This window comes from Nothoprocta perdicaria, unplaced genomic scaffold (genome assembly GCF_003342845.1).
Source record: "Nothoprocta perdicaria isolate Ctin4 unplaced genomic scaffold, notPer1 scaffold_107, whole genome shotgun sequence".
Classification (NCBI taxonomy): Eukaryota; Metazoa; Chordata; class Aves; order Tinamiformes; family Tinamidae; genus Nothoprocta; species Nothoprocta perdicaria.
Window position 1 is genome coordinate 1078891 of NW_020454172.1, and position 71838 is coordinate 1150728.

General features: G+C 46.5%; 1 protein-coding gene and 1 long non-coding RNA gene across 4 annotated transcripts in view; both read right to left on the minus strand.

Moving 5' to 3' along the window:
• Positions 1-36790: 36790 nt before the first annotated feature.
• Positions 36791-56867, minus strand: P4HA2 (prolyl 4-hydroxylase subunit alpha 2). 3 transcript variants are annotated; one of them, XM_026045894.1, is made up of 17 exons: positions 56814-56867; positions 56190-56292; positions 51986-52085; positions 50720-50816; positions 49665-49816; positions 48115-48252; positions 46829-47068; positions 46016-46215; positions 45060-45236; positions 42864-42934; positions 42540-42639; positions 42348-42401; positions 40123-40182; positions 39991-40056; positions 38118-38186; positions 37542-37638; positions 36791-37213 (listed from the first exon to the last, which is right to left on the minus strand). In XM_026045894.1, the coding sequence occupies exons 3-17, from the start codon at positions 52074-52076 to the stop codon at positions 37143-37145; spliced, it is 1683 nt and encodes a 560-aa protein (XP_025901679.1). In that variant the 5' UTR covers positions 52077-52085; positions 56190-56292; positions 56814-56867; the 3' UTR covers positions 36791-37142. The 3 variants fall into 3 exon arrangements, with proteins under 3 accessions (XP_025901679.1, XP_025901694.1, XP_025901687.1); XM_026045909.1 differs by lacking the exon at positions 39991-40056 and having other exon boundaries at positions 56814-56866; XM_026045902.1 differs by lacking the exon at positions 40123-40182 and having other exon boundaries at positions 56814-56865.
• A 13346-nt stretch (positions 56868-70213) lies between these two features.
• LOC112953050 overlaps positions 70214-71838 on the minus strand; it is a 6121-nt gene continuing 4496 nt past the window's right edge. The window contains exon 3 of the long non-coding RNA XR_003250508.1: positions 70214-71838. This exon is cut by the window's right edge and continues 387 nt beyond it. This is a non-coding gene — a long non-coding RNA (uncharacterized LOC112953050).

Genomic DNA, 71838 nt, shown 5'->3' on the forward strand with positions numbered 1-71838 from the left:
AGATTCAGTAAGCCAGGATGTACGTAAGAGCCTGGGTCAACAAAACACACTGGCCTTCCTTGTAAAAAAAAGCATTAAGGAATATGCAGATAAGATATGGGGCCTCGAGTCCGCAGGACGTGGTGCAATCCCAAGGCGCTCGGCAATGTGACCGGCACCCATGGGATTGCGCAGGTGCCAGAGCCGGCTCCGTGTGCCGAGGAGGGCGGGCGCCCACGGCCGGGAYGGCAGCATGGTCACCTGGGCTCTAGCCAGGCTCCACTTCTTCATCTGCAACTTTTACTGAAGAAAAAGGGGGTAGAACTGAATTTAAGGCAGGCCATGAGGATTTGAAGTGTTGGATATGGCAGGGGGAAGAGTGGAGCACGGCTGGGCTGTGGCCGATGTCCTTGTGAGACATAGGAGCAAGGAGGCTTCCTGCCCCCAACCTAATAAAAACCCTCATTACCTATTTGGATTATGAAAAAAAAAAGAAAAAAGAAAAAGAAAAGAGGAAAATCCTTTCTAGATCTGGGTGCTCTGTGGCCTTGGGAAGAGGAAAAAACTTTGGGAAGGCAGGGGCAGGACYGCAGGCTGAGATCAGCAAGACGGGGTGATTTAAGGCCAGGCACAAGTGCTGCAATGAGCTGCCGGGAGCAGAGCTCGTGCCCAGGGGCTGCAGGAGGCAGCAGGGCTCCCTGCCTCCCACAGGGATTATTGCTCCCGGGACGCGGCGGGCGGGACGCGGAGCGCGTCCCCGGGGACCCCGGGGCGCTTCCTCCGGGCCGCGCTCCCGCTGGCGCCGCTTCTGCACCGCCCCCGCGGGGCGCCGCTCGCTCCGCTTCCCGGCCCGCGGCAGCCGAGACAACGACCGAGGAGCGCCTGGTCCTGGCGCGTGTCTCGGGTCCCGCCCTGGGCCAGCGCTCGGACGCGCCGGCGGCGGGAGCAGCGTCCCCGCGCGCGCCGTCCCCGCGGCCGCTCCTCCAGCGCCGGGTCCTCCCGGCCGCGCTCCGCGTCCCGGGGAATTACCGGGCGCTGTCATCGGCTGCAGCAGGAGCGCGGAAGGAATTATGAGGCAGGGCTGAGATAGGCATGAAGCGCTGAGGAAAGCCTGGCTCACGGCTGGAGAACAGCCCTGGGGTGGGAAYGCTGTACGGGGCGGGGGGGTCCCGTGGGGGGCACGGATGGAGAAATGGGGGTCATTAGTGCAGCTCGGACCCCGAGTGAAGCCCCCCAAATACATCCCCGGTGTAAGGTGCAAGGTCTGCAGCATTCCTTCACCCTCTGCAACGCTCACTCAGCAACTGCTGCCCAAGCAAAATCTATGTATTTTATAGATATATAAACACACATAYACAAAACACGTATACACATATCTACACACACATATGTATGTACACATACACATATGTGTGTGTATGTATATATATGTGTATATATATACCACACACGTATATACATATATAAGAACACACACAATATAACATACCTGATAAATATATAGAACTAAATTATAAACATATATCCTTATATAATGCAAGTATTACAGCATATGAAATACAGTTTTATATGCTACATACTTATATGTAGCGTATGTATATGTATAATACTACATGCTGTAGTATTATAATACTATATTATATTATATACATATTATAATTACATGAAGCATTATATATTTAGGGAATAGGATATAGTGTATTATCTATTATATACCATATAACGCTCACAGTATTATGCATAACATATTGTAAATTATAAATATGTTCGTAAGTATATAGTCTCGTAAGCAGAGCGGGGAAATGACTGACGTTGCTACACCCCTACCCTAAGGCAGGTGTACGTACAGCYTCTCCAAAGGGCAGGCAAGCAGCGATTCCGCTGCCTCCCCTACAGCTCGGCCAGCAACAGGTATTCCAGCAGCAGGTATTTCTGTGCACACCGAACCCAGCAACGCTGCAAGGCATCCCCTGAGTTTATTCACAGAAACCATAGGGAATACTATGGCACTTTTACATTAAATTTAAAATGAAACATTGCAGATTATAACTCAAGCTTTCTGGGGTATCTGTGCTTTTTCTTTACATGTCCTCTGAATTTCTGTAAGTACAGTAGGATTAACATAAAAGATCTGTCCTGTGTGCTTGCATCTCTGCATGCCTGCATATAATCCATGAGGATGCTCTCTAATATCCTTGCACATGTATACACAAGCATATTTACTTTTTATCTCCACTGAAGACCTATTTAACCCGGTATATAATAAAACGCAGAGTGTTAAGGAGAGGAGGCTTTAAGGCTGCTCTTCCTCCGGCCAGRACGTGGGCTCGTAATCATTTGAGCAACCCGCAGATTCCATCCTGCAGGTAAACGCTCCCCGCCTCCCCGTTAGCGTGAGCGTGTTTGTGGTGAGATATTAATCATTTCCTTCAGCGCGGCGCGTATAAAAGCGGCGCGGGGCAGAGCCATGCACGGCTGTGCTCCTGCCCGGCGCCGCGCACGATGCTGTCCCACGCCGCGGTGCTGCTCGCGCTGGCTGCGCTGGCCCGCTCCGCGCCGCCCGCGACGCCGCCCGCCTCTTGCTCCAGCATCTTGCACTTCCAGAGCAGCATCCGGGAGGCGCTTCAGAACGTGCACAGCATCCCGGTGAGTGCAGCTGCTGCTAATGGAGGGGCCTCGCGAGTGTCCCGTGGCTCTGTGTTGTTGCAACGCCGCTGATCTGGCTTTCTCCTCATCAGATCCTGGAAAGTGCCGTGATACCTGTGAACACTATGGTAAGAAACTGCATAGATTTCTCTCTTTTGCAAATACTGTCTCGACTCTCAGATTTCTTTTCCAACTCACAATTCCCAAAGTTTCACAATGAGATGGCTCCAGGGAAAGGGAAAATTGTTGCAAGGAGCCACAGCTGGGCACAGGGCTCACACAGGCACTGGCCACCTCTTGGTAGACCCAGAAACTCCTTTGCAACCATTTATTCCAYGAAGAATTCCAAACTCCAGGGTGGCTCACGCTACGGGCAGCCCATGGGTTTCCTGGGCTCCTTTTTCCTGCACAACAGTGGAAAATGGAGCTTCCTATGGCAGAGAGCAGCAGGACAAGCGGGAGGCAGGACCCCGCCTGGGGCCAAATCGCATCAGCCCCTCCGCTTGCAGAGTAAAAGAGCTGAAGTTTCATCCCATTCGCCACAGAYAATTTTACTTATTATAATATATTATATTTACAATATTTAAATACTAAATTTAAATTATTTATATTTAAATACTAAATACTAAATATAAATATTAATATATTTATTTAAATACTAATATAATTTTAAAATACTTATTTAAATACTATTTAAATTTAAATACTAAATATAATTCAATTGTAAATATTATAATATATAATATTTACAATATTTACATATTGTCTTAATGAAATAATTGTGTTTCACTGAGACGATTCTGACCCAGTMTCACTCTAGGAACCATTACCTGAATAAATCCTGCAATCCCTGCAGTCAAGGGTCCGTCTCCTTTTTCCTTGGGTGGTTGCTTGCAAATTATCCATCTACAGGGGCACCTGCAACTTCCTCTGAAGTTGCATACACATATATGTATCTTTACGTTTAAAAATTTAAAATTTAAAATAAGGTTGTGCTGTGTTTTTCTAAATTTTGGTGAGTACCAAAATCGGGGGTTGTGTTTGAAGACCCWGCTCTTAATTGCTGTAGTGCAATTAACAAAATCCTGCCCGCCTAGGGGCAACAGCCCAATAACCAGTGCTGTCCTGCAGGAGAAGGGCTGCATCCACAGCCACCTGACAGCGCTCCTGAAMGCCCTCAACTCTCATAACAGCCGCATCGCCAGGAAACTGGAAAATATCCACGAATGGACAAAGCAACAGAGCGAATTCCACCAAGTAAGTCCACTTTTGTGCTTTCTCCTCAAAAACACGTGGATTTTTGCCAAAGGAAGGCCTCTCCGCGTGAGGTGCYCGCTCCAGCGCCGTCGCTCCGGCTGCTCGGGTGCTCCGCGTTGCCGGCACCGCTGCCCATTTCCAGCCCATTGCTGCTCCCCTTGCCCTTTGTGTGGTGTGGGCACCAGAAATCTCCTGGCTCCAAAGCTAATGCCAAGTGCAGGGGCAAAASGCATCTCCTGTCCCCCTCGTTGGAGCCCTTGCCCTTGAAGAACCATCTGCTGCTTCCTCTGCCCCCTCTAACCTCCATTTCCAGGGATAATAATGTGAGAAAGGGCAGATGAGAGCAGAAACTGCCGCAGATCCCGGTCTCGGGACACTCTCTGCACCCTCCTTCTCGCTGAGCTTTCCAAAAYCATGTAGGGATATTGCAGAATTCAGCATGTTTTATTAGTCTTCATTAAAAAATGGACGTATCAAAGARCAGAGAGGTAAATATGATATTCAGGTGACCTGGCTCAATTATATCCTCAATTTTGTTAAGGGATCCAGTGGAAAATGTGAGACTGTGGAAGCAATGAGGACCAGGCTCTTCAAGGAAAAAATGTCGGAGTTCCTGAGATACCTGTACCAGGAACTGCATGCCAAGTTGGAACGACTATGCTAAACCCACGAGGAAGCCAAGAATTCCAGTTCTGAAGATGGGACTGTTGTTCACTTATTCTCAGGAATATTTTTATGGGATATTTATATATATTGCTATATATTATATATTTTTTTATCTCTGTATTTATAAATATAATGCACATTTGTTATGATGGCAGACACGTTTTTGCTAACTTGAAGCACCAAGATATTTTTAAGAAGATTTAAATATTTTAAGTAGGTTTAATAGCTTAACTGACCATGTAGTGATACGCCAAGAAAGCTGTATTTATTTATTTATTTATTTTACATTGTATTTTATTTATTTATGGATATTTTAAAATATTTATTTGGATAATGCTCTAAGTATTTTCTCTAGGGGGTCTCTATTTGATAATGTGTGATGGGGAGCTATGTGGATCCCGTTTCTTTACTCCTCTCACACAGTTTTCTCTGTCACACTATCACGAGCAATTTTCCAAGGCCGGAAACACATTAGCTCTGTGAGACACTAGTCGAACCCTCCCGCACTCTTATTCTGCTGGTAGGAGGTTTTTCCCACACCTGATGCGAGCTGAATTAGGTTTCATGTTTGAAGCAGTGCTTAAGTATCCCCAGCTCTGGTRGCTGCCTTCAAGGTGTGTACACTAGTAAAACTATCAGTTAAATTCCCAGAGTTAATATTTAATGGAATGATATTCCACAGGAATGTTGCTGTTGAGGCTGGGGCATACGCAAGCATGCCACGCTTCACATATATTGACTTTCCACGAGTTAATATTATTAAATGTTTGTAAAGCTTTTCAGAAAGCAAACAAAATCTTCACAAAATAAACAAAATCTCCCCAAATCAAGTGACTTGGTCCTCGTGGTTTTTTTTTCTAGAAGGCTGAGCGGTTTCTCCACCCTCCGTCCAAAGTCCATTAGCTCCTCGGCGGCGTGTGCGAGACAGGAGCAGTGCCCTGGCTTTTGGACCCATCTTCCCCATGGAATTGCTCCTCAATATTGCTCCTTCATCCCCTCGCGCTGAGTCCCGTCTCCTCATGTCGTCTACTATTCCCCTTAGCCCCCAAACCTGGCACGAGATGTTCCTCAACACCCGCGGCGCCATGGTGGAGTCCGGCCCCCATCTCCACCTCAGCAAGGTGCCCTGTGGTCCTCCTCTAGAAAAGAGAAGGTTGTTTCCCCAGCAGCAAGCACGGTGACCATTCCCGGGTGTAACGGGGACCTCTTGCAGCAGAAGAGCTTTCCTTGTCCCAGTGTGGAGCTTCTCCTCACCTTTCCCACTACAGGATGTGCCRAGGGCACCAAGCACAGGAAACACTCGTGCTGTCCAAGTGACACCAGTGCACGAGCCAGGAGGTGTCCCCAAAGGAGGAGCATCCGAGGTGGGTTTGCTCCCAATATCCTGCAGCCCGAGGATGCCAACACAACTTGCTTTGCTTTTCCATCCAGACGCAGACAGCCACATCTCCTCCTCCAAAGAGCTAAAAGCGCCAGCTGTGGAAAGCCGGAAGAAATGCAGATAGCAAAATCCCCAGGATGAGGGTGTTTTTCCAGCTCGGAAGGCCAGGTGCTCGGGGCTGGGGAGACCCTGCGCTCCGCCACGGCTGCTGCCTCTCCCTGGCCCCGTGGGTGACCAGTTTCCTCCCAGGGCGGGGACCACAGACGACCGAAACGGAGCAGCAGCAGCGCCGACTGAAACGAAACACCGGCGCCGTGAAAACACCCGGAACCAGGGAAAGGCAAAACCGGGCTCGCTCCTTGCACTGACGGGGCACGTCACCTTTGCGAGCGCTGCCCGGTGACGTGGGGTGCCCCTGTGCCGTGGATTTCCTTGGCTCCCTGGTTTTCCCTCCGGAATGCTCTCCTGCAGCAACAGTGCTTCCCAAGGAGCCGTGCAGCGGGAAGCGGGTGGATTTCGTCCTTCAGCAGCTGTTTCCAGGTGCTGCTTTCCAGGCTGCAGCAGGAGGACCTGCCCCAGAATGTCCCYGTCCCTTGGGAGGCACAAGGAGAGAAAGGAGAGGAATTCCTGCAGGGAGGAATTCCTCCACCCATTGCAAACGGCTCCCACTCTATGGGCAGTATCGTTAGTGCCTCTGGATTTGATGCCTTATGTTGAATTTCAYGTAAATCAGGAACCAGCAAATGAAGCCAGAACCTGTGTCTGTTTATAAAAACTGGAGAAGCAGAGAGCAGATGTCTAGATGCATTCGCRCAAGTCGCATGGATCCAACAAAATCTCTCCCCTTCAGTGGTCTCCGTCAGTGCCACAATAATAGAAGTATTAAGAGGAAGCCCCTCTGAAGATATTCCTGCTATTRAGTTTCCAAGCTTTTATGAGCAATAAAGTGTCTTAATTAGCCATATGTTGTTATAAATTATATTTCAGCATTTAAAATTCACTTTTTAGGCAATGTACAGTCATCAAATTGCACGCATGTAAAAATACATAAGGATTTTAAGTAGAAAATATAAATAAAGCTCAACGTTCTCAACGAAGCAGATCAGGAAACTCTGAGAAGTGCAGAAGTGAAGGGAAAAGTGAAGCATAAATAATTCAAAGTCAACACGGAGAGGCAGGGCTGGCCGCGGGCGCTCGCGCGGGGAGACGTTGCCCAGGGCAGCAGACTGCCGGGGGAGGCAAATAGCCGTGGGCTGCTGGCCGGGCGCTTCGGGGGCCTGCCGGGGCTGCTGCCGGGGGCAGCGCCTCCAGATGTGTCCTCCAGATGTGGGGGTGGCGGGCTGTGTCCCGGGCGGCCAGATGTGCGGGGATCTGTGCGGCTGTGCCCAGCCTGCCAGCRATGCTCGGGGCTTCTGGCTGTGCCCGGGGCTGCCCAGCTGTGCTGGCGCTGCCAGATGYGTGCGTGGTTGTTCCAGATGTGCATGCAGCTGTCCAGATGTGCCTGGGACTGCCAGCTGTGCCCGGGGCTCTTCAATTGTGCTTGTGGGGAATCCAGATGTGCTCATGACTAACCAGATGCGCCCGGGGGTATCCAGCTGTGCCCAGGGGTATCCAGCCGTGCCCAGGCTCTCCCACCTGCAGAGCAGAGCCAGCACCCGGCCGCGCTCCCGCTCACCAGCCCTTCCTCTTCCCTTTGCATCCGGGCCGGGGGCGCTCCAGCCCGTGACCAGCCCAGGATGGCAGGGCACTTTTGCCAACATCGCCCTTTTTCCTCCGGTTATCTCTGTTCCCACACGGGCTCCTAAATAACCCAAATACCATCCAGCCTTGTAGGGAACTCCAGCGCAAACAACAGTGAAGCAGTGCCAAGTTTCAGGCAGGTAGAACAGTCATGTCACTGTCACGATTGAACTGAGACACCGAGCACAGTCTCCTGAACATGAGTACTACTGCTACCTCATCTTCATTGTTTTAATATCGCTGATAAGACACTTACATCATCATAACACAATGACATGCCTATTSTTTAAGACTTTAAGTCTTAAAAACACCTGAAGTATAGGTATGTCATTGCTAAAGTAATGATTTAATCTTAAGTAATGACTCTGTCTGCAGCCAGGTGTCTCAGGAGCTGCTGTAGCTCTCAGGGTATTTGCTAATACAAAAAAGCACATTTTTTTATTAGAAATTTGTAGCTCTGTTCCTGTATACAGGTTAGGCAATGTGCACGGTGCCCAACATCATGCAGCTCTGCAGCCCTTGCCATGGACTGGATGTGCTAGACAGAGACACAGCACGGGAAGGGGTTTTTGGTAAGGGCATGTTCTACTTTCAGTACTTGTAGGTGTGAGTTATATTTAGCTGCCCGCACCCAATGAACAAGAACTTACCCTGCGCAAAGGCATTGCTTCCAAAGGCCCAGGATGCCAGGCTCGCCAGCACCAGCAGGTTTTATAGCCTTGCCCGTGACCAAGCGCTGGGGTCCTGCAGCACTGGAAGGCCAGGGTGCTGCAGGCTCGGGCGATGGGATCAGCTTCAGCCCGTGGGCATCCGTGGGAACAGGGCATGTCGGGGCATCGTGCGGTGTCACACARGGACACCTCCCTCTCCACCAGCCTACAGAGAGCAGCCGAGCAGATCCGTGCCTTCCTCTCCTTCCTCATCCTTCCTTCCTCGGCCGCCCTCCCACGGCGGGTGACTCAGCGTGGTGTCTGCCCCGCAGAGCGGCTGGGAKAGCAGCAGTGGAGCAGACCCGGGTGCCAGGAGGAGATGCCTGACGGGCACCTGCTGCCCCTCCACATCCAGGCACCAACCGCATGCCAGAGAGCTTCCCTCGCCCTGCAGGGACCTGCTGCTCCAGGTCTCTGCAACGAGTCCTCCAAGGCTGGGCGAAGCACCAGCCATGGTCTTCAACCAGATCCTGCAGCACCTTCCGCAGCACTGCTGCAGCCAAGGGCATCGGCATTTGGGTGACTCGGGCATACGTGGGGACAGGACATACCAAACTGGAGCTCAGACATCTACATTCAAGGCTCARTTTTACAAGCAAGTGTCTATCTTACATGGCTTCTTTCCAGCCCATGGCCCAAGAATACCGCCTGCAGAATAGTCTTGGACACCCATGAGAGAGAAGGAAAGCTGGACCCAGCAAAGGCYGGTGGAGGGGAGCAGAGGTGGGAGCCAGCCCACCCTGCCCTCTGCAAAGTCCTGCATCAGCAGCTCATCCCTACCAACCCCTTGGGGGTTAAGTCACCAGGGGCAGTCGCTGCAGGTGTGAACAGGGAGGCTTCCCTACCCCTTTGTCCCAGACGATTTTATCAGGAGAGATGAAAGAAGTGTTTTATTCCTCCAGAGAGCCCAAGGAAGGAGGCYGTGTGTGGCATGGGCAGCGGGTGCGGGTACTTGGTGGGGAGGACGTTCCTGAGGACCCTCTTGCTTCTGGGATCCCCACCTAACCCTGCCAGAGCCCCCACTGGTGTGAGCAACGTGGCCGTGGTCACACGCAGGCTTTGCTCACCGTTTCTGTGAAGCAGCACTGCCCACCACCACTGTTCAGAAAAGAGGGCACTGCGTCCGAACGCRGAGGAGAGGTGGTCCCTCCTGGAAGGCTCCTCCTGCCCGCTGACACCAGTGCTGCTGCTGTCCATTTCCCAGCAGCGTGGGGGGATCCTGCATTTTGCCTCACCTGAAAGCCCTCTAGCCACCAACACAGGCACCCACGCGCTGTGCTGGTCCTCTCCAGCTAATGGTCTCTCCTTGGCTGCTGGTGAGAGCGGGGAGGAAGAAGGGGCTGATGCAGCAGGTCTGGGTACGCACATCTTTGCTGCAAGGCCAGCATGGGGGTCTAGGCACCCTCCGACACCCCAGGGTGCTCCTGCCAGCTTCCCCTCCAGAGAGCACCCATCTCTCCACGCTCTTGCTCGGTCTCCCCCACGCACACGCGTCCCCAGCACCCCGCRGCTGCTGGCTATCATAGGTACCATTAAGGTGCTATGAGATCTCCAGAGCGGGAAAGCCAGCACTGAGCTACCACCAAACGTCARCTAGGCAGGGAAGAACAGAGGAGCTATCGGCAGCATAAACTGCCTCCTCAGCAGCGAGAGAGACAGCAAAGTTGGCTTTTTAGAGGGTCTGAGCTTCCCACGCTCCAGCCGCCTCCGAGAAGGGAAACTGCTTCGGATTGCAACCTGCACGCAGCAATGCAGAAGCTGCTCCCTTTCCCCTGCTCCTTTTCCCCCTCTCTTCCTCCCTGTTCAAGCACCGCTCTTGCCGACAACGTCTCTTTGCCCTGAGCACCAGACCAGTGGAGATGAGCAAGAGCAGGGCTCTGTGAGCAGCTGTGCACAGAGGGAGCTGATGACGTGGTGGCTGCCTCAGCTCCAGCGGCTGCAACCAGTATCTGAATCCRGATTAACACACTGCCCGGGCAATTCCACTGTTTGATTTTCCTGAAATATTTGGCAGATTACTCATTTTATCTTGATCTTCACTTCTCATCAGTCACTTTTTAGGCTTCAGAAACTATTTTTATTTTCTCTAGAACATGATTCTGCCTTTGCAGGGTTTGCAACACGATGGGTTTTTTCCTCATTAGGATGAGGTGGCTTTGCAGCTGAGAAATTAAGTGGCCCTTTCTGTCCACCTTTCCAGAGCCAAATTTCAGATCACCAGTGGGCGAGGCAACAAGCTGGAGAACACCCATTACAAATTGTTTGCATTCATCATCTTGTGTTTCTTAGTTTCAGACGAGCAAATGAGAAGGTAATGAATCACTGCTGTTAAATATTGCCAAGTTTTTTTCACATTTGCCAAAAAGGATCAAAGCCACACATTTAATAAACAGCAGTTTAAAGATGCCTGAGATGTGGGGTCCCGGCTGCTCCCAGGGAGCACAGAGGCTTCTCCAGGACCTTGAACGGGATTTCACTGTAAGCTCTAGCCAAGACCAGTCTTTAGGTACCCTAGTCCTTCTGTGGACAAGAAGATTTGAAAATATTCCAGGGATCTGAAAATATTCTAGACATAATTTGTTTCAAACAAGTGGTGAAGGCTATTTTATTTTTATGACCAAAGTTTTTGGGTTTGACTTATCAAAGAAGAGCAGAAATATGCCCTGATGCATATCCTGGCCTCTCCGTTGTCAAGGCTGGGATGTACACAGGCARTAAGATACGGCAACCCATACAACTGCCCTGCCATCACTGGGAACAGATTGGGCACATACGGAGGATTTCTTTGAAATCTCTTGGACAAAATAGACTTTTTTTTTKGAATTTAACACCCAAATCCAGAATTTATGCCATCTGAAAGGCAAGAAATTCACAGTAGCTCTCCAGGACAACATTCCTTGGAGTGAGCAGGGAGATGTTCCTCGCTTTCCTAAAGTTTTGAGCRAAGAAAAAGTCTATGATTCTTAAAGAATATGGACCTTCTGACCCCCTTGTCAGAGGTACAGAGCAGATTGCCAAAAAATAAAGGGCCTCAAAAGGTCAAGATGTCAAGAGGCACAAGATGACTTAGTCTCGGACTACTATATGAGATTATTCCACGAGTCTGTGCGATACCTCCTCTGTCCCTATCGCGGAAGGGCATGCCCCGGTGACTCAGAGATACTTTCTTGAGTAATTGCAGAGGAAGTAATATAAACCATGGGGAATACCTTTTCATTAAATTAAAAAAAAAAAAAAACCCGCTTTTCCATGCTCAGGGACTATTCCAAAATGCACAGCCCATGCGCTTTGTTCAATCTGACTTGGAGCCCCGCCACTTTCCAAAGAAGACAACACACTATCCAGACTGCTGGCCGGGACCCAGCAACCACAGCCAGAGGATGAAATGCAAAAGGAATGTCCTTGGGCTGGGCGCAGGAGAGCCAGAATAGTAACCAGCGAGGGTGATTTTATCTCAGTTTCTAAACATCCATTTTAACGCTTCCTAGAACTGCCTGGAGAACAACAGTTTCCTCCTTCTGTAGATGCAGACCACAGAGAGACAAAACTCTTTAACTCCTTCCAGAAGAATAATTAAAAAGCATTAACTGTGCTGTACAAAGAATGTAATCAAGCACTCCACCGTCATTCAAGATTAATTCAAACTGCAAGAGATCCAGGGCTCAAGAAGACCTTGAGTCTTGAAGACTCAAGAGAGCTGTGATGGTGCCTCACAATTTGGCTGCCTTAGCCAACCAAAACAGAGGCTGCAGATCTGTGTGTCTTCTATAAATATAATTGGGGCAAAAATACAAGAAGAAATAAAATGCCTTTGATTAAGGCTGATGTTGCACAAGCACGCATAGACACAAAACCTGGCACAAGTGTGAGGAGGAAACAAGGGCAAGGTCCGTATTATTCAAAGCGGTGAAAGGGGATGCGGATCAGCCTTTCTGCAGAGGAATGGGAACAAGAAGCTAATTTTAAGATAAAGTTTCATCACTGAGCAAAACTGGCTGGCTAGGGCGACTTGGCTTAGTCAATGCTCTGCTAACGCCTCTGTGGGCAAATTGAGAGGTCCCACAAGCAGGCACGGTGGGTCTGGAGCGAGCACAGGACGCACTGAGCTTGCACCATGAGCCCTGCTGTGGTGCATAAAACCCACGCAGATCACCCACCAGTGTATCCCTAGTCCTGTGCATTCACATTGACAAACATATGTTGCTCTGTGGAACTACAGCAAAACTAAAACTGGATGAGATTTTAAAGTTTTGCGTGTTCAGGAGGGTCTTCGTCTAAGACCAGTGAAGGTTCCCCAATGCAGTGTGCTCTAAAGAGCTTCTGCCTTCCCCCAAAATAGCAAGGAACCTTGAAGGTGTTCATGCCACAGTCTGAGTGTCTGAATTCCTGTGAATGATTTAAGTGTGATTTGGATAATCCAAAAGTTCCGCAGTGAACTTCTCACAGACAGTGAATTTCGCTCTGAAGAAACAGTCCCAGTTTTTCTTGGCAGCATCACTTAACTGAGACTCTCCAACAAGAGTCTATTACACAGAGTACAGCTCATAAAAATCCTCTCTCCAAGCTTTGAGAAATGATCATTTCTGTTAGCGTTCAGTTAATTCATAATGAGTTAGGCCATTTTCTGGTCATTAACTTAATTCTGTACGTGACTAAGACACARATACTTCAGATGGCTTTGCTTAAGACTAAAATCATACCAGAGATTCTTATCTCAKCAACACAAGTCCTCATCGGATTTTTTGGTGGAGGTGGAGTTGGAAGGAGGTGCTACTTGCATGAGCCCTCACTGGAAATTCCCTCCGTCCGTCACTCCACATCCTAGGGCAGCTATCCCCGAGCTGCAGGAAAGGAAAGAGAAGCCAGCCCTGATCCACAGATGAGAGACCTCAACTGTCAGATCACAGCCACGGTGGGTTTATTTCTGAATGAATATTTACAGATGAGTCACTGTTGTAAAGACCAACTGAGCAGCGTACRTACATGAGCACACCACAGGTTCCATCCTCCTTTCTGATCTTATCAGCCCTCCCTTTTCTTTTTCCACCATGGCTGCAATCTAAGAATGCATCTGCCTATCATGCTATAAAAAGAATAAAGAGAACAAGGTGGAGACCTCACTCAATAGTTCTGTTTTTTCCAGCAGTAGAAGTCAGTGCTGCCCACACTCTTCCCTTCTGCCCACTGAGCAACAAGTCATTTCTTTAGCCAGTTTTGAGATAATGCAAAATCCCTCCTGCTCCCCTACCTGAAATAGCCCCTCGCTGCCCCTTCTAGAGGAAGAAATTCTTCCATACGATTTGAATGCAGCTACAGTATATTATATCAGGATGTACGCTTGTCCAAACAAAGTATCTGCTCCATCACTTCCTTTTTCCAAACTACTAAAATTGAACTATTTTTGGCTTTATCTCCAGCAGGGTCACAGCTGTGTGACGCCTGGGACGGGGCCAGCCASGCGTGACTCTGCTGCTGGACGTGCACGGGGCACGGCGCGTTACCCAAACGGCTYGGGCCATTGCGGGGCTCACTGAAAACAGAGCAGGAACGGCGTTTTCTTACAAGAGGTCAGCTATACGCCATGGCGACAAGTATTCGCCATTATTCAGCCCAAATCTGACTTAATTGATGTAAATCCAATGGTAGCGCAATGCAAAGCTGCTGGGTCCACTGTCCTAAAGTGGCTGGGGCTCTCATTCATACAAATGGATAAAGAACCTGAAAGACAGAGCAACCGTGTATTGCTAAAACTATGCAAAATATCAACAAATGCAACAGCAACAACTTCACAAAATAACTAGCCAAACCAAAAGGCAACTAGGAAGAGCTACAGAGGATCCCGGTGATTTTAAAAGTATTGATGATAAAAGAATAAAACCAAATTGTTCATAGACAAACACAAGAGCAAAGATCACGATCGTGTCACGACGGGTTCTGATGTAAGCCACAGCACACAGGGAAGCTGCTGGAGCTGTAATAAACGCTCTGCGAAAGCATCAGCTGCAGGACGAGCAGTGAAATACAACACCAGCACAGGCAAGGCAGCATCTGTGCRACAGGAAGCAGCTTATCAGCTCAGCCGGCACACGTGCACCTTTATTGCTTTTGCATTTCGGGGAGGAAGAACTCTTCTAACATGACAGCCAAAACTATCCCTGGGCATTGCTCTTTTTTTTKAAGGGTAGGAAAATCTAATGTGTGTGGAAAAACATTGGGAAAATTTCTGCTGTGTGGGAGCCTAAGCACAGCAAAATATTTAAACCAAAAAGAGGGGCTTTTAGATGGGGAATTAGCAGTTTACTGCATGTATGTTTGTGGTGCGGTCTGCACTGCTGCTGTCCGTGCAGGCTGGACAGGGCTCCCRTGGTGGTCCAGGGAGGAAGGGAGGGCTCTGCACATCCCAGCGACCTCCAGTTCCTGCACATTAAGTACATGGAAAACTGTCCAAACTGAGTCAGTGTCCTCTGGGYGAGCGCTGTCCTTATCTGCCCCTGCTACCCCCAAGGGCAGGGAAGGAGCTGTCCCCATTAGGACCGTGCCCAGCATCACGACCGAGCCAAATCCACATAATCCAAAGGAAGGTGCAGTGCAGGGCTCCCACATCCCACTCCTCCGAATGGGCTCTGGCTGTCTCGCCTAGCAAAATCCACCAAAATTGCCCCAAAAATCCTTCAACAGCATCTGAGGAGACCTTCTCCAGGCAGGGCTGTGRAGCGGCCTGCAGCCACAGCCATGGGATGCAACGAGCTCTGGAACATGTCGTTTGTATGGAGAACAAAGCAGCAGGGTTCATAAGCACAGAAAGGTAGAGATATCAGTGGCACTGAAATAGCCCTGGCTTATCTTGCACCAGTTCTTTACACAACGATGCTTCATAAAATCAACTGAACATTTACAAACAAGCAAACAAACCCCCTTAAACATCTGAATTATGCAGATCCTACCAATCTGAAAGGGGAATCTTCACTCTGGAAACTTGCAGGCTCCTAAATCAGATAAGAAACTAAGAGGTTCCATTTCCTAGGTGAATTCTCACCTTTAGTCCCCAGCGCAGACTTATGTGCGGGGAGGTATTAATCACTTCCGTGAGCGCTGCACGTATAAAAGGAAGTAGCGGCCCAGGCGGAGGCAGTCGAGGAGGTGCTGGTGCAGCCCCATGGCCACGATGCTGCCCTTAGTCCTGGCTTTGCTGGGCTGCGYAGCGCTGGGCCGCCCGTCGCCGCTGCCGCCCGAGGCGCGCGCCGCGCAGGACTGCCGCGGGAGCCGCCTCGTTTCGGAAACTCTGGAGGACATTAGAGGACTAGATGTTAAGTTTGTTCCACTTTCCTGCCACCAGGTTCTCAGGTCTGCTCTAGYGTGGCGTTTGCTAATGTCGTTTTTATCCTTCTGTTTCAGGAGGCCACCAAAAAGACATCTCTGGTAAGGCTGCTTTCCGTCTCAAACGGCAATGTTTTGTGCTCACGGTACGGGTGCTCTGCTTTGGGGACAAAAAGGGAAAAGGAGGGATYGTCAAGAGCCCACTCAGGACATCTGCAGCTTCTTATGCCCTCAAAATAAGTCTCATTTGGCATGTGAGTGGTTCATGGGTTTGTGGGAGAACTCAGCAGAAACACACAGCGGAAGAGGTGTTTTGCAGAGCCTCAAAGTCAATAGGAAGCAGTGGAATCCTTACGCCTGGCATCTCCACAGTGCCTATAAATTCCAGCAGGATAAATCCTCCTCAATGAATAGCTAACAATGCAAAACTGCTTCCCTGAAAAATCAGTGCTCAGGACTCTGCGTCTTAGATAAAGTAAGCGCGTAAAAGCTTGCTTCCAGCGAGTGCTGGCAAGCCCTGTTTTTAYGGGAAACATTGCCAGAAAAGAAGATCTTCCAAAGTCAAATGGGGGGCACTGCAAAGGAACAGGGGGGAACAAGAGCACCTGCAACGGCTTCCAGGAAGAAGAATGGAGACCAACAACAGGTAGCACGATTTGAGGCACTCATACATCACGGCCTTCCTCTATTTAAATGGAGTTCAGGAGGGAAAACAAAAAGAAAGGGCCTCCAATTCCACCTGTTGCACCTAGGCAGTCYTGCTCTGCACAGAGCCCTGTTCTAAAGAAACTTCAAGCCCTTAACAGGAGTCAGCAGAGAAGCARTAGGTTGCAGAAGTAGTGGCCTCCTCTAAGTGGCCAAGTATTAATTATCGTACTTAATTCAAGTATTAATTATTGTCCTTACTGTATGAGATGACAATATTTCTTGAAATAGGATCTTAATTCCATCCCACATGTTGTGACAGCAACGTGCTATGAAAAAGACAGAAATAACTATATGCCTTGCTCTTCCTAAAGGACCTGACGGAGCCCGTGGATAACGTATTCGCATATCTGGGAAGATTTATCCTCGTCCTGGAAAAAATCAACCTGCCAACAGAGAGGATAGTTACAAAGAAGCTGCAGAAAATCCTTGCTGCAAAAAATTCCTGCCCCGGATGGAGAGTATGTTTGGAATAGATTTTTCTGCTTGCTGTTACACTTAGTTTAGATTATTACAAGAAGATACTTGTCTTTCTCCAGACTTCAATTAGAAGGATGCAATTCCCAGCAGATGGATGGATGGATGGGATGCAGATGGATCTACCTAGCAGATGCCCTCTAGCCCATGGCCTGGCCTGGCAGAGCTGGTCCCAGGCTGGGGGCAGCGCAGGGTGCCCCAGTCAGGAGCAATTTGGTGCCCTGGAGAGTCACTGCAGCGTGTGGCTTCACACGGAGCCCCTTCCTTCTGCTTCCTCGCTGCAATGAGCACCTCTCCCGGGGCCCTGGGCTCTTAACAGTAAGGAAGAAAGAAGATATTTAAATGGGGAGCCTAAACAAATCGGCCTTTCGAAAAGAGYAAAATCCGGCAGACCTCAGCACTCAGCCACAGTGGCAGGCCTGTTAGTATTCTTGATATGAAATAAAGAACTGCAGTTAGGAAATGGAATACAAATTATAAGTCCAAATTCTGGTCTGTTAATGCTATTTTATTTTTATTTTTCATTTTATTTTTTTTTTCTCTGTTCCCTCTAGAATCCTGGCTGGGACCTGATGCAAGATAAGAATTTATATCAAAGCTTGGAATATKTATTAAGGTTCCTAAATCATAATGCCTACTCCTTGGAAAAAGTGTAGGCTTCAAAGAAGACTGAAGCATCCACGGCCCAGCCTGCCAGAAGACCTGATCTTCACATATCTTAGTCTGGGTATCCTCACTCTGTTGAGTAAGGCTACTGAAAGTCATTATTTAATTATTTATTTATATAAGTATATGTTAAAATTAATTTATTCTATTTATTTGTAGATATTTTAAGCTATTTGTCCACCACTATAATGAAAAATGCAAAAAATACTGATTTAGAAGGCTGTTATTTAATAACGAGCAATGAGGAGCTCCTGTTTCCTTCTCCTATCTCGCTGTTTTCTCTGTCGCAATATTCGAAGCGACTTTCTCAGGGCTGCATCCTCCCCAGGTCGGGACATCCCTGCRCCTGCTGGCACCCTCTCCATCAATAACTAACCAAAAACTGGTGCCTAAGACTAACGCCCTTGCCAGACGGTGCCTAAACAAGCCCCGTTCCATTTATTTTCACCAAATGAAGTCTTCATACATAGCTGGTTTTAATGCTGTCATACGCCCAGCATTGGGTTCTTRTATCTAGAGTTCCCTGATGCCTTCAGTGCAGATTTTTAAATCTTTTTAGAGGATGTCACAATAATTCTCAAAGCAAAATCTTGTAAAAGGATGCAACTGCTACTGTTAAAATCATACTTAAGTCCCTGTATTTATTGATGTTCTATTTTATGATTTCAGTGCAACTATTCTAAAATTGGGGGCAAACAAAAGGGAGCTGCAAATCATTGTTTCTTAAAGAACTGTTTGCTGCCAACGCATTGCATATAAAATAAATATTTTTAGAAAAACAGATTTGTGAAACTTTGATGCAAAATTACAAGATGTAATCAAACTCTACCAGAAATTATGCAAAATAAATGTCTTGCAAAGATGTATATCATTGTCTTTTTTTTTTTTTTGTGGGCTATTATGGTGCCTTGAAGAATATTCTGTTTAAACAAAATCAGAGTAATCTAACCAGGGTCTTCTGCTGGCTCGTGGAGTCTCAGCCGCAGCTTTAAGGCAGCTCTGACCACAGCAGGGTGGGTTCCCTATTAATCCTTTCTATATTTTTTCCTCTAAAACTATCTTCACCACTTATGCTTGCAACCACTTACTCCAAAACTAAGGCACAACTCTAGTGCTTCCACATTGATTTTCATTTTCACTGAAAGGTTCAATCCTGTTTAAGTATAAAATTGACTTCCCTTGCATGACCCTGCATTAACAGGAGGATTCTTCTTTCCTGATTAATACCCGAGTTTGTCTTTATTTCTAGCAAGTTAAGACGCCCTTTCTGATGCGCAGGAAGGGCAGCTCTTCCCTACCTGCACATTCCCATCAAGCAGAGGAATAAAAAGCACAGCCCATGCGGAGAGGACAGGCTCCAACCAGAGGTGGTTGATGACTGAGCTCCGAGGCTAGTGGTTAATGAGTCAAAACCTACCTCATCCAATGCATTATCCTGGTCTTTTCCTCCAAGCTCCTAGGCTAGGCTAAGCCGGAGAACACACGGCTTGCTTGCTCTAGTAGTTAAGTGCAGGTACCAGGTCCACGCTCAGCTAAACTCGGGTTTGGGCGGCGTTTCTGCTCGGGGAACAGGGGCTGCCGCTGCACTCTAGATGGCACTGCTTCACCGGGGACCAGCAGCGCCCAGCTCGGGCTAAACCTGCGCTTAAGTCACCCTTTACTGACTGCTACCACAAAATGCTCACAAGGGGGTGGAAAGTGAAGCAAGGTTTCAGAGGGGCTGCTTGGGGAACAGACCTGGAGCGGTGCCCCGGGCTCCAATCGAGTACCTTGTTCTCCAGGCTCCAAGGTCTACAGTTTCCTGGTCTCCCATATTTTGCATCCTGGGCAATCTGGGGGCTCGCTTGCTGAGCCCGGCTTCTCAAAATTCCCTCTGCCAACAGCCACAGAAATCCCTCCACTGCATAAAAATAACTGTGAAATAACTACAGGCTAGATCAGTCCTGATTATAATATTGATGCTAGCAAGAGAGATGAAAAGGGCTTAATAAGAAATAGCAGATTGTTGTCTCTTACTGGGGCAAAAACTAAGAGAAAAGGCAGCACTGCTGTAACGACAACGAGCCTGAAGCACCTAACAAGAACTGCCAGGCAAAACATCAGCATGAATTGGGTGTGAGGAGAGAGTTATTAAATGCAGGATGATGATAATGATACAGAACACACTTCTAGTACGTGCAGCACTACAMAAACACACATATGGAGCTGCTTTCCTAAGTTYCTTTAAATTGCCAACATCCTTCTAGTCCTCTCCTCTGCTTCTAAAGCATTTTGATATTAAGCCATGATATGCTTTCCAAGTGGCTGAGCAACATGGTTCCAAACGATTAGTGTGAAAATCATTAGAAAAATGGATTTAATAACTGCCAGCATTTACCTAATGGCTCAGATGGACAAATAGACTGCAAGTGGTTTGCACCTTATGGTTCTGGCTATGAAATCCCTGTATGGAATAACACCAGGTGGAAYCAGATTGTCAGCGATTTCCCCTGCAGCTGATCCAGAGCAACAGAGACACACATCAAGAGAGGGGATCCCTCTTTGCCTGGTTCAAGCAGAATCCTGGAATGCCGGGAAAATCCGTGTCTCCTTTTCCCAGCCTGTGAGACTCCCACCCCCAGGCACTTGCAAAGCCCCCATTCACTGCACTGCCGAGCACTGTGAMTGTCCCCTGTCACTTCAGCCCTTTTTGCACCCATGCACACGTTCATACGGGCATGTAAATCCAAGCCATTAATTAGTTTTGGRAAGTGCTACATAAAGAGCCAAGCACAATTAACGAAGCGACAGACGCTTCCCCCCACAATGATGTGGCAGCTGACAGCTGTGATTAAAGGGTTACGCAGCACTGTCAGAAAAATTAGTTTTGTCAGGATAAGATCCAGTCTTCACACTTACTAATTACGATGAAAAAATATTTTGCTTTAYTTGCAGGTCAAAAAAAATTTCCTATGGGGGGGGAAGTAATCAGTATAGTTTTGAAAGGCTTTTGTACAACACTGTTCACCTCTCTGCTCTCACATTTCCTGCCAAAGGAACGTTATCAACATGCTGACAGATGCTTAGGGCCTGTGGGCTCCATCTGCAGCTGATGTTGACTATGCAGGCACCAAAACCACTAACGTTGTGATAATTTACAACAATATAGGACCTAGGCTCATCTGATAGGAAACAGGGAGCCTCATTACTACGTTGCTCCGAGTGGAATAATTTCCTCGGATATAAATATGTTATTCTTTTACATGGTCTCGTAGCTCATCAGCGCCCTTGTGCATTGCTAGTTCTTGCACCAAAATGCTCTCCTCGAGKAAGAAGCTTCAAGAACTAGAGCATTAATCACCAATGCTTCTAAAATCAGATATGCCGCTAATTCTACTGCTTAGGTTGTAGTTTGTTTCCTATTTTTAATGATCGAGAAATGAGATAAGATAGCAATCATATCCTGCACTTACCCAGCTTCACTATATAAGTGAACTTAATATCTGCCATTAGAGTTGAGCTAGAAAACACGGCACTTTTCGGATAAGTAGACTGAGCTCCCAAATACAACACTTTGAAAATGTACCTTCACATTTTCTTGTTGCTGCTGAGCTCTAGATCAGCCAGTTGCTTTCTTCCCGAGAAGGAGACATCAGTTTTGCAAAACAAGACTATATCTGCAATAATCGAGGAAATGCTTTGTTTACTTGAAGCTGAAAATGAGAACTTAAAGGTAAAGCTCTTCCCACTTTTCTCTCCCAAATGGACTTTGAGACGATTTAAAATTCACAACTAACTGATTTCTATCATTCCTAGGTGGAGTTCACCATCCCAACACACATAAAGGTAAGTAGCTGCTGCTTATTATTCTATTATCATCAGAGTATTGAAAGGGATGCACGGTTTGCAAACTTAAAGGATTATCTATAGTGACCTCTTCTATAATGGGCCTGAGCACTTTGGAAGGCAACACACAAAATAACATCCAAGTTAGGAACTGCCAGTCCAGAACAGCATCATTTTGCATTGAACCTTAATCAGGAGCCTGGAGGAGAGGTGCAGAGCAGCTGTTACATTTGCTATATTCTATATATCRTATATGTGTTATATAGCTGTATCTTCTGTAAGGTTTATCAACAATTCTTTCAAGAAAATAAAAGAGAAGGGCATTTGGTGGCAAAGTAGAACAGTTTTTGTTTTCCCTATTTCTCCTAGAATAGGAATTGTGCATACAATGCCATGAAGAGGTTTATTAAGGAACTAGAAAAGGTACCCAACTGTATGTGCACAAAGAGAGTTAAAGCACGTATGGAACGGCTACGAGAAACCTGCCCACTTTTGAAGGTAAGCTTTGACTTTTTACTTGACTTTAGTTTCAGATATTTTCTTTTACCTATCAATGCATACATTATTTTTCCTATAGCTTGTCATTCACCTCCTGGTAAATCTTAGCTCAGTTTTGAGATTTGGAAAACAGCAAACTGTTCGCTCTAATTTAGTCCAGCTGCAGCCCCAAGGAGGCTCCGGTTGTGCATTGCCTTGCACAAATTATACAGACTATATTAATGTCACCCAGTTAAACTGGCAGGAAGGACCATGGTTTTATTAGATGCAATTAATAATAAACAAAAGACCCAGTGCAGCTTGTCCTTGAGGACGAGCAATGACTAGCAGAGAAGATACAGACCAGGAATGGCACAAACCAGGGAATTTGCCTTCGGAAAAGCAGTTATCCAGCCTCTGTGCTCCATATAAGCAGTGTCCCGGGAACAGTAAGGGAAATGCAGCAGCAGGGTGGAGTTCTCCCATAGCTGGGGTATCAGGAAGGCATCTCTTCTTATTCCTCAGAAGTCTTCTCCCCATGACCACCAATGCTCAGAAGAGATGAAAACAAATTTCCAGCACTTCAAAAGCTGCCTGGAAAACTTCTTGAAATGGATCAACCAGAGCAAGGAATGCGACAACAAGGTGATACCGGGAATGGATTTGTATGAGGATGGTAAATGCAGCTGCCCGGACTCGAGGAGACTCCAGAAAGGATCCTTGTGAGATCCCAGCTCCGTGGGGACAGGGACGGGGTGGGGAAAGAGACGTTGTTTTAAATTACAATCTTTGTTGAGTGCCAAAGCAAACAGGGATAATGATACTGTAAACTAATTAAAACTTTATACAAGAATATGGCCAAGTTGTCATGATTTATATTATTCAGTTACTGAAAGTGCAAGCTTATTGKATCAGAGATGCAAAGACAGGCACAAAGGTTTTCTTATTTTGCATATAGGGAAAGAAAACCTAACTTTCCTCCATGGACCATAAGCCCATGCAAAAACTTTGCTAACTGGGGATGAGAGAGCAGTTTGCATAGGCTACATGTGCTACCAGATAACTCAAGACTCACAAAATTCATCAGAAATGCAAAAGACGCAGCCCAGCCCTTGAGAGCAACCCACGGAGGGCAAGGGGGGACTTTGAAAACTCTTCCTGTGTTGAAAGTGCCTGGGAGGAAGAGGACAYCCACTATACACAGGCTGCTTTAATTTACACAGCACAAAAATCAACTCCACGCTTGAAATTCCTAGTATTTAATAAGTCTGAACAATACGATTAAATAAATCTTGCGGTTTCATGTGGCTTCCACATCTGCTGCAATATTTTCTCACAACATATGGAATGATTTTTGCTATTCATTTTTCAGATTTTTACAGTATGCATCATTTACACAGTCTGTGACTCAATGTATGGCAATTTAAGACCAAAGCCAAAGTGGTGCTGAATCATATTCTTTTAAAATGTTATAAGGCATAATATTCCATGAATGAGAATTGAGTTAGCCCCATGTACAGYAGCACAAAGGTGGTGTCAGGCACCCCCTTTTTTTTTTTTAATATATTTGTATTCTTGCAAGATAGTTTTAGTCTTAGGTAGGAAAGTAATCGGTAACTGCTGATTTCAAGGGTTTTGTCCCCAAGACTTGAAGAGGAGARGGGGAATCCAGACTGAAGGTCTCTTGCTGTAGAGCTAATATCTCTAAATATAGAAAGAAATATGGTTTGCCATAAAACTGATCCAAAAGGCAACTACGCATGATTCTAAAGGAGTCCAACAAGCCTCAATTAGATAAAAATCCATAATTCTTCTCAGCCTAACAAGAGCTGAGACAGAAATTCAGATTTATTGTGATAAAACATGACATAGTCATCAAAACTTCTTCCTCTCGGGAAGAGCACAGACACCAATGTGCAAGATAAGGTTTATCTTGGTACTCAGACATCTGCTACCACTGCAGGAGCTTCACCACCACTCGAGCACTCGCGCAACACCCAACTTCGATGAATTTGTAGGACAAGAATGTGTTGAATCGTTAGGAACAATAGAACTCACTCATAAAAATGGTATTTATCATAAATGTTTTATATTTATATAAATGTATATTTACTCAAAAGCCTAGAGGGTAGCTTCACAAAGCTATAGACTTACATTAGTCAAAAGCAAACCAACAAAAAAACCAAGACGAGTCCTTCTCTCCAGCCCCCCGGGGAAAACCAAAAGAGCACAAAGACTTCTGGAGTTGCCCGTTTCCCAACGCACACGCTGAAGGCCAATCAGTATCAGCAGATTTGGCAGATACTACCCATTTTCTAAAAGTCACAATTGTAAAAACCAGACAAATATCCCAAAGAGGTCAGCATGCAAACTGCCACAGCTAACAGAAGATATYGCAGATAACAGGAGCGCTGGTATCACCAGAAAAAAAAAAAGATTCTCTGAAGGAGAAGGTTGTTAAGGGCAGAATGTCTTGCCATTGCCTCTGTGGCCAGATGTGGCGAGACAAGCTTGGGTTTTCCTGCTGCGCACTTCTAGAAGCCTCTCCCTGACACCCAAATTAGTGTTTAACGCTGAACACGGCCCCTCGGCTCACCTCCGAAGTTGCCAAATTCCATTGACTTTGGTCAGAAAGTCCCTTATCGCCCCAGTATGATTCACATCTGCTGCAAGCCACAAAAGGAGCAAAATCCCCCATTATCCAGCTCCTGCTGTGTCCACACCTAACTTTAATCCACGTATACATATTCTTCTTTTAATACATCAAACTTGCAACCCCATCCATTAAAGTCAGGATCAGGAAAGAACTCCGAAATCTAATTCTGAAAACAAGAGTCATTTGCAAAGGGCATCTCCTTGCAGAGCTCTGAGAAACTAGCACAGCCGCATCTTGCACCAGCGTGACCCAAAACTGCGAGTTTTGCGCAGAGGGAGCCTATGTGCGCCCAGCCCTGCTGCAGGACTGGGACTAGCCGCCCCGCTGAGCCAGGCTTTTCCTCCCCAGGACACACGGCATTTGCTCAAGCAAAGCCGAGACGTCTCCCTGAAACTCCCTGGGGAAAGGGGTCCGAAAGCGCCGCTGCGGGCGGCGGGTACCGCTCCCTGCCTGCCAGCTCCTTTCGTGCTCCCTCCCAGCTCCCTGCAGCTCCTCAGGCCCTGCAGGCAATGCCCAGGTCACAGACGAGCTCAAATGAGAGGTAATATCCATAAGATATCGCACACAGCTCCCACTTCTTTCCCAGGAAGTTTTAYCTGGAACAAACAACATATCGAATTTCTCTTCCAAGGGATGGGTCAGGTTTTTGGAGCAAGGTATATTTATAAAGCAAATTTCACTTCCTGCACTTTCCAATACTTGCTCTAAAAGCTATATTTTTGAGGAACATGTGGGCCCTATTTTAYAATAATTATCCAACAAGAGAGGACAGAACACCCTGAAGTGAATCCCATCCAATGCAGGAATGAACRTCTCAGAACATGGAAGAGCATGAGGTTATGGTAAACATAAGAGACCATGCTTGAGTTTAGAAAATGACAGTCCTYCGCAGTCACAGAAATTGCTCTTTTAGCAGCTGTTACTGAGACTGCCCATGGTTTGCTGCAGCCGAATGGTGCTTCCAAGTGCCAATGTTTGGGGCGATGGAAAGCTGTGCCATAGGTTCACCATTCACGCTCCGTAAGGCAGAGTAGCAGAATTGTTTATTCCCTATAATACATCAAAGGGTAAAGAAATTCTGCAGGCACTGAGGTCACAATATCTACTTAACTTGTCTGTTTTTTTTTTTTCTTTTTTTTTCCCCTCTTTTTTTTAAATTTCTTTTTTTCCTCCTTTTTAAGCACATCACCACTGGCCACCTCCTTGAGCAATGACTTTCTTGAGCTGTAGTGGGCTGAAGTGCAGGTTTCCTGAAAGCTCTCCCACCTCATTCTGATAGCAGGGTTAAAGACCGGGTGGAATTACACTCATCGAAAAACAATTCSCTAAGCACTCCACTCCCAGGCAAGCATCCTTCCTCAGAAGACTTAATCAGATCTGCCCTTTGAGTTCTGCAAAAGACTTTTAATTTAATGAATGAGCCTTTCAAACACAACTGTGAATGTGCTTTCCTCTTTAAGGTATCAGCATGAAAAATATCATGATAAAGACAAAGATGAAAAGGAAAAAAAAGCAAAGGGAAGAAGTGTCAAGGACTAAGATACTTGTTTGAGCTAGTGACCTATCAGTAATCCATAGACTCAAACTATGGTTACTATTTCCAGGAATTTTAACCTTGTATAAAAGAATTTATTTCCCAAAAACTTGAGATCTGCAGAAATTCAGTCTAATCCTGGTCAGAAACAATCCTGAACCAAAATCCAGTCTCCATATCCAATTCCCTAAATTATTTGAATCCTCATCCAGACTTCGAAGCTTTTAAGCACAAATAGTCCAAGTATCCTCAAAGAGTATGAAAAAAGAAATCTGGATCTAATTTTCTCAGCAACATAATCTTCATTCTAACAGCTTCCATGAGTACTAGGCTCTCATATCTTCAAGTGTGTCTTATATGGTAAGTCTTGCATGCAAGGATGTTGGGTTTTGGGTTTTTTTTTTGTTTTTAAAAAAAAGAAAGCTTGTAGTTTAATGTCCCTATTGTGTTCTTAGGACAGGGTCTAATTTTCTCTGTGCTACAGAGAACTCGGCAAGGGCCCCTCTGGTCACCGTGCCCTGCTGAGCGCSGTTTCAGCCACCTAACACCACCCAATAAATAAAGCAGAAACAAAGGGAAATCCCTCTCCCTGTCCTCCCTCAGTTATCTGCTAATGCATCATCTCTTATCTTTCTGATCTCAGTGTCCACGCAGCCATTGCCCATTCAGATGCGCACAAGATACCTCCTACTGAATTCACTGGAAGTTTAGTACCAAACCACACTTTCGGGACACCCGTAATTGCACCTCTTCCATRTAAACCCTGACTATTATTCTTCAAAAGCTGGTTTTAATTTCAAACTTAAGAAAAGAATAGCAGTTCGTCCTCAGCTTACATATTACCTTCAAATAATTGCATTTTTTTTTTAATTGAACAACTAGAACTACCAGTACAAACTGGTTTCCCACCAGTCAGACAGTCATTTCTATATAGCTACTAAGTCCAATCTACATCATGGAAACCAACTTACCTTTTTGCTTCATTTTTACTGCCAAGATGCTATAAAGAACAGTCACCTGCAATCCTCTACTTAAAAATGGGGTCCACAATGAAAAMAAGTTTGAAAAATATTTTAGCTTTTGGGAAGTTATAAGGGAACGCTATTAGCCAGAAAATTAAAAAAAGAAGTGTGACACTGACAGAGACCTCCCTCAGATAAAAGGCAGTGATAAGGCTGTGGTTGACAAGCAAGAGGAAACAACTTACACAGTGGTCACTGCTTTGCCTCGGCGCAGTCCAGCCTCCATTCCCGTAAAAGCTTCACAAAATACATTCAAACACACCTTACRTTGGCTTCTCGGATGAGGGCAATGTTGCTGAAAGGTTAACGTGGATTACTCTGGATAAAGACTCTTGGAATTGACACCGCAGGGACATCCTGAGGCTCCGTCCCCTCCGCCGCCAGCGCCGYGCTGCAGCGCCYGCTGGTGCACAGCTCTGCAGGAAGCTGGGTTTGCTCTGCAGGCTGTTAATCCCCCACAAACTGTCATGCAGCTTCCACACGTTCAAAGGACTTTTCTGCCCTATGATCTAGCCAGRATTCGAATCAGTCATCAGAAACATCCAAAGACAAGTTTTGGTCAGCCGAATTTCCTCGATTTTGCAGAACTCATCTTTACATGCAAGCTGTTCTGTTTCTGCAGCTTTCCATAAAGACAGCATTTCTTTATTGCGCTAAAATGCATTAAAATGCAATGGCAGACACCRCYWAAATGCATTAAAATGCAATGGCAGACACCRCYWAAATGCATTAAAATGCAATGGCAGACACCRCYWAAATGCATTAAAATGCAATGGCAGACACCRCYWAAATGCATTAAAATGCAATGGCAGACACCACCTAAATGCATTAAAATGCAATGGCAGACACCACCTAAATGCATTAAAATGCAATGGCAGACACCACCTATTTGCACTACTGCCATTATTTGCAAGACAGTTTAAAATTACTCTATCAATAACGCAATGATAGTGAGAGATCAGGTATTCAGGCACCCACAAACACTCAACATCATGCAAAAAATGGCCACAACAGAGTCTTGCAGAATTAATGGTTGCTCTCTTTAGCACATCTCTATTCATAAGACCCATTTGAAAAAAGCATTATRCAATGTTCCAGAGTGCTTCTACAGACACTGCTTTTCAGTTTTCCCAAGAGCAAAGCRTAGCTGCTGAGAGTGAAACCCCTGCCAGGAAGAGGCACAGGGTGCACCGCGCTCGGCTAAAAGGTTCTCACGGGACTGGCCCCTTTCTGCCACGCTAACAGGGCCGTGGAGCTTCTTCAAACCAGCCAGAGGCGGCTGCTTCAGATCTACATTCTACTTGCAGTCAACCTCTAAGTCAACATAAACCACAGACAAGCTTAGAAAACCAACTGCACCAAACAAGGGAAGCTCCGTTGCTGGAAAAGATGGAAAAGAATAGAACTAAGTGCTTGGGAAAGGACAGAGAGCAGCCCCTGGGGCCTTCCCAGCCAGACCCTGCAGGAAAGGACCTCACTGAAGGCACCTGCACTACCCACCTTATGTTCATCACATCCCCACTGGACTAACTTGCCTCTTGCCTTTTGTTTTTTTCAGATTAAGCTATATTTTGTTACTAACAGGCCAGCTAAACAATAAGGGCCACGTATTCCAGAAATACAGAAATAGGTACCTGCTAAAGAGAGCGACACTGGTTTCTTTGAAGGCAAAGAGCACTTAAAAATCAGTGTTTTATGTCTTCCTTTGATATGTCGAACTCACAAGTTTCAAGTGTTCTTCCCCCACAGAATGATTCAAACCACATTCTGCAACCATCCTACAGAAATTTAAGCAGGGGGACCCTGCCACTAAAAAACAAGCAAAGTATCTATGGATCAGAATAAGAATTTAGAACCARGAATTGTACAAAAATATCAAACCAACCAAAGCTTAAAGAATACCTGAAGCACATCTCCCACCTTTGCTTTCCTCCTTGAAGCACATCTGTTGCTGCTGCCGGCCATCCATCCATCCATGCTTGCCTCTTTCGCCAGCTTTGGATTGCAATTGCCCCTGATCAAATACCTGGTCCTGGAGCTTTCTGCCCCAGGGCTACCACGTCTCGGTGCTGCGGAAACACGACCACAAGCAGCAGCCTCTCTCTCCTCCTGTCCCCAGCAATCTTTTGCTGCACCGTTTCCTCATCTTCCACCCCTTTCTCACTTTCATTCASCATTTGTGTTTCGGTTGGCGTGCAGCGTGCCAGCAGGTGCTTCCCTCCGGGCATCCTGGGAAGCTGCCTCCCTGCATCCACAGCGGGAGACGCGGTCGCCTGCATCCYGGGATGAGGATTGGGTACCACACTCCATGGAACGTTTCTTAGGGGCACAGGGCGTCCGTACCCCTTCTACCTGCTGTCAGTTCCTGTGGTGCCTTTTGTGCTAGGTCACTCCACAAAAGAGTTGCCCCTAAATCGTCCTAGAAATAGAGGAAAAAACATAGCCATGGGTTAGGTAGAAACATCATTTACCTGCTCACACCATCCTGCTTGTGCCATTTCTGCTTTAGAGAGCCGCCCAAAAGAGCCTGTTGGTCTCACCTGGCTGGAAGGAGAGCACAGAGCTGCAGACGTGTGGCTGGAGAGGCAGAAGAGATTTTCCTGGAATAACAGAATAACAGAATCTGGGCAAAAAGAACTCTCCTGAGAAAGATTTCTTGCACTATCACCCCTTCAAATAGCAGAGATTTTTTTCCTGGTAGGTTTATTGCTTAGAACAGCATCTCACGGCTTCTGATCCCCTCTGGTTTTCTGATCCTCGAGCTGCTCCTCATGAAACACGTGAGACACCAAGTGCGACCGCAGCCCGAGCGCAGAGCCCTGGCAGGGCAGCTAATGCCAGGCCAGAGGCACTGCCCGAAGCAGCACTAAAGCACTTTCCGGTCTGCGTGAAGCCAAGAGCTTGTGGCTTCCCAGGTACGACCTAAAAATGGCTTCTAATTATTAAGTCATCTCCTAACTGTTTGCTAGTTCTTTTATGGAATAACATAAAAAAGCAAAGTTTCAATAAGCAGACATTCACAAAAATCTTGGATCTGTTCACGGGTTTAGCAAATTTACAGGTTAAAGACTCAACAGGACAAAGATGACATGGAATTGCCAATGATGGAAACCACCCCACTGTCGAAGGCATCGTTCTGGGCTTGTGCCTTGTGCCCCAGAACAACCACCTTCCATGTTTCAGATCCCTGGGAAATCCGACGGAGCCAGATTATGGATTCTGTGAGATTTCAAAGTTCAGCATCATTCTACTTTAATGGATGGCCACGTGTTCTGGGTGTGTTTGGGCAAACGACCTAGCACTTCTCATCACCGTGCAGAGCCAGCTACGGAGAGTTTTACTCGTCTTACATGAACTTTACATGTAAAAGAGCTCTGACAGTAACACCTAAACACAGCACAAGCCCATGTCACACATGCAGATCACCACAGCATTGCTCTATTTCCCCAACATGCAATATTATACCAAAGACTAACAAATGAACAAATCCCCCCCGGCTCATTCCTAACACCACCATCCCAGCATCCTTGCTTGACACGTTCTCCTGCCCAGCTAGAAAGCAGCACACAGATCAAATGTGGGATTCACTTTTGCGGCCAGTGGCCACTTGTGGCAAAACTGAACAAACAAGGACTGAAATATCGTTTGAAATCCTGTTGAAGCACCCATGGCACCAGCTGCCTCGCTTGGAGGAGCGGAGACGTCAACAGGAGCCAGCTGARGCAGATCTGGTCAGTCCTTAGGAACAGGGGAAAAGCTGCTCTCTGCTCTTATTCCACTAAATGCTGCAAGATCTGGCCTCTGCTCTGTCCAAAGCAGCTTAAATGAGCACTGCCCATGGTCTGTTAATGCTTTCCGCTGAGTTTGATGCACCTGAGCTCGTAAAAAGGTCTCTTAGGTGCTATTTCAAAACGAAATACAACTTGCCATTTCCTATTTCCTGTTAGTAAAACCATGTTAGTTATCTAGCAAATTCAAGCTATAATTTACTCAGAGCAAAACACACACATGATAAACCACAATGATAGAGCCCGGGCAAAGCTTYTTACTAAAAATACTGAGGCCTGCTGGTTTCCAGCAACGCAATTAGAGGAAAGCCGTGCTGGGAAGGAGTGTGTGAAGATGTGAACATCTAGCAGATTAGATGCTCAAGTCTTCCTCTATTATAACTGAATCAGTGAGAAGCCTGAATTGCTATGCAACAGGCTGATACTGGTATTTTGGTCTCTTTTCAGTGATTGACCTGATGCACAAAACCTTTCTTGCTTGAACTTGACTAAATTGTAATAACCTTCTACCTCTAAATTGTAATAACCTTCTACCTGAGCATTTGTGTTAAGGCCTTCTCGGCCCCTCTCCTTATTCACAGGAGCACTTCCCATAACCTTATTCCTCTCTCCAAATACAAACTTTATTATCCCTTACTCCTCTCTCCAGATAAGCACAGTAGGTGCCTGTACCCTCTCCTGCACCCGAGGACACGGGGAGCGAGCAGCTTCCCAAAGCAGCCGCGGTAGCRCCACCGAGCCCAGGGCTTGTTCCTGCACCCAAGGGCGGTAGCCCTGCCAGCACCAAGGGCCACGGCCAGGCGAGGGCTGCAGAACGCAGCCGCACAGGGTCCCTTTCTGCCGTTTGCTTTGGCACGGGTGCAAATACGTGAGCTCATTCCCTTGGTTAATGAGAACCAGCTCCCTCCCTTCTAGGGCAGCGCCGGAGCAATCCGTGTGCGAGGCGGAGCGGAAAGAACATGGGAGCCCACTGCAACCTGCTGGGCAGCAGGAAGCCGAGGCACCCGCAACGCCCAGRGCCTCTGCGGGACAAAGCAGCTCTCCTAAAACAGCCCAGGGCCTCCTTAGTTACCCGTCTCTACTAATCCATGCAGAGAGCCTTCCCTCCAGGAACACAGCCAGCCCAGCACCCCAACTACTGCAGCAAAGGGATACGAGTGCTGCCTCTGCACACGCAGCCCCGGCCTCGGGCACCACGCGATCCCAGCTCATCCCCGGCTCTCCTGCWTTGTGCCCTGCAGCTCCAAGGCAAATCGGGTCCTTATTTCCCCTGTCCTRTTCAAGCAGAGCCCCCCAAGCCTTTGCAATGTATGGCCCACTGGGTGTATACATATGTAATATATACATAAAAACAAAAACAAATGGAACAGGGTCAATAAATTAACACTCTTTAGGAAGTGACAGACTGAGACCAGATGTAGAATTAGGACTTCTTACAAAATAATATACTTCAAGAAAGAAATGTTTCTTTTTTCTCCTTCAATAACCAGCTTAAAGAAAAGACAATCTGTGTAGAGGCAAGAGAAAACACTGAATTAAGCACTACGGGACACAATTAAGCACTACGGGACACAGGAGAGCTTGCACCTGAGATTAAGCAGCCACGGCCCCTTTGGCCCTGGCATCGGCAGTGCCACATGTGCAGCCGCACATCTGGCGCCCAGGTGCTTGGTGTTCACCAGCTACGTAAAGCTGCTGCTCTCCAAAGAAGTCACACACAACTGCTTGCAGCCAGAACAAGCGGTCCCACCAGGCTCAGCTAATCCTCTCCACCAGGGTGGCTGCCAAAGTCAGAGCCCCTGCTCCAGCTCCTCTTCCAAAGCGATGAGTCACTTGGAGACTCTCTACTCTGGTCTACAGACGGACAAGGGGAAAAAGTACCGCTGCAGTGCAGAGCCCGCAGTGCGCCGAGCTGCTCCAACCTTGTCCCAGACTAGCACAGAAGATGCTGGAAGTTCAGCAGCTCCTTTAGCTTTGCTTCTCCCAGGCTGGAATTCTGGGTGGCCAACACGAGACACCTCCTTGTCCAAGATTGTTGTAGGCACAGACATGGCACAAAGGACATGGACAGCAGATCATCTGCAGCTGGGGGATGCAAGCTGGGGCCACAGGGCTGTGGGCTCCCTTCCCTCGCCAGCTATCAGCRTTCCTGCTGCAGTTATTGCCCCTACGTCCCTGACAGCTAGGAACTTGGAACATGCCACCGTACACCTTCCTCTTATGAGGAAAAAGCTGCAGGTGGTTTTTCTTCTCCACACAGCAAAATGCTCTGGAGAGAGCTCAGATCCCTAGAAATGTAGTTTCCCATATAGGACATTGATATAGTTGTAGGCTCTTGCAGAACACCAGATAGGATACACAGAGAAAGCCCTGAGGTTAGCACCACATCTTCAAATGTTCTCACATCATCATTATGAAAACTCACACTTGCAGTATCCTCACCCACAGCACTGTGCTGAATGCTCCCCAGCTGTGAGCCTCATCAAACTGCGTATCAAAGTTATCATTATCCTACAACTACTGAAAATCTGTTTTATAAGATCCAAGAGCATCAGCTAACTCGCTATAGCACATGCAATTCCTAAAGGATAGACAGATCCTGATCCGGGCATCGTGCATCACTGCAACCCATCTGGAAAACGAGGTACCAGCCTTTGCTTTCMAAATGCTCCCAGCAGGACAGGACTGGCAGAATGACACAGATGCCTCTGGAGTTCAGAGAACGCTGAAACCAAGAGCAAGAARAGAGGCCAAGACACAATCCTGAGAAGCTGGAATTGGATCCAACATCAGGGCTCCTGGGACTGTCCTGGAGGCAACTACCTGGAAAGCTGAGAACTCGTCCTGTTCCACCTCCAGCTCAGGTGAGAAGAGACAGCCTTCCCTAAAGGGTGCCCCAAAGAGGAGGCAGAAGCTGAGCACAAAAATTAAACAGGAGACCAAAATTAATCTCTCYGGAACAAAACAAAAAGTTCAGGGGACTTGCTTGCACAGTTTCCTTTATGTCTATGGAAGTTAGAGCCTTTTGCTAATCATACTGTTTATTCTGGCCTGAATATTATTTTTCTCCTCTATGGCAGTTCAGTGAGTGATTTGCATGGGTTTTTGCTGATAAGCAAAACAGAGAGCAATAAGTAACTTCAAATGCTGGAAAAAAGAAAAGGAGAGCAAGTATTTCATTGACTGTACACACATGAACATTTACGCTTTAGGTGATTTCCTAACCCAATTGTAGGGCCAAACAGTCATTCAGTGACACAACACATATCCAATTAGTAACGAGGCCAGGGGCTAAGAAATCACCGGGGCTGGAGGTGGCGCCTACACCCAAGGAACAGCCCATCTCTCCCCAAGAGCGTTCACACGCTCTTGGCTCTCACGGGTACCTTTTACACAGAATGACACAACCTGAAGACCTCCCAGCACATCCTAAAACACGTCAACGTGCCCAGCAGCCACTTGCCTGTGCTAAAGCGGTCACACTACACAGGGCAGACAGCCCTTAGATTTATTTCTTTCTCCCTATGCTCCACTATTTTCTTTCCAGCAACAGCTATTGAGGCTTCTAAGGCTATCTGCAAGTTCAGAGCATTCTAAGAAACCGCATCACATTACCCTGAGCTAATATTTACACAGAGCCCTCCAGCCACCAAGTGCTGTTTACAACTAGAGTCCTCCCCCTTTTCAAGGGCATCATCCCCAACACTTACAACGCTGCAGGCTGGTTGACATGGTGGCAGTCAGGAGCAATGGGCTTGATTCACACCTTCAACCAGCACCGTCTCCACCAGCACGAGTGACTCTGGACCTGTGCACACAACAGGTACTGACACACAGCAGGACTGTGCTATTTCTGATCAGATATCTGWTTTTTTCTCCCCAATTTTTTATTTACCAACAGCCAAAGCAGTATCTGGCTATGCTGAAACTGCTGGCAAATTAAGGGCAAATTTGCCAACTGCTCAGGTGTGGGAGACAGGAGGTTTCAATAGCTCCAGCCTATGAGCCTTTTCTCTTTTAGGCTTAAACACAGTCCAGCAGGCTTAATTTTAGACTTACTGATCTAAATGCTGGATAGAATATAAATAGAGTGCTATTTACATTCAAGCAATTTCATAAGCACACTCATTGCATCCTATATTCAGGAGAGGTTGAATCAAGACAGGCAGCCCAAGGGAAAGGGCAGCCTTTTAGCTGGACAGCAGAAGCAGATGAAAACCGCTTGCAAGTGTTCAGTATCCTATCCTAAATGCACCAGGGGCATTTCCCTGCCAACTACATGATTTCAGRGGTCAGATGCATAGATTTTTTTGGCCAAATGTGAACTTTATCTGTCAACATACCACGTTGACAGAGAGTCTAAGTGGATTCCTCTCCTTCCGCCTGGAATTCAAAGTGCTCCAAGTGCTGAGTGTGGGTTTGGCTCCTCACTAGCTCCTCTTAACATCCGCAAGGCTCTCATACATTGCCTGCTTCGTTATAAAACAAACCTCTTTACAGCCCAAGTTATTGTTGTGCTGAGAGATTTTACTAAGAAAACTAGAGGTCAACAGCGAAATGTTCTGAGCAGGGAGCCAACCACCACAACATTCATGGCAAACGAAGGAACACTGCGAGTTTACAGGGAGCAGCTCTTGTGCTGAGCGGTGCAGGAAGGACCCTTGCTGACCTGCACTGGGTCTGGTAACTTCAGATCTTTCTGCATTATTAGAGAAACCTACATATAAACTTGTGTCTCAGCTTTTCACCACAGCCTTCAGAGACTAAAACCTGAAATTCAAAGAAAAAGGAAAGTTTAAATGAGCATCAATGGTCAAAACAACCCTTGCAATTCCTATTGCTACCTACTATAACTTCAGTATTGTTCCTACTCTGCATCCAAGCATGGCAGTAACCATGAAATGCTCAAAACTATTTGGGGCACTCTAATACCAAGCCACATTCACACCAGGTATGACCAGTCTAAGCTCATCTTTAAGCAATCTCAGGTTTGCAGAGGCACCATCGCTGCTCCCTCCTTTGGGGGTTCACCTCAATCACAACCATCTTGAGGCAATCAAGGCCATGGCTATAAGAGCCCTGCAAGAGCTGTTGTGAAGCCAGGCCCCATGGCACACAGTGGCACATCCACACAAGCCCCATAACTAGCAGCAYGGGGCCTGGTTTCTAAAGGACTTGTCCCTTTCCTCTAACTTTTTAATTGTGTCAGACAACTGCACAAAGCCAGAAACAGCCTTATTTCTGTATTACAATTCAGAGATGGACCTTCCTTTCCATTGGGACTACAGGCACTGCACACAAGTCAACATGTTTAGCTTGTTAGGCAAACACCAACAGAGCAAAAAAAGGCAAAAAAAGGCAGATCTTTGGGTCCAAATGGGTTAATCTCCTYCTGTCTGGAGGAGACAAATCCTTGCTTCACTCTACATAAGGCTATTACATCTGCTTGCAACCGTCTCACTGACTCTACGTTCATTAGGTTTTGCCAGATCAGGTAGCATGGTAGTTAGAAGAAAAACCTACTCAAAGATGCCAACTTTTAGAGTAAAGAATTACACTCATCATGCAGAAGGTCCTCTTTTTTTGAAGGGTGGATTTCTGTAAGCTCTTGCATCAGATCTGGGTAGTACCTCAACATAAAAAACGAACTCAAAACAGAACATTACAGTTTCAACATAAATTAAAGTGTCCACTTCACTCGGAAGTGGAAGACTAGCATGTGATACCAACTTCAAGTAAAGCATTATCCAAAACCATAATGTATTTTAAAAAATGCAAAATGAACAGAGTATGAAAGGCAAAGTAAAGGCACTGGCACTTAAGCAACAGTATAACCATTAAAAACACACAGTTGAGAATTTTTTGTAAAGATCTTTTATTTGTTTCAAAACTCGTGATCCATAGAAATACAATAAAATCAACATGTACACAAAAACTTTGGTTCAAGAAATATTTAACATCTAAAACTTCTGAGGTACAAAGGCACGAGACGAGGCACCCAAACACAGCGTTCACCCCAGCGCCGCCTGCACTGCGAGCGGGGCAGGCTGGGCGTGCAGTGGGAGATGGCTGGGGATGAACAGGGTCAGAGACCTAACAGCAACCCAAACACAAGGATGTGTACAACGCCACGTGCTTTTCACTCATACSTGTTACCTATTTTGTTGTCCTTCTTGGATAAAGTGCTAGGACTTTTGGAGAACAAAAGATGGATCATTTCTTAGAAATGAACTGGAAGAACAAACAGCAGAAAAGGCGACAGAAGGTAAGAAATGAAGGCCAGTGGCAGGTTGATTTCAATCGACTTCTGTTCTCCCACAAGGTCTGAGGAATTCGTTTCCTCTTTCATGAAACCATTTGTTTGAAACTGTGGAACAAGGACATCAAATTAGTTATCGCTGCATAACCACTCTGCACATATCACTGCCACTAAGGGAGATGACTTTATTTGGAATAATCTCAGGATCCTTGCTTATACTTCCCTTCCCATCCAATATAACAAGATATAAGATGACTCAAAGGGATGGGAAGATAAGATCTTTCTACTTTCTCAGTTCGGGGATCAACAGCAGTTTAATACTATATGACACCGGAGCAATTTCAACATCCAGGTTAATTACCCTTGCCGTAAAGATTCAGTATATAAGCACCTTTGCATACATACAGGTCTTTTTCCTAGAAAGAGCATTACTTACCCCATTTACAGCCTACTAGGACTGGACAAGCTGCATGCCTTGTTCTATAGTCACCCTCACCGCTTCTGAAAAGATTATACCAGAACACTGCTGTACCCTGAAAAGGGAAGGCGGACCTGAATTAGTCAAAAGTTAGTCAACACAATTACTCAAGTTACAGGTAAGAGTCATAGATGTCTATGAACCCAGTAGCAGCTGTCTAAACATAGGTCACCTGACAGCCCAAGAGAAAAACAAACAAAAAAACCCAAAAAACCCCAAAAAACTTAATCTAAACCATGTTCAGAGTGAGAAGTCATCTTACATGAACACAAGTCTTTAATTAGAAGAACTCCAGAGAACTTACTCAGATCATGCACCATAAATCAAAGTAAACTCCCTTGCAGTCYACAAAAATCAGATACAGTTGTCTTGATACGTGGCAGTCTATTGACCAGGCTGCCAAGGGTGTGTGTGGTGGAACATCCAGATTTTTGCACCCTTAGCCAATTTTTTCAGTGCATGCAAAACTCTGAGGCTATTTTCAGAAATAAGTTATAGTTACTGGGGAGATGAGGGGGGAAAAAAAGTAAGTACCTTCTTTGGCCATATTGCTGCCCCAAAGTCTGGGAAAACTGTTGCACCTCCAGCTTCTACATCGCTCATCTGAGAAAACAAGGTCAAACTTCATATATTTACATTGCATTTTGTGCATGCAGTCTCACAAGGCAGACTGCCCCAAGCAGAGATGCATTTTTGCCTGCATCTCTGAGAAGCAATTACAAGAGCACTATAAATGCAAAGGCAGAAGAGAAATGAAGACTTTCATATTAACTGAAGACTTCTGTTCAGCAGGTCATCTAGTTTATGTACCATTTATTAGAGAAACAGCCATAAAGTTGTGCATCTGCAGAGTTGACSTAGCTCCTCTAGAAGAAGGGAGAGGATTTCAGAGTATGTCAGTTTTCCCTTCCAATTTCTTAAAGTTCAATTAGGAAAACATAGATGCCTTAAACCACACATTTCCTTACAAATTAAAACCATGCCTTTGGAACAGATTCTGATTTAATTTATGCATCTTGGTCAACCTCAAACACTATACAAACTATTAGGAAACCTCACTTGTCTGCACTGTTTCTATGATATTTAACAGCATTRTGCTAAATCTCAAGGACTTGATGCCTCTAAAGGAATCTCTGCTTTACCTCTTTACAGCATAATGGATTTCACTCATTTACTTCACTATTAATGAATYCACTGTAAATTCTACAAGCTTGAACCAAAGCCCTCCAAAGTTCCTAGAATTACTCACACTGAAATAGAAAGTATTACCATTATTTCAAATTTTGCATTTTCTGTCTTAACTTGTATTTTTATTCAAAGTAGATGTTATTACCACTTCAGTGTGCTCCTGGTTGGTRCCTAAAACCACAGGGCATGAAATGCCATAGCTCAACAGGGATTTTTTTCCCCCTTTTCAACTAAAGCAACATGCAACTTTGCAAGTTAATTCCTGTATCTTCACAAAAAAAAGGTTAGTAGGGATGTTGGGACATGTGTAAAATGCTCTACGTGGGCATATTAAGAGTAAGTTGCCTCTGACCATGTACAGCTGTCAGAAAAAGGGATGCTTATCAGTCTCAGTTGAGGCTTGCCTGAAAGTCTGATAAGCAGGAGATCAAGGCAGTGTTGCAAAGCCTTTTCAGAGCAGTCTACTTGGCTACTGCTTATCTTATCCCCACTCTTGTTGGGGAGGTTTTCACTCATAAGCTGAGAGTGACTCTGSTTGCTTTGAGTTGCATTGCACTCAAAGTCAGTTCAGCCAAAATAGTATTTCTTCACGAAACCAAGCTAGAAATTGCTCCCACTCACGAGTTAGACACGGCAGATTAGGGCATCCCAGTTACCAAGAGCAGCATTAGGCTGACAGACAGCGTTGCTGGAACAAAGTCACCATCAAAACGCTAGGCCAGCGCGTACATGGTCTGCAGGCTGCTGATGCAGACACCAACACCTTGAGGTCTGCACTCAGAACCCATTCCCAGTGTGACAGCTACGCCACAGTAATCGCAGCCTTTTGCAAACGATTAAAGTGGAGCACGCCAAGAGAACACAACATCAAGTGCTGTCAAGCCATGGTGGAAGAAGAGGGCTGCCCCACAGTAAGTGGCTGCCAGTCAAGACCACAAGGAAGGCAGCATGGGGAGTGCTCCAGGCACTCACCTTTGGGCAAGGAGCCAAATTCTCCTCTCACCAGGASAAATCCAATGAGGTCAAACACTTCACTTACTGCACTTGGGCAGAAGAGCATCAGATCTCCAGTAATTCAAATGCGACAGCACCTGATGCTGCAAGAATAATGAAGACCCTACTTCCAGATGCCAGGAAGTCTCTACAAAAACAACTGCACAAGCTGTAAATAAGATGCTATAAAAGTTGCACTCGAGGCATAAAGGATCATCATACTTACGTAGTTTAAAAAAGTGGCCACACGATTTCCAGTCCCTAACCGCTTGAAAGCATCTGGCTCATCTTTCTATAAAATTAAATGAGAAAYGCTGCAAACTTCAAGCTCACAGACAGCAGGCAGAGAGGTACTTACATAATTAAGAAACGTCGCTAGCCTATTTCCTTCCGATTTGAGTGTGCTGTCAAAGGGGCGCTGCAACAGACAACAACTTTAACCCAGGTTCCAAACAGGCTCACACTAGCGTTACATTTGTGCAGCTCTGCAGAAAGACCTTTAAGCTTGATTTAGAGTTGATTTTTAAGAAGATGACCATTTATACAGGGCAGCATTAAAGCCATTACAGATTGCAGCCAAACACGATGCATAAATGCATGCAAACTGCATTTGGAGGCTGCAGGAAAAGTAGCCCTTGAGCAATTCTCAGCACGTCAGAGGAGAAGCGATGCTGTTTTAGGGCCTGAGGCACAGCTGATACCAAGTAGTCTTGCAAACTTAACAGGCTTATTGCATTGAACCATTTGTATTGCTGCAAAGAAACTTGAAGTCAATATAAATTCTTACCAACTTCAGCATGCTTTAGRTAAAGCTAGAGTCTTATGAATATGCATAATATATACCGACTCTAATAAATACTCTGCCCTAAGAAACAGTTTTTTGGTCAACAGTGAGGAATTAGAATAGCAATAATTAACTTTGGTGGTTGCCTGCCTGGGATTAATGATGAAATCAGAAAGGTCAAACTGCCCTTACTCTTAAGAAAGCTTTAAGCTCCATTTGTTGAAAAGCAAGAGCCAGWTTGGGGGAAGGGGAGAAGGAGGGAGAAACATCTGGAATCCCAGTGCATCCTTGTTCCCCTCGAAAAAGGCAGGGGAGTGTGTTTACACTGCTAGGAGTAATTAACTTCAAATGTTTTATTCTTGGACATAAGTCTCCTCACGTAACAGAGATCAGCATTAGAAAAACCAAAGCAAGGCAAACACAGCAGCCACCTCCTCCAGAAGTGCTGTAGCTTAAAGAATAAGTTTTAATAAAAGGTCTTCCCCCAAAGGGATTCGCACTTGCATATGCAAGTTCAACCTGAAAGGCCTACCATAAAAGCTCTGAAATAACAGAAATTCCCTGGCCTCCATAACCACCGTAAAACTCAGGTTCAGCCAAACATTTCTGGAATTCAACTCCAAGAGACTTTTCTATAGCTTTGAGCAGTATTATAGCCGAGTTATTAAAGGGTCTATATGGGAGCTGCAGGAGAATAAGAAGCTGCAAGGCTGCTCAAGGCGAGGTGCCTCTGGATTTCAGGACTGGAGTCTGCAACACACAGAGCCTGGAGGACCAGCACAAACCCCAGCACCTCCCAGGGCTGCCTTGCCTGAACTCTTGCCTGCGGCCAAGGCCGTGTTCCAAGCGCAGCTCTGCCCCAGCTGCCGAATCCAAGAGCCAAGGCCACGGTGGCCAAGTCCACAGCGAGCTCCTTGCGTTCAAAGGCTTCGAGGAAGATTTAAGAGCATTTGCTTGACTTSGGAAACCAGGCAGTCTTAGTGCTTACAAGAATCTGCTTTCACCAGGCCAAAACTAATGACTATGAGGCTCCACAGTACAGAAGTTGAGTTTCCCCCACTCCTCTCTTAAATCCAGTGTTAAGTACAGTGGTCTAAAATCCAATATGCACTCAAAGGTATTGGGCTGCTCTCTGGAGCTATCACAGATTATATATTTTAAATTATTAGATCACTATAGATCTTTATTATTGTGTTCATAAAGTATTTAAGGCAATAAATAAGAATTTGTCCCCGTGCTGGGGAGAGCCAGCACRGGCTTCATGCTGGTGCACTGCCTTGCTGTATAGGCAGCTGCAAGACCTCTCCTCAGCCCATGGAGCTGCAGCCGGGCCAGGGGTTTCCAGCACAGCTCTGGGGTGGTGGGAGGYGAGGGGGGACCCTTAAACTCAGCTAAACCCTTTTGAGTCTCCAGCAAAGCACCTAGTAGCCAAGTGAACAAGGGAGGATTCTGACAACCTTGTTGAACGTTGAAGCTTAACGAAACAACTCTCTGCCTCGGCACACTTGCAACCCAGGCSTCTGTTTCCTACCGAGGTAAAGAACTTATTCACCTGCTGCACTGCGTGTCTGTACTGTRCAAGGAACCAAGGGCAGGGAAGATAAGTGGGCAGTCTGATTTGTTCATGGTTTGTAAGCCTAAAGCATGAGAAAGAGTTATGAAGGTTTTCCAAATATCACCATCTACCTCGAAACAAGGCTCTAAATTAGTGTTTTAATAGAAGATGCATTTCCAATTTTGCCCCAAGCAATCCATTTCCACCCCCACCTCCAACAAAGGAACAGAAAATGTGATCTTACCCTAGAAAAGTCGAAGTGTGGCTCATACTGTCCTCCCATTCCATAATTAGCAACCTGTAGCGTTGAAGGAAGCAAACAAAAAACAAGCACTGAACYGCAAGTCAGAGCTGTTGCAAAGACCCACCACTGTCTGCAGGAAACAGCATTTTGTGACAAGGTTTTCACCCTCAGCATGTTCCCATCCATACCAACCTGCAACAGTTCAGCTGTTTTCACCGTTAAGCCAGTGATCTGCTGCATCCGACTATTGACCTTGGCAACAACGGGGTCATCGTCTTCCTCCAACCACGAGCTAGGAAAAAAGAAAGAGAAGATAATTTAGACAAGTAATTTTGGAGGACCAGCCACAACTAACTTACCCAAAAGAGARGGATTGCTTCTGGACTCCAATCACGTGGCTAAAAAAGGCCATTTATCAGGCATGTGGTCTGCAGGCTACAGCTACTAGCAAAGTATTTCCAGCATTAAGCTCTAGGACAAGGGCTGCTTGGTACAAAAGGCTCCCTGTACACTTACCTTTTGGACACCCTGTAGCTTGCCACTGTCAGGACACCAGTTTTGGGATCTCGGACTGTTGCTCGTGCCAGCTGCATCAAACAAAAAGCCCCAATGGGGAAAACACACATCAACTATAGGTTAAAAATTAATTTTAACTTAAATTTAGCTTTCATCTCAATCTTCGTCTTAAGCTTTCATCTCAAAAACAAYGCTTGATGTTACACAATTTAAACCTACTTACTGGTTGAAAGTCACACCTTCAATCTATTTCAATCTATAATCAATTTGATTCTGGAGCAGGAATGGAGCTGCAATSCATCTCCTCCAGCACATCCTGGAGAAAGTGGGACTGACTGGCTGCATGAGCCATGGTATTCYTTACATCCACAAGTGGATGCAGTTTGCTGAACACGTTCTGAAGGTAATTTCAGACAGCTGGAGTCAAGATTAGCAAAAAGGAACTACAACAAAAGTTAACAACATATGAATTCTAAGAAATTGGCAAAAAGTTTCTGGATRCTCCATAAATTTAACCAGCTTGTACTTCCTGTGGACTGAAGAAACCAGTCCCATTCACAGAGATTAAAATTACAGGTAATAACTTTTACAGAAGAGCTTAGTCATCACAGGGCATGCTGATCTGCACCAACAGAAGGCTCCTCAGGACAAGCCTCAACACCACTGGGATCACATTTTCCAGCTGCCAGCTGTCTGGATTATCTAAGTCACAAACAGCTCAAGATAGTTTTAGGAAGATGAACCCTATGAAGATGCAGAGTGCAAGGACTCTGTGTGCACTGCTGAGCACTTTGCAGGCACCACGGTGCAGCCACATCCCTGCCCGTGGCAGAAGCCCAGGCCCTGGCAACACCAAGTAGTTCTACTGCAGTGTTGAGGTGAGACTAATGTGAGCACAACAGAATAGGTGCCTTTAGGTCTACATTTGCAGCTGAGAACAAGTAGTCACACCATCCTTTCTTTCATTGCACCAACTTGAACCATGTTTAAGTTTGCTTTTGCAAACCACTAACATCGAGTTGTGCCYTCTTCTTTCCACTTAATTATAGGTCACAATCAACTTTTTTTTTYCCCTCTCCCCTCCTCCTCCCATTCCTTTTCTCCAGAGTCACTATTTCCTTTGTATTTCCTCAGACCAGTCTCCTCTCCAGCCAGTTTCACACTTCCCAACAACTTCTCCTGGTACAATCCGCACTGCTGCACTGAGGCTACAGCAGCGTGTTCAGAAGCAGTCTCCAAGTGTCCTTCCATGCCCCATCTTTGTTCAGACACGTCCGTATCACAAGCAACTGCTCTGAAGTGCTGGGTGTTCCCAAATGTTCACRGCAGAGCTGTCCTAATTTGATCCATACCAAGAAAAGCAGGATTTTTATTGACCCCTCCAGCTGTTAGCAGCTGACACGAGCCAACGCGGATGTACTGCCTGTGAAGTTGGAACTGCTCTTCTGAACTGGAGTAAAAGTGACTGCGTTGCAAAACAAGCATGCAACCCACGTTGAATACAGCCAATCACATACAGATGTTATTTTTTCTACAAAACTAAAATATTGGCAAGTATAAACTGCAGATAAGGTTTAAGTGGCTAGACCCAGAATCAGAGATTTCTTGCAAACACATTTTAAAACAAAAGAAACCCCTAGTCACACGGGCAAGAACTCCCCTGATATTAGGGACACAACCATCAATGCTCACAGTGAGCAAGGTATTTTCAAATAAAACTTTGAACATAGAGCAAGTCAATGTCCTAGCGTGCTTCACTTGATAAATTAGCTTAAGTGACATGATCCATTTGGATGTTTCCATTTTATCTGAAGCTCTTGAAGTTCCAGGAGTAATTTTACTGTATTATGTAATGGGAAAAAATACAGTTTATGGAAGCAAGCCACCACAGAGGAACATCCTGCCAGCACTCCTCATAGCTGATCCCCACAGAAGGCCAGCTTCATAAACACAGCAAATAAAAGCCTACTTAAAAATGGATCGAGGAACCTATACTTCTATATTTTTTCCCCTATGGGGAAAAAATTCTTTACCTTGCCCATTAGCTAGGTGCTTTCTTGTACACAGAGCCACTACACTGGTAGGATGCCATAAACAGGAACTACCAAGCTCTAGATATTCTTCTATAGGACACCCTGAAAGAGACTAAAGCACTGAACTAGCAACTGCTATTGAGGTGGAAGAGTGGAAACTTACCCTTGGCTTAGCTAGTTGCTTGATTTTCTCAATTTCTTCATCAGACATGACATCATAGTAGCGTACAATATGAGGGCTGTCCCATTCATCTTCCTCCTTAAATGGAGCTATTAGCAGATGAGGGTTTCTGTTTCCATCGTGGTACCTACAAAACAGTCTTTTCTGTCTTCGAGGTGTCTGAAATGGAAAACGTCAAGCGAGATGCACGGTTTGTTCAACCACTTTCATGACCAGGTAAGATATGCCTTATAGCACAGTACAAGCACATGGGAAAACACATCAGCCACTAGCAAATTCAAAAATGAAGCATGAGACGAATTCTGCTATTTTTAGTGAATAAGAGTAGCATATTACTCTCTAAAGATACCCCTGAGCAAGACCTGACTCCTAACCTCTAGAAGAGTGACTCATACAGGTTATGGATCAGAGAAGCTAAGCAACTACATAAGCCACCAGCTGCAAAAGTTCTGAATCTTTTAATTAAGACTCTGCAGATGGAACAAACATCAAGTCTTCTCCCTGCCCTGGGAGTTGAAGCCATAACTGAAGAGAGGTACTAGGGACTGATTCAAATGGGCACTCAGAGGGACATCTAAGACGTGCAGAGGGGAAAGGAATAATGAGATAGTGTAGCAGCAGCAAAGCACAGTTAATTCTCAGAGGAAAAAGCCCCTAATATAGTCATACATCAGCATTTCAAGTGGTTGAATAGACAGAGTCAATGGAACCAATTTTCAACAGCCTTTTAAAAAGGACAGTCGAGAGCTATTTTTCTGTTTAGGATTAACAGCTAAAGATGTCCAGGCCAAGATATAAGCAGGTCCAAGCATGGAAAGAACTACACTTAATTTTCCTCCAAAGAAAATAGCCGATTCCAGAGAAGGAAAAAGCTCCACAGCTTTAGCAAGCTCCATCACCCCTGCACGGGAGCAGGGCAGGGTGTTCCCCTCCCTCACCATCTTCACGCCCTCGCCTCTGCAGAGGGCCTCGTAGATATCGCGCTCGGGCAGGTAGTCGAGGGGCCTCTCGTAGACCCCCCCTTGTGCCACGGGTTCCGTCGGGGCCGTCGTCTTGTTGAGCGACTTCTCTTCTCGCTCCTTCTCCAGCAGTTTTTCAAAGTAGCGGAGGTTACTGCCTGCTCTCTCATGAGTACTGTCTTGGTTAGGAGGGGAAAAAGGAAATAAAAAACAGAACTTGTGACTTCACCAGTTCCAGAGATTGCATAAGTCTTTATCACGACGCTACGATAATTCTCTCCTGCCCAAAACATCACGGGACAGCCAAGAACACCAGCTCTAGTCCACCAAGAAAACCCAGCACAGGGCAAGTTTCTGCCCTGCGTATAATCCTGTAAGGGAACTATCTAAACACACTAGGACAAAATCTGAATTTCAGGTAGGAAGAAAAGGAATTTTGGGATCTTTACATCTCTCCTTTTCTCCAAGTCTTGTCTGTCCAGTTTTAGGACAGGCAGACCATAGAGCCTGTACAGACAGGGATCTAGCTGTTTCACCCCACCATYCCCTGTCCTTCCCATTCCCCCAGTGCTTCTCATCCATAACACCAAAGCACTGAGGTGGAATCCCAGCCAGACTCCAATCCCAGGGATTTCTTCCCAMGTTTCAAAGCTCAGGGGTGGGTGCTACCATTAGCACCTTTAGAGCTAACACCCAATTCTACAGATTTATAAGTTCATAAAAGAGGTACCACAGAGCTGTCACTAGTAATTTACTTTTGCTTTAGTGGAAGAGCAGATCTTTTGTTCTTACCAAGAGATATCAGACGCCTGGTGAGCTCTGTGGCTCTGTGCAAATCCCCAAACTGGAAAACCGCATAGCTGAGATAATCTAGGATCTCCACTTTGCTGACTGTYGTATCCTCCCCTTCGTCGTGCTGTTTCAAGGCTTGTTCCATCCACAGCACTGTGTGATAGTAGTCTCCATCGTTGTAAGCAGTCCTGCCCATGCCAAAGCAGTCTCCCACTGTCAGAGAGGATCTGTATTTTGTTCCTGAAAAGGAAAACAAAATTAAGGGATCCACACAAACTTTGACTTCAAATACTAGGACAAATAGCTAAACACACATATAGCATCCAAAAAGGCTTCCAGAGGACAATTCTTTGACAATATTTTAAGTTCTACTTTAAAATCTACTGCGTGATCACCTTCATCAATTAAAGCCTACATTCTGTCACAATTCTGTAACACTATTTCCTATGCAAGCCAAGAAAAATTTAACATGAGTTAGCACTGGGTTATTCTGCTGCAGACAAATRCAGGTAGATGAACAGCTTAGCTGACTCTGCTGAACCTAAGAGTGAGGTGAGCAGAGAAGCCTGTGTTGTAGAGGYAGCTAAAAAATAGCTAAAGAAACTTCTCTGCTATTTATTGCATATTTTAATTAGGAACAAGTCTGCTCACAAGCTTCTTATTAGTTAYTGCTACAGACAAGCTAGGTGTTCAATTGACTGTTTCACTGTGCACAGATTCACGGTTGCTCCAGCTAAAACTCATCTGTGCATCTGTTCATGTTTGTGTTAATTACCTAAAGGCAAAAACTAGAACTGTGTGCTGTGAAGTCATCCACACACACGACTATTTGGTTTCTAAAAGCCAGCAAGCAGTGCTTTGGGAAGCATGGTTTTCCCTTCCATGGATTACGCGTTCTCTGGGACACAAAGCACCCATTTCACCTGCTTATGCTGGAACTGGCACAGTGAAGCCCACAACAGCCTGCACAGAGTTTTTGTCTTTGTTAGACATCAGTGAAATCAGCATTTTCTTTTTAGAGTAATAATTTTAAAAATGCTACTTGAACATGTCACTGCATATACCCGATRTGCCAATGCAGGTCATGCCTGCCTGGCCTTAAGGTTGTTAAATATTCAAGATAGATGCATCCAAGTGTCTAAACCTCATGGATTTTTAGATCCGTGGTTCTTGGATGCTTCATGACTGCCGAGAGGACTTTGAAGGAGCATTGATCAAAGCCTCAGAAATACCAGGACGTTGCCACCTCCTTTTCTGAAGGGCAGAGGGGACCCTTGTGCAATTACCTGGCAAGTTACCTCGAGAGAGAGTCTCAGGATCCAGCCTGTACGTGTCCTGTAGGCGCATCAGAGCCTTGGCAGCTCCAGTCTCATCTTCCTCGGTTGGAAAAAACTGACGCTGAATTGTGAGATTTGCAATAAAGCCTTTGCATTAAAAGGGAAAGACGACGTTACTGCCAGAGTTGGAGTGAATTAAGAGCACACGCAACCAGATTAACTTGAAAAGGAACATCTGCTTTGTTTTTGGAATTCTATAAGAATCAGAGTCTAGGTTTAAATACAGAGCCTCACACCAGACTCTAGTTATATAAACATTGCTTTCTGACCCATTTTAAAGAACTGCAGCTCACACAAAAGCCAACGGCAAGAGAAAACTAAAAGGTTTTCTGTGCTGCACAATTACTGAAGATTATAATGCAAACCTAACGATCTTCAGTTTTCTGTAGTTTCTTTCCCATATAAAAATTTCATTTCCCCTCATTTCTCCTCTTGCAATATCCTGAGATAAGTGCAGATCATGGCACTCCACCAACGTGTTAAGCTGCAAGAGTCAAGATCCAAGTCTTAGTTCAGGGGAYAGAGACCTGAACCAGAATCCCCTACTTGGGATTTTGAAGGGCTTGTTATCTGGTAAGAGGCTTTTAATCCTAGTGACTAAAATAACAGGTCACATAAACAAGTAAAACTAAGTGCACTATGCAAATAAATCAAGGTTCTACAGCAGGTTGAGGGGCAGGGGAGAGAACAGCTGAAGGAAGGAAGCATCTGCCACATGGCCAGCAGACTTCTCAAAGCCACTTCTTAAAAAAAAAAATAAGGACAGCTATTCCATAAAATTGTCCATTTTCTCTTCACCTAGGATGACTATTCCATAACACCAAGAATCTTGGCTGGGAAAAAACCTTGAAACCATGTTTTCTGCATGAAATATTTCCTTACCTCCCCCCTTACTTTCATAGGGGCCAGTAAAAATAGATGTGCACTAAAAATAAGCTGAAGGAAGCTGGATTCAGACATACAGACTGGACATGTTTGTCTTAGAAAGACAGGTTTATAGATAACAGGATAATATAGCAATTGTATTAATATATACACTACAGCATCTGTCAAATGCTAGTGGGGAGCTGATAAGAGCTCCTTAACCAATATAGTGCAAGTCTGATCAAGGTAGTTAAAAAYGGCGAGGAAAAAGCAGATTGGAAAAGTAGATGGATAAATTTTAAATTAAAGGAGTATGAAATACTAGGTGCCAACACAGCTGAAGTTTTCGGAATATCCTTGTCTGCCCTCCAAGGCAGGGGAGGCCAAACACAGTGTTATCAGTCTCAGACATGGTACAACTTCTTGAGTCTGGACTCAGAAACATCTGAGCAGCAACTGGCACTCAGAGGCACCCAGTAAACAAGAGGCCAGTCACTGGCTTAAGCTCAAAYGGCCTTGGCAGCAGCATTTAAACCACTAGCGAGTCTGCAGCTTTCCAGAACACAGCGAGGGGAAGCAATTGCCGTGCCATAAGGCTACCTCCTACCAGCATTTTCTTCCCTGAAGCTCCTTACCATTTGTTGTGTCCTGAAGAACTAGGTTTTCTAATTGCAGCCAATCAGTATTTAAACGCTTCACCAGTTTATATGCGTTTACAGGATGTGCCAGATATCCTTCTGGATCAGAGGTTGATTTGCTAGTCAGTACATCCATTTTTTCAGCCCAGCTGGAAAAAGAAGCATATGTCTCAGTCTGAGACCAATTTATGAATGCATATCTTCCTTATTAAGTCATCCTAATTACATAGCTAGAACCAATTTATTGCTCCTTTTGCCATTATAACCAGCTGTTGAGCTTTCAACTTCACAAGGATCAAGTGAAGCATAACTGATTTTTTAATCACAACTTTAATTTATTCCCCTGACTATTTTCCAAAAGACCTACTACAGCAGAAACCTCTCACACTTGCAATGACTCTTAACCACCAATTTTCAACATATCTCAGTATGGAAAATAAAGACAATGATACAGAGCACACAATCGCTTTCAGTGTCATTTATTCATCTCAAAGCAGCAGCACAAACCTACATGCAACCCAGTTGCTTGTTGGCTTTATAGAAACCAAACCCAAAACTTTGATGCTTTTCTAGACTGAAAAATAGTCAGTGGCTACAGAACAGCAGCAGTAGTGCTCTCCATTRAGAAGAAAATGCTGTTATTCAGCTCCAAACTGGTACTAGGCAATGTCACCTTCTGCATTACAGGACATCTGAACTGCTGCTTATGCTATTAATGCTACAGTGATGATTTTTCCTGCTCCCCTGCATGCTATCCCTTATCAGAGAGAGTCTTCTGCACATAGTGTTTGTGATGGAACAAGAACAAGGAGAGATGTGGAAAAAGCCCAGCAAGTGACAATTACTTAAGGGGCAGGTAATTTGAAAAAAGTATTTCTGAAGCAGGGACACTTCTCTGCAGTTCTATGGAAAGAAATAACCACATTATTGTTACCTTTTGTGAGGAAATATTAACCAGATCCTGTGACAGATGACAATGAGAAGGTGTAAATCAGCATAATAGCTTACTCATTTTGTTAGGCACCTTGGTTACTGCAATCCTTTCTCCCTACCTTTTAATCTGAGAAAGCTTGGATTCTTCTGCTCGAATATACTCCTTTAAGGACTGCACCAGGTCTTTCTCTGCATAAATGAGGTCTGTCATTTGACCTAAAAATGGGAAATGAAGAAATGTGAGTGAGAACTAAAAACAAACAAACCAAACATTTTACAACAGCACAGCAGACCAACCTCAGGTGCTCTAGGGCTATTAAAGCCACCTAAAGGACAGAGAAACTAAGCAGGGTGGGCAGGGTGAGGGGGAAGGAAGGTACGTTTTTTTTAATGCTTGTAAGCCACAAAAGCTATGAAACATGTTGATCTGACATTCAAATGTTCAAGTGGCTTTAAAATCTCAACTTTACTGGCCTAGGAGGTAGTCTGCTGTGACCCTCCTACCATCTCCAAATCACTTTTAACATTGCAGTTGCATAAAAGACAATCACTGAAAAGGTTTGCTGTTAATGCAGCTACAGGCAAAGCAGGAGAAGACCCAAACGGTTGCCATGGTATCTGTTTTCCCTGTGGATACAGATTACATCACACCARCAATTTATTAGTCTAGCCACTGGCATCACTTAAAATTACAGCTTTTCAATATGGGTAACTGGGGAAACACAGTCTAACATTAAAGCATAGAGGAATCTCAGACCTGTGTTTATAGACTTGCCTGTAAGTGTTTCCCAATTAATATTAGTGGAAACTGCTAGCATATCATTCCAGATWGCTATGAGAAACTTTGCTTTTCACAGACCAAACACTGAACAATCCAAAGATTCAGAAGCACAGCAAAAGACTTTGGAACACTGAAAATTAAATATTATTACAAAGACACAGCTCCAGTGGTTCCAGAGAGCAGGTAGAGGTAGTAAATGAATCTGCATTATCCGAGGGGCACTCACACTACATCTGAAGTCACAGAAGAATTCGGTTTGCCTTTATATTTTTTAAGGCTACCATAGTCACAAATGACAGCACTACASTTGTTGGAACACACGAACTATCAAATTAATTTACAGGATTTAAGATATTTCTATGCAAATCTCTGGGATTTATCAAAGTCTTATACACCACCCACTAGGTAAAGAGGATATTAATTTTCCATTCCCATTCCTGACTCTAGCTTCTCTTGAGGATAAGAGAAAAATAGTCCACTGATGCAGGATCTGCATCCTGAAGTCCTATGCTTCAACTGCAGGCTTAAGTGTTAGCAACTGTATTAGCTGTAATGCACAAAATTAATGCTGCAATTAGCTGTAATGCACAAAACTGGGCATTACCTATTGAAGTGAAAAACTCTGCTTCTGTTTGCCAGAACAAGCAAACACAGGCCAAGAGCACCAGCTGCAGCCAGGGCTTCATCCTCCACATGGTTCTCACCTGCAATATAGTGAAAAGGAAGAAGTGGCATGAAYAGAATATATGTGGCACTACACACATATATGGTTCTCCACAATATACTGTGGAGAACTACACACACATGTACATACACCAGGGTTTTTCAAGCACACAGCATGACAGGAGCTCAGTCACAGTTCCTAGATGCCATGAAAATAGATAGCAAAAAACACTCAATAAGACCATTAAGAATAAGAGTAGCAAATAGTTCTTCCTACGGTACCACATTGTGAGGAAAAGCTTTCAATTATTCATTTTGCTTGCTGTAGGACTCATTACAAATCAGAAACACCTCCAGCAACAGTACGCAAGCACGAATAAGCAAGAAAACATCTTGTAGCATCATGATGCTTCCCTTCCCCCTTCCCCTTCGCCCCTTCCAAGCGTGTATTCCCAAACGGCTCGTTTAAGGCAGTTCAAAGCTGTACAGGGGTAACCCGAGCAGGGAGAGAAGCTGCCTGAACGGTGCCACGCAGAGGTCTGCCAGCAGCGCGGCCGCAGTAAGTGATATAGCAGAAGGCACGGCGAGTCGGGAGCGCTCCCCGAGCACGGCGACCGAGGACACGGCGCCAGCCCTGTCCATCTGCAGAGCCTGTTCTTGTTCCGCGGAACAGGATTTTGGATGCTCTGCACAAAGCCTGGCAGGGGAGCTACAAGGGAACTTTCCAGTTCAAACACCACGACTCCGCATTCTCCTAGCGCCTCCCCACCATCCTCTCTCCTGGCCCAGGAGATCTGCCAAGAAGAACATTTACTACAGCTAGCAGCTTGTCTTTACAGCAGATCTTTAACAGCTTTGCCATCCTACTCACTTTTAGTCAAGTCAATAAACAGAAACTCTCAGTAAACAGAGAAGTGGGCTCTTTCTTGAACAAGCGGGACACCTGGCTGCAGAGTTTTCAGACTGTTTATACACATTCTTTTCACAGCTGTTACTTGGAGGAAAACAGCACGAGAAGTGAATTACAAGAGAATGAGCATAATGTTATGACCACATTTCTGGAGAGCACGAGTATGCACGAGCACACRTGTGCAAGCCCCCCCAGTACAGACAACCATCTGCTTAGAGAAAAAAGAAAAAGGAAGAGGCAGAAGGGACATTAGCACCTCCCACCTCAACATCTGAGATTAAAACAAATGATTATAAACCCAGTATGTTTTATTCAGAGAATAAAACCACTTATACAGAAAAGCCCACAGGAAATAAGTCTATGCAGGATAAATACTGCCCACCCTCCTGGCTTCTCCTCAACAGCATCCTGAGAAGATGAACGTTTCCTGCTGAACAGGTAAAAAATTAGAATTTCCCCCCCCCAATTAAGGCAGTGAAGATAACTGCCTTCCTCTGTAAGAAGCCTGGAAAATAACGAGTCCCTGAGGCTCAGTTTCAGCCTTGGGCTTATAAAAAAACACGAAAGGACCAGGGGCGGCCAGGGCACCCACTGCTCCACACTAAGAGGCTACAAGGTGTCCCAGGACAGCAGTGTGCCCATGGAGCAGGGATCAGCAGGGCACGTTCCTCAGCAGCTCCTAGACCTCTGCCTCGCCTGTGCTGCCCTCCTCACTCCAAAAACTGCTGCAGCAGCTTGAGCTCAGCTCTGCTGCACACCACAGCAGATGCCAACTGCTTTGCTCCTTTCCTGCCCCTGGATGCCCCCAGCTAAAACACCAAGCAAACGTGTATTGTATAAACACTGCACTTGAGGAGTGGGAGACCTCCACGAATCCCTGCTCCCACTGGGAAGAGGGTCGTCCGCCTGCACAGAGCGCKGGCAGGAGGAACAAGACTCAAAGCTGACAAGGACAGAATTTTCTTCAAAATTTCCAGGCCGAATTCTTTATTTAATAAGCATTCCAACAACTCTTGTTCCATTGAGATTAAAGCATGGATCTGACCTAAAAATAAAGTTACTTACACACCCAACAGGCCTATCAGTTTCTCGCCATAGTTCATATCTATTCACAAGATTCAAGAGAGCTTCCATGAGAGCCAAAAGGGAAACACTTCTACAGGTCAAATGAAACTTATCTGTTATTTATCCTGCTCCTTTTGACCAAGCAAACAGGCAGCCTCATTCTTCTGTAGATCACCAGAGCGAGACAGCAAATCCCCCGTGATACTTCCCCCTCATCCCTTGGGATACTGGAGCCACTGGATTGGATTTTGCAGTAAGTCAGAGCTAGAGGCACTGGAGAACATGGATCCCTTCCCCTTCACCCAAGAGACTCCCAGCAAGTTCCAGACAGTGCTCCATTATAAGGACATTTGTAAGGGAACAAGTCTTCTTAGCAAGGGAACCTCAACAGGCAGCGGCAGCCCCATAACCACATCTTGCTACAAAGTTTGTAAAAGAAAATACTTGCTGACAAAATACTGTCAAAGRTTTGATGAACATTATTTGAATTACATAGTAAATCAGCACTGCATGACTGCTTTCAGGCTGATGGCACAAATAAGGGATACAGTTTGGCTCTCCCTACGTGCTTGCCTGTGCTCTACAATCCACCTAGAAAACCACAGTTGAAACAGCTGCTTCCACGTAGTACCTAAATTTAACGCAGTATAGAATAATCCAACAAACAAACCCCTGTTTCAGAGTTACTGCTGTCCAGAGACAGGCTCTCCATGTACCCAGAGCTGAGGTTCTCATGCCAGGCTCCAAAGAGCTGCCCATCCCTACACAAACAGCAATTTGAGGCTGGGCTCCTCATGAGCCAAGTCTATTAAGGGTTTCTCCCAACGGCAGCGCTTTTACCCACAGCCCTGCTCCTTGCAGGGCAGCCAGGAGCACCGACCTGGCTGTACGTCTGACTTCATTCCCTTTCCAAGGTCCTCCAAGGAATTGCTTCCTCTCACCATTAGGTGCCCCAGCATGCGAGTTCTTCTCCCTTAYGCATCAAATACCTGCTTCTCAGCTCCTTCCTTCAGCACACTTCAGATTTACAGCTTAGAGAAGCATATGCCTATATCACTATCCTTCTTGCCAAAACACTTCACATGCATCTGAAAAGAATTATAATTGCCTCATAACTAATAAAACACGGGTGTAATTTTCAAGGCAGACCAAAAGGCAAGCTGCCTGCGTGCATGCATTAACAAATAGGCAGAACCTGCAGTAAAATCCAGGCTYGCTCCCTCTAATGCAAAAGGATCTTGTTAGTCTTAGCCTTACAGCCTCTGAAACTCTAAGCATCTGGATTAGCTCTCAACAGTTTTTCTAAAAGCATGGCCAAAGAAAACACACACCCTAACTTTGGCACTGAGACAGCAAATTCAGGCTAGCCTAAGGCACAACAGATCTCCCTGCATCTTACTTTGCAGATCAGTAACCTCATCCCATATGGATCAATCTAGTGTTAAATCCCTCCCTAGTAGGGAGAACAGGCCAGAAGGATTGCGTATTTTGTCATTTCTTACTGGAGGTTGTTCTTCAATATTGAAATTTTGGCCAAATTTTACTGCGCAAGCCAAGAATTTTAGCATATCAAGAGCTTCAGATAAGCTTCCAAATGCTCGTGCAACACTGAAAGCAATCTCAGTGTTGAAAAAACAAGTTTTACATAAAARCAGGTTTACTGTCAAAGAACAGCCTTCAACCGACATTAGGGACCAAGTTAAAGTTGAGATAYCATCTCAAAGGTTTGGGGGTTGAATCTATTCTAAGACCACCCTAGAACGTGCCTCCAAACATGCCTTACATTCTCCAGTATATAGAAAGTTATACACAAAAAAATCAGAACTAGTCATAGGAAAACATGCACATGTTTATAGCTTGCTTGCTCCCTTGGACRCTTGCCAATGTAACAGCATGGAAATAATAAACAGGCTGGATTCCTGACTTAAACCTAGAGTGAAAAACTCCTTACACTAAAGGGTAAATCCYGCTGCTGTTACTGACTTTGAAATAAACCATCACGCTTTGGGCTTGCACTTCCTGCACTAGAGAGCTTAAAAATTAAAAATATATAGGAGCAAGAAGGAAAATTGTCATCTGTTACTGTGAGAGCAGTACCACTTTATATCTGTCTAGTTAATCTGCAACCTACAGGAGTGGCAGTCATGGTTGTTATTTGTTTTTAACTTACCTGGCAGGTTATCTCCCGGGTGCTTAATATCAGAAGGCCACAGTATGAACCTGCTGAAGATGCCTGGGTGTCCGCTCAGCTCAGCTKTCTCCTCAATAAGCACCTGTAAATAAAGCAGCAAGAAGTTTTAGGTAAAATCTCCTGGGAAAAGCCTGCCTTGAATACTTGCTCCCGCGGAATGCGCACAATTACTGGCTGTGAATTACTGCCACAGAACCAGGCAGCTCAGTCTTTCCTCCAAGATAAGGAGCTTCGCTGCTGTTTCAAGCCAAGTTTTCCTGTCTCGTGGCCTCAGAGGCATGTTTTGCATCAGCACAGCACACTCTCGTCCCCCAGCTGAGCTGCAGGGACCTCCTAGGACATATTTTTAGGTCACGCACTGCCCCACTTGGGCTGCATTTGCACAAGGCTCTGTGGAAAGGGCTCGGCGGGACCGCGTGGTGCCACGCACCCACACGGGCATCCTGACCAGCCGAGGGGCAGGAGCTCCACTGCGCATTGCTGTGTTACACAGGGGSAAGAAAAAAGGYAAAAACATTTCAAAATTTCTTAGGGGGTGGGGGAAGAAGARGGGAAGAAGGGTAGTTAAAACCAGATGCTAAGTTATGGTGAGTGGACATTTACCTATACTGAAATATCAAGGCAAACAGAGTTATTTCCAATAAAGTCACTGCTTCTGACCCTCTCCAGGGACGCAGGCTTATCCCAGGAGCGGGAATTCCAAAGCGATTCGGGAAGCTTCYGGCCCAGGCGAGGCAGGGCGCTGATTCAGGCTGCTGCAGGTCAGCACGGCCGGGCTGGGAGCACCCCGAGGGGCTCCGAGCGGCTCCCTAGGAGCATCCAGGCAGCACTGGCTTTCCCGCAAGCTGCCGCAGCCAGGCGCGTTACAGCCCCCATCACRCTGCAGTTTCACTAAGCTCCTTCCCAACACCAGCCACGTTCAGGCTCCAAGGCACAGAAACAAGGAACCAGCCCTTCCACTTCTTAGGAGGGGGCCTTTATTTGCTGCAGGGCATTTTCTCCGGGCAGAAACAAAAGGAAAACCGCACTTTCCTTAGGCTCTTCCCAAGGAACCCGGCCTCCCTCCTGCCTCAGGCTGCCGGACAGGGAAGCGCTGGAGCCGTCGGGGCCGCCAGACTGTCTGAGCCCCGCGGGGGCCCGACCGCCCTGGGCCCCCCCGCGGCCGCCCGGTGGCTCCCGCCCGCTCGGGGCGGCTGGCGGCTCCCTCGGGGGGAGCTTTACCTGACGAGGGGGGTCCAGCCTCGCTGCTGATGCCCTGGCCGCCCTCGGGGCGCGCCCGCCGATCACGGCGACCGCAGCGCTTCGCCAGCCCGAGCCGCGACGGCAAGAGCGAGCCGCGACGGGAGCAACGAGGAGAAACCCCCGAGGGCACCGGGGCATCGAGACAACGACCCCCGCCCCGGCACCTGCGCCCGCCCCGGGGGCGAGACCCGCGCGCGCCGCTCCCGACACCGCCCCGGAGGGGAGACCCGCAGCCGCTCCCGCTGCCCCGAAGGCAGAGCCGGTCCCGTCCCCGGTCCCGTCCCCGGTCCCGTCCCCGGTCCCGTCCCCGGTCCCGTCCCCGCCGCTCACCGCCGGCGGCCGGTCCCGCTCGCCGCCCTTCTAGAACCGCCCCGGCCCTTCCAGGCTCGCCGCCGCCCCCGGCCCGCCCCCGGCCCCGCTCCTCTTGAGCCGCCGCCACGTCGGAAGCTCCGCCCCGCGCCGCCGCTCGCCCGTAATGCCGCGAGTAGCTGCGCAGCCCGGCGGCCTCGCCCCGCGCTGCGGCGCCCTGGCGATAGGGGAGTTAGGAAATTAAGAAATTAAGAAATTAGCGATGGGGGCAATTAGGGCTGCGGATCTGCCCCGTTCAGCACAAGTCCCTGGGTTCCCCATCTGAGAATCCATCTGAGCCTCCACCTCGAGGCCCAGAGCCACAAGGAGCTCCACGAGGAGGCAGAAATTGGGRTCTGGAAGACGGGTGAAAAGGCAGGTTTCTGCATTAAAATATCCCTAAGTGATGGATAAACCCCTTTGCACGAGCACAACTCTCTATTTTGTTTTCTTTCCCCCTAAACATGCGGGTTAATGATGGCCAACTTCACTRTGAATCGTGGCAATCTTAGCCCCAGAATGATGTCTCATCCCTTATGCTGCAGATTGCATCCGCTGGCGGGAAATCAGTTCCCCAAACAGAGATCTCACAAACCGGAGAGGCAATATATTGCACTGCGAGAAAAAATGTGGAAATGACTCATCATGACAGAAAGAATTCATAGAGAAAGTGGAAAAATGGGGAAATAAATGTCCAAGGGTATCATTTAATTGTGGCTTCTGGTAGCATGAGTCYTAATCAAAGGGTCTGTCTGGCCACCTCCAAATTTCCAGCCATAGTAGTTTTAGACACACAGTTGTGACTACCCTAAAGATACCACTTTGCTTTAGAAGCAGTAACAGCAATAGAGCCTTAAAAGACAATGCAGAGGCAGAACTCTCAGGCAGCTCTATGCTCATTTTTTTACCCATGTTTATGTTTAAATTTGCTTTTGCATTATTTATTTTTTAAAAAAAAGTGTTCTCTATTTTAGTGGAAAGAGCTAAAAGTGGGGTTAGGGATTTAAAAGGGATTGGGATGTGAATCTGCAGTGTCTGCTCATGTGAATAGGCAGTTGTGCAGCCCTTTCAACTGCATGTCTAGACCGTRTGATGTAATATTGGTGCAGTCTTGGCTGCTCTGGGTTCCTAAGAACTAAATGAATGGTTATCCATATAAGCTACCAGCAGTGCTCTGGGTATATGTGCTTTGCATTTCTTCTTTTACACATTCTGGTGAATTTTGCAAAACACAAAATTAAAATTAGTTGGTTATGCCCTGCCTAATGCTCTCCCATAGGAAACTGGTGGTGTTGGAGGTAATCGGCAGTGGATCTGCAATGGTCTGCAGTTGTGTGAACTGCCAGACCTCCCCTGGGGATGCGGGAGCTGCCAGACTTATTTTATTACCATTCCATATGTGCAGTACGTTTTGATAGTCATGTGCTTTATTGCATGTTACAGTTAATTCTCATTTGATGGATTTACATGTCTGGCGAAACCAAAGGTTAGTCTTACATCAGTAATAAGAATTCAAAATGTTTGCACCTTCATCTCTGCAGGAGTTTTTGTCTCTGTGCCTTGGGGTGAGGGTCTGAAACAGGGAGGAAACTGRTTAAGGGGGACAGGCACAGGAGAAGGACACAGAGATCTGGTTTTAAAGCAAGGGCATCAACAACCTGCCGGYGGTTCAAGGCATTATTGCCCCTGGAAGGGGAGTGAAAACTGCTTTGCAGAGAGCCTGGCTGCCAGACAYGCTCACAAGTACACTTGGATGTCCTCCTCACCCATCCTACTACAAGGCTTTTGCCCGAGATCTTAGCAGAGGATTCTTAAGACTCTCTAAGAGTACACACAAAGTACAGAATAGGATTTCCCATAAACCAGCATGATGGATCAAACCGAAGGAGGCAGGAAGATGTGAGAGTAGCAGACCTCTTTCTGACCACAGCAGAACTCAGGTTTCTCACTCAAACYGTAGCTTAAGCAGTATGCTGGTAAATAGACCTCGCACAAGAAGAGCCTAAGCTCAGCYGGTGCCTGCAGCTCTGCCTTTGTTTCTGATGAGTGAAAAACCATCATCATGCACCCTGACAGAGCGGGAGCTGAAGCCCRGAGCCGGCTCACGTCACCGTCCCGCGGCTCTGTGTGTGCAGCGGAGTCCAGGACACGGGGATGCTGCCGGCAGCACTCGCTGCTGCTCCGCTTTGCACCCCGCGAGGACACCAACGTGCGGCCAAAAACCCTCAAAGATGGACTTGATTTGTTAAACTCTGCTGCAGATAAAGCAGACGAGAACTACCCAAGAGGAGCAGCGTTCGGCTGGACGAGGTCTGCGACATGGAGCGGCATCGCGGCCGTCCCCGAGCCAGGCGGGCTCGCTGGGAGCCGCGGAAAAGGAGCCCGGAGGAGCCCGGAGGAGCCCGGAGGAGCCCGTGGCCCCTTCCACGTCCTTTTGGCCCCGCGAGGCCGGCGGCCCCGCTCCGTGCCCCGCTGCACGTTCACACGGGCACTGCAGCCTCCGAATCACAGCAAGAACCAGCCCGGCCAGCCTATTTTAAACAGCCTAAACACAGCCTTGCCCAATGAGAAGCGCCTGGCTGCAGGGGAGGGAGGGACACGGGTATTCTCGCCCTCTTCTGTGTCATTTAAAATGACACTGCTGTATTTTAAATCGATTTTGGAAGCAACCTGGGGCTGCCTGAAAGAACTAAGGGATTTGGGGATGCAAAACGCAGCCCTGTGGAAGCTCTGCTGGGGCTCGCAGGGAGCGAGGCAGCCCTTGCAGAGRCTGTGCAGGACACAGCCCCTCGGCGCGGGCACGGAGGGGCAGACGGCTCCGCAAAGCCTCGAGCGGCGGCAAGGGCACCACCCGGCCAGAAACACGCTCTAAATTATACATTAAAAAAAAAATTAAAAATCCAGCCCCCTGCTTAGCAAATGAGCGGGCGTCCTTAGGAGCTCGGCTCCCGTTGCGCTGAATCGCTGCGTTCCCGAGCCCGGGCTGCAGGGAAAGCAGCGCCCGGCACCCGAGCGGGGAAGCACCGCCGAGCTCCGCGGCTGCTCCGCGCTCGCTGCAAAACGGGCGTTTTCCCCAATAACGACTCCGAGAAACCCCTGCACAGTCWTCCCTTCCGAGGCGGCGGGAGCCCAATCCACACACAGGCATGGATGGCTGGCTCGGCACCCTATTCCTTTCAGGYTCAGGGAAAGATGTAGTTAAGAAACGTGGGTAAAATACATTGGAAGACCATGAGGAATCAAAAATAAATAAATAAAAAATAAAAAAAAGCCCAAGCTGCGTTTTATTTAGGCTACTGGTTAGTGCATGAAAGGAAAACCTAGGTCTTAAAAAAGAACCTACTGAATGAGGCTGAAGCCAGATCACAAAGAAACCCTTCGGCGGAGGCAGGCTAATTGGCAGTCTGGGCTGTGTGTGGCTTAGGGCGTTTTATCCGGCGGGTTTTCCACGCGGAGCAGCGCCACGTTTCCCCGCAGGGATTCCGCAGGCAGGGACGGGCAGAGCGGGGCGGCAGCGGCTCTGCCGTCGGGGCCGCTCCYGCAGGGCTGCCCCTTCCCGCGCTCCGGCTGCCGGCTCGGGCTGTCTGCTCACGTCCCTCCTTGCACACAACGTGGCCGGCAGCTGCCTCGGAAGGGACCCAGCTGATCCAAACCACGGTCACGCAAGAGCCCCGATAGCTCCGTGCAAAGCACAGCACCATCGGGAGCTGCTCCTGCCAAGGAGCCTTCCGGCATTCCCGGGATTTCAGTGCTGAAACCCGGGGCTGCTCCCTCCTCGGAGCTGCCCTGCAAAACGCAGYGGAGCGATCACCAACTTGGGAGCTGCAGAAATCCCTGCTGGCACGTCATGGGATTTCAGGAATATTTGGCTGGCTCCAACAGTGGGTCTTTATTCCTTCCTGGGCAGCAGAGAACTGTGTGCACTGTACACTCAGCCTAAGTAAACAGCGCCTGCCCGAGCAYAGGCATTCACCAGGAGGTTTTAAATAAGGCAGTGAACTCTGCTGCGGGCAGGGGCCAGCACGTCCTCTCTATTTCATTGCAACTTTTCTAACTCCCAATATAGATATGGTGATGATGCAAGTGTTTCATTTTTCTTAGCCTGCTCCTTGTGATATGATGTTTACAGCCTTTACTTCAGCTCTGTTTAGCAAGCACTGAGCTGAGGCATTAGGGCTAATGAAAGTTTTAATGTTCATGGTTAAACGCAGAAAAAAAATGTATTTGGGAAGTGTGTGTTAATACAATCAGGCATTTATTTATTTAGGTAAAAAAAAAAAATAAACAGGCTAAATAACAACATCTGCTGTAAAAAGTAAAATGCCGCTTGGGTCTTTTACTTCCCCAAAGCTATTTGGAAACTCAAAGGAAAATGAAATGATATATAAAAAAAAAAAAAAAAAAGTAGTTTAAGAAACATATGAAAATACCATGAAAACTGCCTTCATTAACCCTCTCAGGCTGCTGAATCCTGCTTGTGCTGAATGTTTGGCAAACAGAGACATTTTCAGAGCCCTAATTCTGCTGCCCAGGGCTCACAGCGGCTCCCGGGCCGTGGTCGCTGCTCGCCGGCGCCGCGGATGCTGCGGATGTCGCGGATGTSAGGGATGCTGCGGATGTSAGGGATGCTGCGGATGTCAGGGATGCTGCGGATGTSAGGGATGCTGCGGATGTCAGGGATGCTGCGGATGTCGCGGATGTGAGGRATGCTGCGGATGTCAGGGATGCTGCGGAGCTCCGGGCTGCGATTGCGGCAGCGGCCGGGAGGGAGCACGCGAGCCCCGCGCCACGGCCCGCAGCGCCGCGGCCGCCCACGCCGGGCAAAGCAGGAGGCTGGATCCTCGTGCGCTGAAATGGCAGAAATAGCATCCGAAATACATATATAATCAAGCCTGACATTATTTTAATAATATCAAGCTGCAGGGGCTGCCAAGCTCGTCCCTGAGCACTAATACATTAGTACTGGTGTAAATGCAGCAAGGTGAATGTAGCTGCTGCAGCACCTCTGTTTTGGCCCCAGTGGAAAACGATGGCATTGCCATAACCTGTATGTTCATCCTCGTTCACTTTAAACAAGGAACGGAAAAGGAACGGAGATACATTCTGCCAAAATCTACAGGTTCTGGATTTATCTTTAAAAACATGTGCTCATGCACTGAGGCACATCACAAAGCCWWTATATATATATATATATATATGCACACACACACAYATATATATATGTGCCAACMAGGAGCATCTCACTCTCACTGCAGCTGGACCCACAGCCTTCAGAAATCCACCTGCATTTACCTTGAAATAAGGTAATTTACCTTGAAATAGGGTGCAGGAGGGGGCTCAAAGTGGGGGCTTTGCTTCTCTTGAGCAAGTGTCTTACTTAGAGAGAGCCTCCCAAAGAGAAGAGCAAGAGCAGGGGCCCCTTTAGCAATGCAAACGGCGTAAGATAAGAGGAGATCCTAAGAAGGATAAATTACAGGTAGGGTTGGAAAGGAGAGGCAAAGGCCCAGCCCTGAGCAGCTCTTGGCCTTTCTCAGCCCCATGGGAAGGCAGCAAGGGGTCAAAGTGAAGCTGCTTCTCAGACACGTCTTCCCATCAGCGGGTACTTTTTTTCCGGGGCTTTCATGCTGCATGAGTCACTTTAGGTCCCGTGGGACTGTTCCGAGGCCACGGACACACATCTGTCCTGTCGGCTGCAGCTGCAACTCAGAGAGGAGAACCGTAGGGATTAACACCACCCTCCCCACAAAGAAAAACCTCCTTGTAGCCAGATAATATAAAATAATCACACAAAATCAATCCATCAAACGCCTGAGCAATTAAGCCTTTATTGTAAAAAATACCCTGTGCTGATTTCCTTCTCCCCTGTCACCTTTCCCAAGATGTGCGCAATAGGATTCCCCATTTTCCACAGCACCCTGACAAGACGCCCGCCACCCGGGAGCAGCTGAGCCCGTATTTTGCCCAACAAACCCAGCRAAGCGCTGCCGTCCAAGCGCCGAAATGGCCTTTTTGGCTGCGGCCGCATAGACAAAGGGGAGAAAATTGCAGGTTGGGCTCAGATAATAAAGAAAAAAATCCTTGAGAGACTCAGAGCCTTTTAAGCAACAAAAGGCAGTGCAATTTCCTTAAGGATTTCCACGAAACTCAGCATCTTTGTGGAGTTCCCCAATGAGCTGGTAATCCAGGATTATTCTGGAGCAGGGATCCAGGAAAGAAGCCATTTCCAAGAGGGTTTATGCCCTGGGGAAGTAACCCCTCTGCCATAGCCTGAGATGCTGCTCACTATGAGGAATCTCCATGTTTYCCATCTTCCCTTTCCAGGGAACTTGACCCTTGGGGACGGATCCAGGGGAAGGGGCAGCGGAGTTGGGAAGGAGCTGCGGGTCTTGGCTCTCCTTGCGCAGCACATCGGGCTGCACCAGTCACCMAATGTGTCTGCACAGACATTAAACAGCCACAGAGGCTCCATCCTCCCTCATTTCAATAACTCAAGGAGCACCAGTTACTGGCATGGTTCTGAAATGGGCAGAACTGAGGTTTTCCTGCATTTTCTCTACATCTGGATCTGCCTGATGTGCAGCACATGAGCAGCTGACATTGATCAGATAATCCCGAATGCAGAGGGCTGGCTCTCTGCAAGAGGAGAAAGCCAATTTATAAATTACCTTCTTTATAATTTGATTGCAGTGAGAACATCCAGAAAAAGCTCACGTTCATGAGAAATAATCCAYGGCACTAATTGCAACTGGAAACGGGATTCCAGCAGCTTGATATTCTGCATCATCGAGCACTGTGACAAATAAGAGCCGCTGAGCACAAGTGGAAGAGCCATTCACATCACTGAAAGGTTTGTTTGAATTAATTGGAAACCCAGCTTCTGTAGAGCAGTACCCCGGCGTGCACTATTGCCCTGCATTTATTTACAGTGCGGTATTAGGGTCCCATTCAAATTAACTGACCAGCTGAGTTCAGCTAAAAAYACCCCACTATTTTTAGGCAAAAAGCGTAAAAGCCAAGGAAGTTCCTTATATTTCTCCTCAGCAGTCACAGCAGGGGCAATATGTGCTTTCTTCCACGCTCAGGAAACAACAGGGTTCTGAAAAATGGGTTTCCTCTGGGTTATCCCCAAGTGAACTCAATTTAGGGCCCCAATCCAGCGCAGCAAGGTAGGAGACATTTTTCCACTGACTTTGCTGGGAACCAAAGCTCTGAACACTGGCAAATTTTTAGCACCACAGGAACTGCATATAGAATCTGTTGGGCAGCACTTGCTTCATTAGGTGCAAAGGAAAGCCAGAACTGTTAATGTTATGCATGTAATTCCTTATAATCCCCCAGAACTCATCCGTACCTGTGTATTGGTGCATCCGAAGTCTCCGCTTGCTTTCAGGGGATGCTGCRGCAGCAGGAGCAGCAGACCCTGGACAAGTTATACAAGGCACCATGAAAATGCTCACAATGGGGCAAAGAACTCATTTTATTCAAATCCATGCAAACTCACACCACGGCAGGAATTGGCCCTATTCTTTTTCTACAGGTCCATAGGAAGGGTTTTTAAAGAGTGTTTTGCATCTCCAACTAGGACCTGTGAACTTTCCTGTGCTGGAAGGATTTAGGAACCATAGGTTGAGGATTCAGGCCACACAGATTCACACTTTTGTTCTCCCAAGACTACATAGGACAGAAACACAAGGGTGAATCACCTGCTGTTTCCCACCGCCAAATGGATTCGGGAATTTGGAGGAAGTGCATGGGAAGGGCGATGGAGCAGAACCAGATCTCTTTATAAACTAACAAGCTTACAAATGAGTGTTCAAAGGAAATGGCTTTAGTTTCTGACATGGAAAGCTCTAGATGAACATGGCTTAACTGCATAGGAGAGGAAAAAACAGATTAGAGGAAAAAAAMCACCCTCTCTGAAGCTCTTTGTAGCAGAATGATGCAGCCCTCAAGGTGCCTCTGCRCAGAGGCAGAGCCACAAAGCCTGGCTCAAGCTCCAGTCTGTGCCTTGCCCTTCATGGGGACAGAGACACAGMGGGCCCAGGTCCAGCCCTGTAAAACTCAGGCCTCCTTGACCTCTCACACCCGAAGTCCCAGCTTTGCAAAGCCCTCTTCTTGCAAACATCAGCGGTGAAACAAAAGATATGAGTTTTCTCAGTATAAAGACATGAAAATATACGAGGCGAGTTGTTAGCTGGCAWCAAGCAGCTGAGATTAACAGAGCTGGACACAGCCAAGGCGACTTGCACCAGCCGCAGATCCAGGCCTGCTTGTTGGCTTCCCACTAGCAGGATTACATTAAAAAAAGGCCTTTAAGAAAGCAAACAAYCAACGTGCCACCTGGGTGCAATTTGTGGGTTCACCGTTTGTTTAGGTCATCGCATATTTGGTGTCAAATGAAGCAGCCGTGAAAGCGGCGTTAGATTTCATGCAGCATGAAATAGCTCCATAAAAGGAGCTGCATCCGCGGGAGCTCCGAGGCTGGGGCCGGGGGTTCCCACGGGCTCTGCCTGCTCCAGCGCGTGGCCGGGACGCGATGGGACAGGGACGTGTCCCCTGCGCCGCGGCCACGCACGGCCCTCGTCGCCCTCCTACCCGTGCGAAGAGCTGAGAGGAACCCGACACCGCTGCACAGGAGCGAGCTCTGTCGGGCTGAAAATAACGGGTTTGACTGCCCAAAATAGTATGCTCTCCTAAGCACGCCGCAAAGACTCGGCTGGACACTGCCTGGACCGGCCTCTTGCTCACGGATTCTGTCTTCATAGTCACAGAAATAGAGAAGAGACCTCATAATAGTAATAAGAATAMACTACCTCACTCGTTCAGTGAGGAATATTTTCCTGACAGTCCAATCCAGGGTCCTGTGCCAAGTCCAGCTAAGRGGATGCACATTTCCTCGGAAAAATCCCTTCCAGCAGCAGACGTAGGGAGGTTTTTCCTGGGATCTGCTCTTGCAGGACAGATTTCATCCCTGCCTATGGCAGARTATGGCACAGAGAACAATGAGCCCTCGTTAAAAATCCTTCCCTAATGATGCCTTCTAGCTTGGCTTCCRTAGGAGCCACCCCTCGTGGTCCCAAGTGCCCTTCCTTGGGGCCTGGCATTCCCCGCTTCACTGTTCTCCACTTTTAGTCCACAAAGCACTGGAAGCATCTCAAGGCAATCTCCAAAACCATCGCCAAACCCAAAATAAAAGCCAGGCCCAACATCCTATACACACAACTCTGCATAAAACTGAGTGAAATGGAGGGGAAAAAGARAAAAAGCCCTCTAAAATAGCCTCTTAGGCTGTAAAATAAAACTATTGCACCAACACTGTACAAGAAACACAATAAACTTGGCTCTCCCTGGAGGTTAGATTGTCCTGCGCTCAACAGCTCGTAAGAAATATTGCCTCCCACAACCCTTGTCTGAAAGGCACCAAGAGCTGTGATGTTTTCCAGGAGATTCCCCTCCCGGAGCGGGATGCAGCACCCTGTGCCTGGCTGCATCTCCCTGCAGGAGCCGCGGGAACATCTCGGGATGCGGGAACATCTCAGAACGGGCGGCCGAGCAGCAAGCCCTGCACGACCCAAAGAGCCTCATTTTCCTGGCAAAGCTCTGCCTAGATTGCTCTAGTTCTGTCACCAATCACTTTTTCAGTCTCTTTTGAAGTAACAATAGTGCATTTATTTAAGAAATTCTACAAAAGCACAACTTGGGAAAATACCTGGGGATCCATAAACTAAAAAACTTCCCCRAACATATGTTTAAACTATTCTGTTTTCTCCCGAGACATCCTGAACAGGCACCGTGGACTGGAGTCCATGAAAACAAAAAAGTAAATAACAACCCGTGCCAAATATTTGTGCGCTCCTTCGCTCCGCAGCTCCACGGATTGCTTTAAAACCGCCTGAAAATTTGGGTTTTGGAGGCAGCAATGGGAGCGTCTTGGGGTRAACTCAGGAAATTTGGGGTTTGAAGGCAGCAATGGGAGCRTCTTGGGGTGAACTCGAGGAAACAGCTGCAGTTTGGGGTTGGCAGCAGCGGGAAAGGTCCGAAAATCCAACACTGTGGCCACCAGGCAGGTGTGGCCACCACTGTGGCGACCAGCCTGGAGGACAGTCTGGAAGAGCAAAAACACACGGAGATCGGAGCTGCTGGGGGGCAGAACAGGCCTAGGGCACCCCCGGGGCTTAAAACCAACCAAAAAACTTACTAAAGCCTTCAAAGAGCCACAGAGGAACCGAAAAGCTTGAACAATTCCTTCTCCCTTTACATTTTATGAGACCCCAAACTGCCAGTATTTGTTTGATCTTGTAACACCTTACTTTGCATTCCTAAACTTCCATAAAAACACCATATTCTTTGGCAGCCGAGTRTTATTTTGTATGTTATTTTTGAAAGGCGAAACGGTTTCATTTGGATGCAATACCCTTGGTTTCTCCTGCTGACTACTCTTTTATCTGAATAGATCTTCAGGCAAATGAGGCAAAACAGCTCCTCCTGCTCCAGACACATCTTTGCCCAAGTCATGGGACTGTAAATTAGAAGATCATATATAATTTCTAGCACAAGTTGCCCGTTCACCTTGGAGCAGAACAGTTAACCATTTGATGCTATAGTCTTACCCATTTGTTAAAGTCATTATTATAACACATGAAAGGAGAAGTCCGAAGTCATGTTTGCAAGAGTTCCTTAAATGCCTCGGTCAGACAAGGCGACAGGGGTTATTCTCCTAGTAATAAATTAAAGATCAGATTAATGACCACAAGGTAATACTGTGCTTGAAGCAAATATTTGAAGTATGTTCATAACATTTGCTCCCTGTGCTCCTTAAATTTTAKTTCTTCAGAGTACAACACATCTATACTTCATAGTTCATATCCTCTCAAGYAAGCCAGRGGAAGGCTGAGAAACAAAAGGAGCWGCATGTGTTAAGAATAGCATGTTTTGACTCTTTTATTAGGCAGAATATCTGATTATACTAATTCCCACTTAGCACTCAAAATAAATACTCACTAAGCTGCTCATTAAAATGACATTCCCACCATCTTCTCTGGGAGTTTTTCTATTGCTCTCACCAAATACTGGATCAAAGTTTGCCATGTTGTTAGGTCACATTGCACAAAAACATGTCCAACAGCCTCACAGATTTTTAAATATGTTTTATTTCAGTTGAACTCTGCACGCAAATTCTGCTTATCCTGCACAGCTCAAATGAGTTACCCAGACACAACCGAAGGCAGAGTTTCAGCCTGTTAAATACAGTTTCTGAGTACCAATTTTCTTCCTTTTCACTTCCTCCTCTTTTCACTCCAATAAACATCAGACCTATTTCTCTGAGTAATGGCAATTCCTTCAATGTATTTTAAGAGCTTGTTTCAAGCTAAGCTTTTCCAAGTCTTCATAACCGCATGACTGGAATGAGGGGGAAAAGGAAATTAAATTATCATTTGTGCAGATGTGCTCCAGAAGGTACCCTAATCCAATGGTCTAAGGAGATGAGAGGAGCTGGAGAAGCTGGTAGGTTACCTGCTATAYAGTTGTGCAACAAGAGCTTAATGATACCGCAGGAGGGGGATGAGCACACTGGATGTCACAGACCTTCTCCTCCAACTGAAGCCATCGTGTTCTGTCTCAGCCTTCTTACCCATCTTACCTGTAATTTCAGTCACAGTAAGAATGACCTACAGATCCTGCTAAAACTAACGTGTTTTATTTTGATTGTAACCCAATTCAGCTAACCAGGTGAGCAGGGAAGAGCACTGAGGAACTGCAGGCAGCAACTTCTTGGCCCACAGAGAAGAGGGATGAGCACCTACAGCCTGGTAGGATGGGCACCTGCACCCTGGTGCTTTATAGCACACAGTAAATCACCAGCTGAGCCCCAGCAGGGCCAGGTGCCAACSTGCCAGTGGCTGCAGGGACTGACACGGGAAGGGGGCAGTGATGGATCCATCACCTCGTAGCCACAGGCACTGCAAACGCAGACAGGGAAACAAAAGAAAAGAGCATACGTCTAAGGAGGCTGAGGGGTTATGTTCCAGGGGGCATTTATGAAACCCTGCTTATGTGCTAAAATACCAGCAATTACTCTTGGGTTTTACCCATTCAGTAAAGTTACTGCTTGTATTTGGGGTTCTGACTTGCACTGCTGCTTTGAGAACGTTGCATTAATGCTGCAAGCACTTAGCAAGTCTGCATGCACAAACACAACGCCTGAAGGGCTTTGCACTAAGACCCATCTAAGATATCAAGGGGAATTAGAGCTGAAGAACGCTAGACTTTTCCTTTGTTGCATTCAATAACAAATAATGTAAATAATTTTAGACAATCTCACAAATTTAAGGATGCCTTTTTCCTGATAACATAGGATGTCCCAGTTTGCCTACTAGCTTATGAACAATTCTCATCCTGCAAGTGTTGGTCACAGTGTCACCTCCATTCCTTTCCAGTTGAAAACTGGATCAGGGAATATTAACAGAGAATTAAGCTAGAAACATACTCATTCAAAGTAGCCATAAGGATTAGATTATCTTGAAAACTTGCATGCATTTTCATTGCTTTAGGTCTGACATGATGCCCAGGGGATTCACTCCCAGAACTGGTAGGATTTGGACACCACAGATTCTTAATTCCTGCAGGCTCTGAGAGGGAGGGGACGCCTCAGACCACCTTTCTCTTTAAAATAACAAAAAAGTCTGGCATAAACTAAAGTCCATTGAATTAATTAGGAATTTTCCAGGTAGAATTGGAAGTTTTAAGCATGCTTTTCATACCCATAAGCAATGTCAAATACACACTGCATTTTGTATCTACTTCTAGGGCATATTTTAGTTCACACAAGGGAAAAATAAGTGCTCATTTTTTTTTCTCTATATTAGAGGTTTTCACCTGTGTTCTGAAGACATATGTACCTCTGTAGGCAGCTTCTATGGGGTCTGCGAAAAGTGAGGAGAACAAGCCAATGCTACTCAGAATCTCCTCTGGAAAACCTGTAGGAATATATTAATAAAGGCTAAAATCACTGATCTGTTCAGCATAAGAACAGTGACTATAAAGAACATAAATATTTATAAAAGATAATGAATAGCCTAAGGGTAGAGGGAGGAGGATCTATGATAAGAACTACATTGTATATCTTATGTCCCATTCTTCCACCCCAAACAATTTTATCCGGCTGGGTTTGTCCTTGCCCTGGGTGCAGTTTACAATTTGCAGACAACATTTTGCAGAGCACAGCGTCTCTGCAGAGCACTGCTGGCACCAGACCTGCTCCATGGCAGGCACCCTACATGCAGAGGAGATGGTCTTTGCATGGTGCAAGGCTGATGAGCTGGGCAAACGAGCTCTGCACAGCATGGATAAGGCAGTGCACTTATCCCTCCTGCTTCAGGACACCTTTTGTGTCTCTGCTCCCATCAGCTTAAGGCTGTGCAATAGTCTGAAATGAATTGGAAAGATTCTGGGAATCCACCTACGTAAACRTCCGTGATGGCATCCGTGGAACTCAGCCTTTCAGAAAGAGCGAGTTTGCTGTCCTTATCTCCGAAAGATAAAAGGCAAACTTTCCTTGACCTGCATAAATTAGGAACATTCAGCCTAAGCCTCTCCAGTTGTCTGCGTGCTGTAGCTGTGCAACACCCAAAAAAGGAAAAATTGCTTTGATGGAGTCGATAATTCGGATGATAAACACCAAAACCCCAAGRAGAGGCTAGAAACGTGTCCTGCTGAATGGGTACAGTAGCTGGTTTTCCACTGTATGAAGTAATAATAAGAAGAATGCATCAAATTTGTTTGCAGACTACCCTAACAGCAGACATCTGTCATGATTCACAAGAAAATAACCTAAAAAAAAGCTCAGTGTTCAGCTGCTCGGCTCACTGACTCATTATGCCAGAGGTTTTCACTTTGTTCTTTCAGGCTCTGCTTCTGACAGGAAATCTATCAGTTTAATCCTATAATGAGAACAATYAGCCTCACAGGAAAAGCAGATTTCTGCTGCAAGCTCATCTTCTGTTTACGATATTATGCCAATATCTCTCACTATTCTCTC